Below are 72,089 nucleotides of genomic sequence, written 5' to 3' on the forward strand. Positions count from 1 at the left end.
TTTGCAATTTTGTAACTAATTACCCTATTTGACATGACATCATCAATGGCACTATATAGCAAATGCCTTACCCTTGCATCCTTGGCAATATATGAGATGTCGTTAGCTGTGTACTCACCTTTCTCCTATGGTATGGTCTTTGCTGGTTGATCAGCAACTACAACAGAGAGCTTGGTAGGCTTATGTTGTCCTTCATTAATTCTATCAAGGTATTCTGGATCTGTAGCTTCCAGAAATATAGCCCTCTTCACTTTCCATATGGGATACTCAGAACGTCTCAGTATGGGAACCCTAATAGTCTCATATCGACTGTGGGTTTTAGTCTTTTGAGTTTCTTCAGTTTTGGTGGGCTTGGTTGGAGTTTGTACTTCTTCAGACATGATTGTTTGAATCTTTACTGTATGCGTGTTAACAGATAAGCTCTGATACCAATTGTTAGGTCACACAACACTGTAGAAGGGGGTTGAATACAGTGTTTATACAATCAAATCAATTTAACACAAGTATGTAACAAAGATCAAGTATATTGAATAAACTTTGTTACAATAAGAACTGTTATTCTCTATTAGTGATGAACAAATATCATTAAGAGCTGTTAGGTTACAATGTATAATCTTCTCGATAATGATAACACATATAGTGTGAATCCTATGTCTGTGTTTATATAGTACACAGTGATAGGGATAAATAAATTATGATTGTATAATACTGCATTAATTGTACAAGCTGTGGGCTGCTAGGCCCAATAAAAAGATATATGAAACTCAGACCAGAAAGGTTAAGCCTGATGGACCAGATCAGGCCTGACGGAATAAAAAAGGCCCAAAAGCCCTAATTATTAATTAATTTTGTAATTAATTAATAAGGGAAAAATCAGCTATTGAGAAGAGTCCCGATAAGGATATAAATCCTTATAGATTAGCCTCAAGGGGACCTAAAAGGATAAGGAATCAGCTTCCTACTTCCTAGGACTCCTAAGTCTATCCTAATTCAGAGGCTTGTCCACCAAGTCTCCTATACCAAGTCCAATTCAAGGACTCCCACATCTATATAAGGGGCCTCACCCCACAAATCAGAACTACATTTTTTTGGCTTGATTCTCTAATTCACAGAGATACGTAGGCATCTCGTAAAGGCAGATTGAGTCACGAAACACGAGAGCAGCCATTAAAGGCCTTGAGCTCCCGAATCTTAATATTAAATACAGCAAGTGATAACCTTGATTTCTTATCCATAACATTTGGCGCCGTCTGTGGGAAAGCAATAACAACCATGGCGAGAACACGGAGAACAATTGGAGCTCTAGAGAAAGGAACACCATCAGAGACAACCCAGGTGATTTCATCAACCGTGGAGGTTCCTCCCCATTCAACTTATGCATCTACTCAGGGGGAAGCCCAGACAGGGGCAACTCAACCTCAGCCACAAGGGACAACTCCCCCGACTATTCAAGGTACGAATCCTCAAGTTCAGCAAGTACATATACCTGTGAATTCTCGACCCGTCGGGTATGAATATTCAACTGTTGTTATTACTAACCCCCCTTATGGGATGCCCCTTCACCCTGAGGTTGGAGGAAGCGGATATGCTGGGCGAAGCGAAGCACGAGGGCGGTCGCCCCCCTATATACGAGGTTTGGATCCTATCCCTGAGGATCGGGAATTTTCTGGTCCATACACTGAGAGAGACTCCGAATCTTCGGATGATGAAGTGGCCCCGAGAAGGAGGCGCCCTGGAAAAGAGCCAATAGCCGATGGAAGGCAACGCCCCCAAAGCACCCCAGGGGCGAATCCCCAAGAAGTGCAGGAAAAGATCAGGGCTCATGAGGCTGAAATCCAAAGGCTGAGGCGTGATTTGGAGGCTCACCAAGCCACCAGACCCCACATACCTCCTAGGGGGAGAAATCCTCCCCCTATCATAGACCTGGATGGTCCGGTAAGAAGAAGGGCTGCTGTCCCAAGAACTGATCCGAGCAATCTCCTTCCCCTTGGAGATCCTGATGATCCAACTCCACCCTTCACAGAAGAGATAATGAATGCCCATGTCTCAAGGAAATTCAAGATGCCCACTATCAAAGCCTATGATGGCACGGGAGACCCCGCTAATCATGTTAGGACATTCTCTAATGCACTGCTGCTGCAACCCGTGAATGATGCTATAAAATGTCGGGCCTTCCCTCAAACCCTGTCGGGTATGGCTCAAAGATGGTACAGTCGCCTACCCCCAAATTCTATTGGATCATTCAGAGAACTAAGTCAGGCTTTTATTAAGCAATTCATCAGTGGAAGAGTCCATGAGAAAAGTTCAGCATCTCTTATGAGTCTTGTGCAAGGAGCTAAGGAATCCTTAAGAGATTACCAGAATCGTTTTACAAAGGAGGCTTTAAAAGTCCCAGATCTTGATGATAAGGTAGCCATGATAGCATTGCAACAAGGAACTAGGGATGAGTTTTTTAAGATGTCTTTGGCCAAACGACCCCCTGAGAGCATGTTGCAGCTCCAAGAGAGGGCAGGGAAGTATATCAAGGTTGAAGAAAGTATGAGGAAGACCGTAGTAAGTAATGAGCCCACTGGAGGCAAGAAACGAAAAACTGATTTGGAGTATATCGCTAAGGACAAATATCCTAGAACCGAACAAAACCCTGATTCAACCCCCAAGAAGGGAGGACCTGGGCAAAAGTTCACTGAATACGCTAAGCTGAATGCTCCCAGAAGTCAGATTTTGATGGAGATTGAGAAAGACAGAGATATTCGCTGGCCTAAGCCCTTGAAGGCTAATCCCGCCAAGCTAGATAGGGGCAAGTATTTCAGGTTTCACAAAGATGTTGGCCATGACACCGATGAGTGTAGGCAATTGAAAGATGAAATTGAGTTTTTGATTCGAAAAGGAAGATTGAATAAGTATACTGGAGATGGAGGGGACAGAAATAATATTGAAGATATGAACTTTGAAGATCGTAGGAGGGACCAAGATGATCAGGGGCGGAATCCCCAACCTAGAGGACCAGTTATAAACACCATTTATGGAGGCCGAGACCTCAAGGGCCTGTGATAAACACGATCTTTGGAGGTCCAACTGCTGCTGGATTGTCCAAAAATTCCAGAAAGGCATATACTAGAGAGGTTATGCATATTGTTGGAGAAGCCCCGAAGAGGGCCAGGACAGAAGTAACATTGGCTTTTGATGATTCCGACCTAGAGGGTGTGAAGTTTCCCCATGACGACCCGCTAGTCATAACACCAATAATAGGAAATAGCCCGGTTAAGAGGGTCCTTGTGGATAATGGTGCTTCTGTGGATATCTTGCTCCACGACACCTTTCTAAGGATGGGGTATAACGACTCCCAGTTAACACCAACCGACATGCCGATATATGGATTTGCTGGAGTAGAATGTCCTGTGGAAGGGATAATCAAGTTGCCAACCACCATAGGTACGGAGCCAAGGCAAGCAACGCAGATGCTGGATTTCGTAGTGGTAAAGGCTAGTTCAACTTATAATGCTATCATGGGGAGAACAGGGATACATGCCTTCAAGGCAGTCCCCTCTTCCTACCATTCAGTCATGAAGTTTCCCACCCGAAACGGGATTGGAGAAGAGAGAGGAGATCAAAAAATGGCTAGAAGCTGTTATGTGGCCTCTTTGAGGGCAGATGGAGTCGGGGGGCAGGTTCTTCCTATTGAAGATATGGATGTTCGAGAAAATGATGAGAATAGAGGAAGGCCAGCAGAAGAATTGGTTTCGGTTCCTTTAGATCCCAAGAATCCTGAGAGGATGACTTTCATTGGAGCCACATTAGAGGAGCCCCTTAGAGGGAAGTTAGTGAAATTTTTGCAAGAAAATAGTGATGTGTTTGCATGGTCAGCAGCTGATATGCCAGGCATAGACCCGGAGTTAATTACTCACAAGCTAAACGTGGATCCAAGTCGGAAGACAGTGAAACAAAAGAAAAGAAATTTTTCCCCGGAAAGACAAGAGGCTATAAAGCAGGAAGTGGAAAAGCTCTTAGAGGCTGGTTTCATTGAGGAGATTCAATTTCCGGAGTGGTTAGAAAACCCTGTAATGGTGAAGAAGGCTAATGGAAAGTGGAGGATGTGTATAGACTTCACCGATCTGAATGATGCATGCCCCAAAGACTGTTTTCCGCTGCCTAGAATTGATACTTTGATTGATGCCACCGCTGGACATGAGATGCTGAGTTTCATGGATGGGTTTAGCGGATACAACCAGATCAAAATGCATAAGGATGACATTCCAAAGGTATCATTTATCACTGACTTTGGTGTTTATTGTTATCTTGTTATGGCGTTTGGTCTCAAGAATGCAGGAGCCACCTATCAAAGGTTGGTGAATAAAATTTTTAAGGATCTTATTGGGAAGACTATGGAAGTCTATGTTGATGACATGCTAGTCAAGAGTCTAGTAAAGACTGATCATATAACCCATTTGAGGGAAGCTTTTGAGGTCCTGAGGTACCACAAGATGATGTTGAATCCCACGAAGTGTGCTTTCGGAGTAGGATCTGGAAAATTCTTGGGATTGATGGTCTCAAAGAGGGGAATTGAGGCTAACCCCGATAAAATAAAGGCAATCCTGGACATGGAACCCCCAAAAACTGTCAAGGATGTTCAGAAACTCACAAGAAGGGTTGCTGCGCTAGGACGATTCATCTCCAAGTCAGGAGACAAGTGCTTGTCATTCTTCAAGTCATTAAAGAACATTAAAGACTTTGTATGGAGTGAGGAAAATCAGAAGGCATTTGAAGAGTTAAAGAAGTATATGGGCCAGGCCCCGTTGTTGGCCAAGCCAGTTCTGAGTGAAGTTTTATTCTTGTACTTGGCTGTTTCAGAAAGCGCCTTGAGCGCGGTGTTGGTTAAGGAGGAACTGAAAGTCCAGAAACCCGTATACTATGTCAGCAAAATTTTGCATGGTGCTGAGTTGAATTATTCAGCCATTGAGAAATTCGCTTTAGCCTTGGTAATGGCTTCAAGAAAGCTGCGTCCTTATTTTCAAGCTCACCAAATTGAAGTGCTAACAAATCAGCCACTGAGAAATATCATTCACAGTCCCAAGGCAAGTGGGAAACTGATTAAGTGGGCAATAGAGTTGGGAGAGTTCGATCTCAAGTATAAGCCACGTACGGCCATAAAAGCCCAGGCACTAGCTGACTTCGTGGTGGAATGTACCATACCCAACCAAGAAGTTGGGGGGCAGGATGATACCATACCTCAAGACAAGGGAGTCGACAATGGGGACAAGGAGAAAGAATATTGGGTTCTCTATTTTGATGGAGCATCAAAAACAAATTCCAGTGGAGCAGGGTTGGTTTTGCAAAGCCCTGATGGATTCTTAATTGAGTATGCCATGAAGCTAGACTTCCCAACCACAAACAATGAGGCAGAGTATGAAGCCCTGATTGCTGGCCTTGGTCTAGCTAGGACACTTAGAGTCAAAAACTTAAAGGTCCGTGGAGACTCGAAGCTGATCATATCCCAGGTAAAGGGAGAATTTGAGGCGAGAGATGATACGATGGCTAAGTATGTTCGCCTAGTAAGGGCTGTGATGACCCAATTTAATGAATGCCATGTTGAACACATTCCAAGGGAAGAAAATGCTAAAGCAGATGCGCTATCAAAGTTTGCTTCATCTGAGATTGAAGAAAGTTCAGGGAGTGTGTACTTCCGTGTTTTGAAGACACGAAGCATAGATGTTAAGCTTGTGGCTCCCGTAGGCTTGGGGACGTCATGGATTGATCCCATCAAGGCTCACATTCAGACCGGTTGGTTGCCAAATGATGCAACTGAAGCACGGAAGTTAACTGTTCGGGCACTAAGGTACTCTTTGATAGATGGGATTCTTTACAAAAGATCTTTCGTGGTTCCCTACTTGAGGTGTCTCAGGCCCGATGAGGCACGCTTGGCTCTTGAAGAAGTGCATGAAGGTATTTGTGGACAACACTTGGGGGGCAGGGCCTTGGCTCATAAGATAACCCGTTTAGGCTTCTATTGGCCAGAAATGATGGCTGATGCCAAAGAATATGTAAAGTGTGATCGCTGTCAGAAACATGCACCAGTGGCCAGACAAACCCCCGAGATGCTGACCTCTATCAACTCACCTATTCCCTTTGCTATGTGGGGGATGGATATTCTAGGGCCTTTTCCTATGGCCACAGCACAAAGGAAGTTTCTGATTGTAGCCATTGATTATTTCACTAAGTGGATTGAAGCCAAGCCCTTGGCCAAAATCACAACTAAACAGGTTGCACAATTCCTGTGGGAAAACTTTATGTGCCGATATGGAATTCCCCGTATCCTCATCACTGACAATGGAACACAATTCAACAACGAGGAATTCAAGAAGTATTGCGAAGAAAATGAAATTGAGTTACGGTTCACCTCTGTGGCTCACCCGCAAGCCAATGGGCAAGCGGAGGTAGCAAATCGGATAATCCTGGATGGACTAAAGAAGAGAATCGAAAAGTCAAGAAATAATTGGGTGGATGAGATACTTCCCATATTATGGGCCTATAGGACTACCTGTAGAGTCACGACAAATGCAACTCCTTTCATGTTGGCATATGGGGCAGAAGCAGTAGTTCCCGTGGAGATATCACATTCCTCTCCAAGGATTCGGGCTTTTGATGAAAAAGAAAATGAGGAAGGGCAGAAGTTAGCCCTGGATTTAATCGATGAAGTGCGAGATAAAGCACACGCAAAGATAGTAGAATATCAGAAAAAGGCTTCATTCTACTACAACCTAAGGGTTAAAGAGAGGTTTTTCAAACAAGGTGACCTAGTCTTGAGAAAAATAGAGGCTTCTGGTATCGGACAGAAAGGAAAGCTTGCCCCAAATTGGGAAGGGCCGTATAGAGTCAAGAGCGTTCAGGGTAGAGGAACCTACAAGCTGGAGACTATGGATGGTTTTGAAGTCCCGAGAACCTGGCACGCACAAAACCTGAAGGTTTACTACGTGTAAGATGGTCGAAGTACGATTCTCACTTGTCATTATGACAAGTAGGTTTAAAAGCACCTTGAAGCTTTGTTTGCATAGTATTTTTCTTTTTTAGCTATTATAGATCAGGGTCGAACCCATATTATGTAAGGTTTTGGAAAACCAGACTTGAAATTGAAGAGTTCGAAATTATTTCAACCTATGGATGTTTGAGTTGTGATAATACTTGTGTGGCCCATTAAGCCAAGTTTGAATATTAAAGTATCGGAAAAATGAAGGAGAGAATGCAAATAAGGAAAGTAGCATAGCCCCGCAGGGTAATAAGTTTTAATACAAACAAAAGTCCAGACATAAATTAAGGATAAAATTACAAAATAGAAAAACTACTCCTCCATGCGGGAGCCTTCATTCTCTTTCTCCTTATCAGCGCCTTCAGCGTCCTTCGCAGGAGAAGCGGGAGGAGAAGCAGTGTTAGGATCCAAGATGCGATCATCTGGCTGAGGAGAGTCGAAGAGGGCGTCTATGCTGTCCTCTGACTCAGCCTGCTCAGGACTTATAAAGTCCTTAGGGTCGACTAAGCCCGGGTACTTCTCAGAAATAGCCTTCACGGCCGCATCCCATCCCTGAGTGAACTGTAGGGAGTAAAGACCCTCATCATGAATCTCCATGAGATTCTTAAACTTGTCAGAATCCATGTAGTCATCAATGAGCTTATCCTTATCGCTCCTAAGTTTCACCAGCTCGGAATGAGCCTTAGCCAGCTCCTCTTTCTTCGTGTCTAGCTTCTTCTCTAGGACCTTGGCTCTCTCCTCCCACTTCTTCATCTCCTTTTCAAAAACATCAGAGTTACCCTTCCAAGATCTAGCCTGATGTAGGGCCGCCTGGAAATAGGTATTACTCTGCAAAGAAATATGTATGAGTTGGCGCAAATTTATTGGGATACAAGAAAAGTTGAAATTCACAAAAGGAAGAGAAGAAAAAAGAAAATTACCGCAGCTTGGGCTTGAGAGCCCAGAAGCTCAATAGTCTCGACATCACTCCCCGTAACAATGTCAGTGAAATCATGGGGAGTGATGGAATGGTACGACCAATCCTTGGCATGTTTGGTGGATCCAACCACCGTATCGCTCCTCCTGAAGCCCCAGTTAGGCCTGAAGGAATGTGCCTTAAGTGGAGGATCCACATCGTCCCCCAGCTCGACCACCGGGACGTGGGGCTTAAGGAAAGTAGGACCTCAGGTTTGCTCCTGGGATCCCTGTTTAACTTGGCCCTCTTCTGGCGGCCAGATTCCCCCTCCTTGGGCCTATTGACGTTATTAATAGCCTCACAAGCTGAAAGGAAAAGCGGAAGGAATATTAAAATCCAGAAAAAAGAAAAAGTACGGTTAAAGAGAAGGAAAAATAATTTCGCAGGTATAAGTTTACCCTTATCACTGGCCTGGGAGAGACCAACTTTCTTCAAGGAAAACTCCTCTAAAAGGGTCCAGGTGTCTGTTTTCCCATCGTCTGAAATTAAGGCTTGGTAGGCCACCTCCTCCTCATCAGTTAATCTGATGCTACCAGGACTACCATCTGATACTTTGCAAAATGGCCTACGGAAGAGTGTGGCCCAATCACCCTCAGCCCAGGTCAGCCTAACAAACTCATCCCTCCATTTAGGGTTGTTCTCGACTATAGAGTTACTATCAAAGATATGGGGAATTTTGGGCCGTTGGCGAATTAAAACCCAGCCCGGCTGACTCATGGAACTATTATAGAATTGGAAAACTTTCCTAAAGACTGCTACGGAAAGAGGAAAGCTATTCCTGAGACAAAGGACCATAAAACAGATAATGTTCCTCCAGGCGTTAGGAGGGAGTTGACAAGGGTTGATTCGTACATCGGCTAGTAAACGAGGAATAAATTCGTGAAATGGGAACCTAAGACCTGCGGTCAGGGCTCCTCGATAAATGAACAGGGTATCCCCCTCCCAATTACAAGTCCTATCCCCAGGGGCGGCTGGAGTGATCCTAAGGTGGGGTGGAAGTCTGTACAGGGTATTCATAGACTCTATCCTACCATCTAACTCATGAAAAGTGTTACCATGATTATACGAATCTAACTCAGACAGAGAAGGATATTCATCACCTCTCGAGTTAATCATATCAATGAGGGAAGTATATGGAGATTGAATTTGGATGTTTGTACCTCTCTTAGAGACATTCATCTTCTGCAAACGAGCTAGGTCACGGTCCGCCATTAATATGCTTCGGTTGAAGGCTTGAAACCCAGAAATACTTGAGAATGGAGGAGCTGCGGTGGCTTTGGTCGCCGGAAATCGCCTTCAAAAGGGAGAACTTTAGAGAAAAATGTGAGATGAAATGAGAAGTGGGAAGTGAAGTGAGGATTCTCACTCCACACTACACTTATATAGGCGAAAAACTCGGAATACGAGGCGTTTTTAGGCCCATTTAGCCAGGCCCAACCTAAAGGCCCATCTATAAGAAGTATCAGGAACAATCTAGAAGCTCCTGTGGAATTTAAAAAGTCAAAAATCGACCAGAACCTTAATATGGTTCGATCAGAGTCCTGATCGATGCAAAAGAGAGTCCTGATCGATATCTTATTCGAACAGGAGGGAAGAAATCCCCTAAGATCGATCAGAGTCCTGATCGACAGAGAAGAGAGTCCTGATCGATATCTTATTCGAACAGGAGGGAAGAAATCTCCTAAGATCGATCAGAGTCCTGATCGACAGAGAAGAGAGTCCTGATTGATATGCTATTCGAACAGGAGGGAAGAAATCCCCTAAGATCGATCAGAGTCCTGATCGACACAGAAGAGAGTCTTGATCGATATCTTATTCGAACAGGAGGGAAGAAATCCCCTAAGATCGATCAGAGTCCTGATCGACGGAGAACAGAGTCCTGATCGATATTCCATTCGATCAGAATGGTCGAGAGCCATTTAATTCGTTCAGAGTCCTGATCGAAATCGATCAGGAATCCTGGTCGATTAAGCCCGTGTAGCAATCGACTAGGGTGTCACTTTGAAGGCCAATTCGGTCAGAATCCTGATCGAAATCGATCAGGAATCCTGTCGACCAGAGTGTAAGATCCTGAGCTAATTCGATCAGGATCCTGATCGATTTTGGCTGCATCATGATCGATTTTGTCTGCATCCTGATCGATTTCGAATGCATTCTGATCGATTTTAAGCCAGAAAATTAAGGATAAGTCCCGGGAAATTAGGGAAAAATCCAGAAAATTAAGGATAAGTCCCGGGAAATTAGGGAAAAATCCAGAAAATTAAGGATAAGTCCCGGGAAATTAGGGAAAAATCCAGAAAATTAAGGATAAGTCCCGGGAAATTAGGGAAAAATCCAGAAAATTAAGGATAAGTCCCGGGAAATTAGGGAAAAATCCAGAAAATTAAGGATAAGTCCCGGGAAATTAGGGAAAAATCCAGAAAATTAAGGATAAGACCCGGGAAATAAGGGAAAAATCCCAGAAAATTAGGGAAAAATCCAGAAAATAAGGAAAAAATCCCGGAAATAAGGGAAAAATTCCTGGAAATTAAGATAATTCCTGAATAAAAGGAAAAATTCATTGTAAATGTGTAGGTCGCTCCACACTTTACGGAAAAACGAAACCCTGTAAGGGAACAAATAGACTTAACTTCTGCGAAACCTAATCAATGTTTCCCAAAAGTTGGGGGGCAAATGATAGGGATAAATAAATTATGATTGTATAATACTGCATTAATTGTACAAGCTGTGGGCTGCTAGGCCCAATAAAAAGATATATGAAACTCAGACCAGAAAGGTTAAGCCTGATGGACCAGATCAGGCCTGATGGAATAAAAAAGGCCCAAAAGCCCTAATATTAATTAATTTCGTAATTAATTAATAAGGGAAAAATCAGCTATTGAGAAGAGTCCCGATAAGGATATAAATCCTTATAGATTAGCCTCAAGGGGACCTAAAAGGATAAGGAATCAGCTTCCTACTTCCTAGGACTCCTAAGTCTATCCTAATTCAGAGGCTTGTCCACCAAGTCTCCTATACCAAGTCCAATTCAAGGACTCCCACATCTATATAAGGGGCCTCACCCCACAAATCAGAACTACGTTTTTTGGCTTGATTCTCTAATTCACAGAGATACGTAGGCATCTCGTAAAGGCAGATTGAGTCACGAAACACGAGAGCAGCCATTAAAGGCCTTGAGCTCCCGAATCTTAGTATTAAATACAGCAAGTGATAACCTTGATTTCTTATCCATAACACACAGTTACAAGATATATTCTAATTGATATGGAAAATAATTATGTCTCCTAAAATATATCAATCAGATATCTTCTACAAGTCTTCCAGTCTTCTAACTCTTTCCATGCATATCTTCTTTTATTTTAGTCTCGATCTTCTACTGTAAATCAGCTTCCTTCCTTATATGAAAGTCTTCCCGCACTTAAGTTCTGATATGACCTTAAGTTCTGACTTCCAATAAGTCCTGATTTCAGTAAGTCCTGATATGTCTTTTTTATTAAGATCTGAAAACTAAACATGAATCATATTAGACATGACATCTCAAATATATCTAACAATACGAACCCCAGAACGGTTACATATCATTGCATACGTTATAGAAACAATTGTAGAAGCATATGGAACTTTATTCATACAACCCTTATCATCTAATGATTTAGGGCAGTTTTCCTTTGAGATCACTATCCCACGAGACATTGAAATATATCCTTTATTTGCCTCTTACATCCCAAAATGATGCAATACTTTATCAATATATGTACTCTGACTTAGGCCGATTAATCTTCTTAATCTATCCATATAGATCTTGATCCCTAGTATATAGGTAGCATCGCCTAAGTCCTTCATAGAGAAACTTTTTCCCAACCAAGTCTTAACAACCTGTAGAGAAGGTATGTCATTCCCTATTAGTAATATATCATCCACGTATAATACTAGGAACGTCACATGGCTCCCACTAACCTTATTGTAAACACAAGGCTCATCTTCATTTTGAATAAAGCCAAACTCTTTGACTGTTTTATCAAAATAGTTATTCCACCTGCTTGAGGCTTGCTTCAATCCGTATATAGATTGTCGTAACTTACAAACCATTTTAGGAAATCTCGGATTGACAATCTTGTTGAGTCATAAACACATCCTCTTCCAGGCTTCCGTTCAAGAAAGCGGTTTTCACATCCATCTTCCAGATTTCATAGTCATAGTAAGCAGCTATTACAAGCAGAATCCTGATAAATTTGACCATAGCAACTAGTGAGAAAGTTTTATCATAGTCAATACCATAAATTTTCTTGAAACCTTTTGCAACTACTCGCACCTTATAGGTCTGAACATTTCCATCCATGTTAGTTTTCTTCTTATAAACCCATTTACACCCTATAGGTTTAACTCCTTCAGGTAAATCAACCAAAGTCCATACTTGGTTTTTATACATGGAATCCATCTCATATTTCATGGCCTCCAGCCACCTCCTGGAATCTGGAGTATTCATAGCATCTTTGTAGGTAAGCGGCTTATCATTATCCATAATCATCACATCACCAGCTTGAGTCAAGAGAAAACCGTAATATATCCCGGGCTCATGGCGAACCCTACTAGATCTACGAACAACTTGTGTTTCCGTAATATGATTACTCTCAATATTTTTATGTACATCTTGTTCACCTTCCAACTTTGGTTCAATGTTATTTGTACATCTCCATATTCATCAAGATCTGTAGTCCTCCCACTATTTTTCTTAGAAAGTATCTCCCTCTCAAGAAATATTGTGGTTTGAGCAACAAACACTTTGTATTCAATAGTATTATAGAAATGATACCATTTAGTTTCATCAGGATATTCCATAAAATAACATATATCTAATATCGGTCCTAGCTTGTCAGAGACCAGGCATTTCATAAATGCTTTACATCCCCATATTTTCATAAAAGACAAGCTTTGACGTTTTTCAGTCCATAACTCATATGGAGTCTTTTGAACTGATTTAGTCGGAACTCGGTTTAGTGTATATGATGCCGTCTCTAGAGCATAGCCCCAAAAACTTATTGGAAGATCCTCTAGACTCATCATCGATCACAACATGTCCAAGAAGGTACAATTTCTCCTCTCAGAAACTCCGTTCCATTAAGTTGTTCCAGGAGGAGTAAGTTGTGATACAATACCCACTCCTTCAAGAAACTATTAAATTCGTGGCTTTAGTATTCACTTCCACGATCAGACCATAGAATCTTAATGCTTCCACTTAATTGTTTTTCTACTTCAGCCTTGTATTCTTTGAACTTTTTAAAGGAATCAGCTTTATTCTTCAAAAGATACACATATCTATATCTACTAAAATCTTAAGTATATGTAATGAAGTAGTAAAAAACACCCCTTGCCATTATAAGCATCGGACCACATACATCAATATATATAAGTTCCAATCATTCGGTGACCCTTTCACCTTGTCCGGTATAAAGAGCTTTAGTCATTTTGCCAACGAGACAGGGTTTGCATTCTTTGTATGATTCAAAATCAAACTTATCCAAAATTCTATCTTGATGTAACTTGGAAATGCGCTTCTCATTTATATGGCCTAATCGACAATGCCAGAGGTATGTCTGATTTGAGTCTTTCATCTTAATACGTTTATTATCATTATTTATGTTATAGACAGGAGTATCAAAATCAAGAACATATAAACCATTAAACAAAAGTGCAACCCTATAGGTAACATTATTCAATTAAAATGAAGAACTATTATTCTGTATCAAAAACGAAAAACCTTTCTTGTCCAAAAATGTAGCCGAAATAATGTTTCTGCAAATTGTAGGCACGTAAAAACAGTTCTCTAGTTCTAAAATAAGCCCAGTGGGCAACGATAAATGATAAATTCCTATGGCTAAGGCACCAACTTTTGCTCCATTACCAACTCGTACGTTGACTTCTCCCTTTGCCAATGTCCTACTTGAAAGGAATATGTCCTAAGTCCAATCAGGTATTAGGATTTAGGAATAACTCTTTATGTAATCTGTTTTGATTTCATTGATATTAATAAAAGACTTGTTTTGTTTTTTATTACGGGCTCTATCTATTTAAGTGTTTAAATAAGATATACCATAGTTTAGAGTAAAGCTTTTTATGGATTATGATGAGATCATAATAGTGAGACCTAAAAAGATGATAACTCTAAACTTAAATAGTTCCTGGTCGTAGGATTACTAACTGGTAATTAATAATCCGCAAAGATCGGTACATACTATGCTTGCTTCATTATGAAGGATGTCTGTTCTCATAGACATTTGTGTGGTGACACTATAGCTAGTATGTAGGTGCTTATTATAGAATAAGTTCACTGAACATGACTCGTCCAGCTGAACAACTGATGGAGTTCACTCACGTGTCAGCAGTTGTTCGCTTAGTGATAGTTGTACAAGTATCCTTAGACTTGAGGTCATCATAGTCATCTTGTGTACACTGAACTATGCTTTGGTTTAGTTCTTAGTCTCCAGGGACAATAATTAGGGCTCTTCTGGGTATAGGAATTTGTACACGAAGATAGTGTATGATCAATAAAGGATCTACCCCTTCCAGTGAAGGAAGCGAATGTTCAAGGCTGATCCACTTATGCTAGTTCAGGAATCTCTGGCCAGAGTGAATGAAATTAGAAAGGAGTTTCTAATTTGCATAGAACTACGCATAGTAAATGGTAAGCAAGTGATTGAATTAGATAGGCTTGACACGAGATCCATGCCTTGTATTTAATCAGGACATTGTTGGGTAGAAGGATTTTATTGTACGGTAACTATTTACTGACAGGTTCTTGGTATTCTAAGCAGTGAATTCATATTATCCGGATAGTCGCGATATGTTGAGAAGCATCACTCACAATGTAGAATAAATGTGATTAATTAATTAATCATATTTAATAAATTAGAGAATTTATATAAATAATGATAAAATAGTTTTATTATTATTTATTTCTACTACCGGCTTAATATTGAACCTACAGGGTCATACCATAAAAAGAGAATGATTTAATGGTGGAGGAATTAATTAATAATGGCTAATAATTATTTATTTATGAAATAAATAATTAATTGGCAAATTTAATAATTGATTAAATGAGATTTAATTGATTATAAATTAATTAAGAAAAGTTCTTAATATTATTAATTAAGGATTTAATTTTTGGAAATTAAATCAAGAGAGAGAATTATTTCTAAAGTGTTTAGAAAAAGGATTAATAATTAAAAGGTGTTTTAATTATTAATGAGAATAATAAATGGGATAATAATAATATTATTTATGGGAAAATTTCAGCTGAAAATTTTGCCTATAAATACACTATTATAGACCCTATTTTATTCCAACACACATCAAACCCGAAAACCCAAAAAGTTTGAAAAACCCAATTCTCTCCACCTCCTTCCTCCTCCTTAACATCGTTTTCTTGGTGGATACCGGTGGAGTGCTTCACACTTGAGGAGCAACTGCTAAGGATCTCTGATCGTTGTCTCCGAATTATTTTAAAAGGTTAGATTCGATCCCTCGAATTTTTATTCATGATCTATATGCTTTTATTTGGATTTTGTATGTGTAAAAGTGTTTGGCCATGCCCCCGCTGCGTTAAAAATCCAACATTGGTATCAGAGCATAGGTTGTATGCATATAGATCTGTGATAAAAATTTCAGAATTTTATGTGCTTGTATGAATTAATTATGATTTTTACAAGTTATATCATGGATTATTTTTGTCTGATGAGAAATCGTTTCTCAAAATAATTTTGAATGTTGATCTGGGTTCTACAAGTGTTGTAGATCGTCTGGGTATTTTTTTCATAATTTTAGGATGTATAGATTTTTTATTATGAATTTTTGAAGTTCTTACAATTAAATTCGTAATTAAATAATCATATATATATATATTGCATATATGTATTTCTGTGTTGTCTGTTTATGCTGTCTGAGGCACGGAAGCAAAGCAGAGGAGACAGCACGGCTGACAGGTACAGGCACGCTGATCGAGAAAGGAAGGCGGCGGCGTTTCGCAGAAAATTAAAAAAAAAATATAGGGGTGTAACGCATTCCGGGAATGCGTTACACACCTGTGGCGCATTCACGGAATGCGTTACACCCTTTAATGGCTTAAAAGGGGTGTAACGCATCACCGGAATGCGTTACAGGGCTTGTAACGCGTTCCTATAATGCGTTACAGCCCTTTGTTGATTTTAAAATTGATTTTCTGGGAGTTTCGTAACTCCGTTTTGGGCGTGCAATATACCGTTGGATTCGTTTTTCCGAGACGGATCTAATGTAGTGATCAATTTTAGTTTATATAAAATTTTTGAACTGTTTATATTTCCATGAAGTGTTTTAAAGCTGTTTTTGATTGTTTTAATTGATTTTAAATGCTTCATGTGATACATAGAGATGTATAATGCTTAGACTAATGTGCTAGATGATGTAACATGCCTACCTTGATGTTTATTCATGTTGATATATGTGATATATGCTTAGTTTATCATGCGATGATAGATTTAGGTGAACTTAAATAAACATAAGGCGTTTGTTAGACAACCTAGTATAGTGAAATTTTTTCATAACCTTAATAACAATATTATGAATACAATCATGAGATTCTTGTGTTTGTGAAACACGTAATTGAATATGAATTTTCGATATGAGAGAAGGGATGATTCTGTCAACAACAGATTTCTATCTGTAAGAAAGGGTTATTAAGTGACGCATCTTGACAATGCTCCACCTGATCTGGGAATCATCTGATTATTGATTATTGATTTGAAATATTTAATTTAAAAGGAAGAATCTCTTTATAATATGATTATGATTGTAACGTAATATAATCCCTCTAAAATTAAATAATATCAAGTAGTAATTGGCCAATGACACAACGGGCTTGTGTCGGTCATAGCCTTCCAACATGGTAGAAAGTAGTTCTTATTTTTGAATCATTGTTGATTCGTGCCACAGCCGAGGGCTTTGATTTCGAAATAAGAAATACTTGTCTATTACATAGAGATGTGTACATTGAATAAGAATCTAAAGGTCGTTACGTGCCACAGCCGTGGGCCTTTGGGGACTGATTCAATTGTACGGAATGTTGGGTTAGACTTGACTTAGAATATTGAGTTTGTCATGCCACAGCCGTGACTCAATTATTCAAGAGGCTAAAGTTTGATTAGGGAATAACATTAGATGTAATTGACAAGAGTTGTCTGCCTATTGAACATTACATGGCGTTTCGTGCCACAGCCGGGGTTGTGTAATGGAATATAGGATCCCTATTCCCACTAGCATTATGAATGCTTAATTTTTCATGTAGGGGGTTGAATAAATTAGGAAAACTAGTGGGAACCACTTATGAATAAAGACCCGATTCATATAGTGTTTTGAAATGAAATCGAATATTTGCTAAGTGTTGTTATGTGTTTATCATTTACAGATTTACTTTGTACGTTATGTCTTCTGCACTATCACTTAGGAGCATACTGGATGCTCACAAATTGACTGGTCCTAATTATGCTGACTGGCTTCAAAACTTGAGAATTGTTCTCAGGATTGAGAAGCTGGAATACGTGATTGACTCACCTAAGCCTACTGAACCTGCTAGTGATGCACATAATGATGAACATGTTGTGTATCGTAAGGTGGATAGATGATGCAAATGTTGCTCAATGCATCATGCTAGCTTCCATGAACATTGAGCTACAGAAGCAACATGAGCATATGGATGCTTACACTATCCTCATGCATCTACAAGAGTTGTATGATGTAGCGGGGAGGACAGCTCGATATGAGATATCGAAGGAGCTATTCGGTTGTAGGATGTCTGAGGGATCATCTGTGAATGACCATGTACTTAAGATGATCAATTTGATTGAACGTCTTGGACAACTTGGTTTTGCCATGGATGGGGAGCTGAGCCAAGACTTGGTCTTGCAATCGCTTCCAAGTTTGTTCTCGCAGTTTGTTGTGAACTTTCACATGAATAAGTTGGATGTCAGCCTGCCTGAACTCCACAACATGTTGAAGACTGCGGAATCGAATTTTCCCCCTAAGAAGAGTTCTGTTCTTCTAATTGGTGAAGGTTCCAATCCTAAGAAAAGGAAGAGGAACTCTTCCAAGAAGAAGAAAGTAGGTGAGAAAATGTCGGTTCCACTAAAAGCTGAAGACCCCAAGAGCAAAGTTGTTTGCTTTCACTGTAACAAGGTGGGGCACTGGAAGAGGAACTGCAAGGTTTACCTTGCAGAATTGAAGAAGAAGAAGGGTAGTGAGACTACTGTTAGTGTAGGTGCCCTAGAGGCAATACATTATTCTTTTATCTTTATGTCAGTTGATCATTCAATAAATGTATTTATTATGACCTTAATTACTGCGATATTTTGTTAGCATAATAAATGTCCTTAGAATCATGATACAAATTGTATAGTTTAAGTACATGACTTGAACTTGAGATTATATAATATATCATATTCTTAAAGGTCCCTAGTCGAGTATTATTATATAGGACAATAATAATACATAGATAGACTAGTATGTTGTTTGACAAGATAACCACATCTCATTGGTTATAAGTATGGGGATACTGAAGTCAATACATAGGTACATGTGAGAGTACATGGTACTGGACAGACCCACAGTGAGATTCTTCATGTTTAATAAAGTCATAAGAAAGACTCACAGTGATAATGGTGTAACGATCCTTTGACTTGAAATCATTATATTTCTATACGAGGATTAATATACTTTGACTACATTAAAAGTTACTTTTGATCGGGTGATGATAAAAGTGGACATCGGGTATATCATGAGTCGTATGAGAAATATGAATGATAGATAAAGGATTTAACCCTCCTATAATTAGGAGAGATATTATTGGCCTCTTGATTGAGTGAGATTATAAAAGCATGGCCATGCTCAAATAATGATTTGTTTCAATAATCTACTCATGCATCAAGTAAACCCAGATTAAATGTTGAAGAGGATGACTAAATACATGCCTCGAGTTTAATCTATAATATGTATGGTTAAAGGGATTATATTACACGGAAAAACATTAATCACGAAAGGTTTTATCTGATCACGATTTAATTATTGTTTAATTGGGTAACAATGATGTATTACTAGATACCGCTCATTGTTTATAATTTTATTAGAGAATAAAATTATTGCCAATTAAATAATAGCCTATAGGGTTGCACAAATAGAGCACTTAATGGAATAGTTAATTTAAATTATGGATTTAAATTAATTGATGATTATTTGAATTTTATTATAATTAAGTAAGACTTAATTGAGATAATATAAATTCGAATTAAAAGGAATGTTTTTGCCCATAATAATTAAGTATGACTTAGTTATTAATTAAATAATAGAAATTCGTTTTTATTATTTAATCCAATACCTATTAGGGTTGGGCTTTGCTATTATGGGCCTTTTTAATCAGTCATTATAAATAGATAATGAGAGGTTAAAGAGGCTTGAACGTTTTTTAAGAAAACCCTAGCAGCAAAGAGAGGCAGAGGCAATTCAGATCGTCAAGAAGGAGGCTAGTACATCCATTCCGTAGTCAAGTTCGTGAGACGTTCTTGAAGGTGCTCGTGTGGATACCATAGAGGTGTTTCTCCGAGAGGTAGACACAAAGCGTGATAGCTAGGATCTCCGTTGAGTTCGTAAAAGTTAATCTCTTGAAAGGTATGATTCGTTATCTCCATAATCTGCCCATAATTATACATGGATCCTGTTTTTGGGTTTCGAATTTTGTTTTATTTACGTTTATCCGCTGCGTTTTATGCCTTCGGAACCCAACAATGGCATCAGAGCTACGTGTATAAGGGGCTGATTTGGTTACGTGTTTACTGTATTTTTACAAGTATGCATGTGTGATGAGTCTGCCATGATAACAGTTATGTTATATGAGTCTGCCATGATAACAGTTATGTTATATGAATGATATGATGAATCTGTTAATGATCTATATGATGATACTAGTATGTTTAAGATCTGCCATAACTCATATGTATGCGATCTCTTAAAATATGTATACTGATACACGTTTTTGGTAACTGGGATATGGATCGTGTGTATACTGATACATGCTTCTGGAATAGTATTCTGATACATGTTTTTCTAGTATTCTGATACTTGATTTTGCAAAAATTTCCGCCATCGGGGGGCTCGCTGCCCCCCCGAACCCCCCCAGCGAACCGCGTGGTTAGGGTTTCGTTTTTAATTTGTGCTTATGACATATGCTTTACTTATTTATTATTCTTGATTGGATCATGATAAGTGATAAATAGTATGTCATCTTTATATGATCTATCATGTTCTTTAATGGTTACTGAGCATGGTGCATAGTTATGGCCTTAAGACCTTAGTTGTAATGGTTTATTCTTTTGGTTTGTAATAAATACGACTTGCATGTCGTTTTCTATTTGTAGTTGTTTTATCTCGAATGTAACTCGAGTTCTTTTGTAAGTTCATTAGTATAATTCTTAATGTAACATCCTAGAAGGACAAGGGAAAGAGGAGGCATCCTATGGAGGCCAAGGAGACAATGGAAGCAATAGAGAAGACATATGTAATAGTTATTTTTACACCATAGATTGACCTTGATCTTTTCATTAGCCTGAAAAGATCACATAGGATTGGGCCATAACTATTGCACGTTTACTTTACGTACTTTTCATATGATGTATAAATAGTATGTGTAGAGTAGAAAAATGCATGTTTTAATTAGATTAATGATGTATGTATGTATTAGATACATCACCCATGCCATGCCTTTAAACAAGATAAAATCTGTAACGACTCAAGATTTAAAATTAACAAACGATCATGAGATTCTCGTGTTTATGAAACACGGAATAAAATACGAATTTTCTTTATTTCTGACATGGGGCGATTTTGTCAACAACGGGTTCATAGAACTTGTAAGGCTGTGGGTTTTAAGCGAGACCGATGTGACTCCTCCACTACCTGGAAATCAAACCATTGACGAGTATTGATTTGAAGTATTTTATTCAAGGAAAAATTGGGAATCTCTTTATGATGGGATCATGATCGTTCTAAATTAAAATCCCTAAGTAAAAATATTAAGTTTTAATCAGATGCTTTCCAATGAATGAACACTCATTAAATCCTAGATCGATAAGGGGAAGGGCTGTCAGTGGCAGGGGACTCCTATCTATCATGGTGAAATGCGACGAATATAAACGGTTATATTCGGACGTTGTATCATTGGGTCTAACTTAACTGAGTCATCATAATAAGGTGAATATAAACGGTTATATTCAACTATTATGAACTTAGAAGCATAGAGTTTGGTTAAAAATCTATTAGATAGATAAGATCAATTGTTGTTCACCAAATTATCCAAGAATTATATATGATATAATTGACAACTGTTGTCTACCTAAATAATCATGTTTTAAGGATACCAGTGGTTGACTTAGAACATGACGAAATATGGATCTTGGCTCACTAGAAAGATTTATGGGATATACTTTCCGAATTAATAGTTAGGGCTATTAATTTGATAAAAAAAAAAAATAGTGGGAGATATATTACGAATATATCATAATCATATGAACATAAAATTTTAACTCAGACAATCTAATGTTTATTTTGCGCTTTTATTATTGTAGATACTGAGTAATGGCAAACAACACAAACACACTATCCGTACGTTCAGTCCTTGAGAAGGACAAGCTGACAGGAGGAAACAACTTCCTAGACTGGCAGAGGAATTTGAGGATTGTCCTCAGGCAGGAGCGCAAGCTTCATGTCATTGATATTCCTCCTCCAGGCCCCCTTCCTGAGGGTGCTACTGCTGATGAACGAGAAGCACGCACAAAGGATGAGAATGATGCAAATGATGTTGCATGTCTTATGTTGGCAACTATGAGTGCTGAGCTTCAAAGACAACATGTGCATATGGATGCATATACTATCAATGAGCACTTGCAAAGCATGTTTGCAAGCCAAACTCGTCAAGAAAGGTTCAACACGAGTAAGTCACTTTTTAATTGCAAACAAGGGGCGAGTGAACCAGTTGGCCCACATGTTCTGAAGATGATTGGTTACATTGAGTACCTTGAAACTTTGGGTTTCCCGATTGGTCCGGAAACTGGTATTGACCTAATCATGAATTCTTTGAACAACAAATTCACTCAGTTTGTTGTGAACTACAATATGAATGAATTTGACAAAACACCTACTGAATTGTTGCATATGTTGAGAACATATGAGACCAACATGAAGACAGCTGAACCTGCTCCCATACTGATGGTGGGAAATAAAGGTAAGGCCAAAGGGAAGGGAAAATGGAAGGGTAAGAAGAAGATTGGATCTGATTCTACAACCAAGCCAAAGTCAGGTCCCAAACAGGCTTTAAAGCCTAAAGGTGGTGTGGCCAAGGGTGAATGTCACTACTGTAAGAAAGATGGTCACTGGAAGAGAAACTGTCCAATTTACTTGGAGGATCTGAAGAAAAAGAAAGCAGTTCAGATTTCTGGATCAGGTATTTATGTTATAGAAGTCAATTTGTCTATTTCTACATCCTGGGTATTTGATACTGGATGTGCTTCTCACATTTGTATAAATGTGCAGGGCCTGCAGAGAAGTAGAACTCTGGCTAAGGGAGAAGTGGACCTAAGAGTAGGCAATGGAGCAAAAGTTGCTGCTTTAGCTGTAGGGACTTATTATTTATCTATGCCCTCTGGGCTTGTTTTAGAACTAGAAGACTGTTTTTACGTGCCTGCGATTCGCAGAAACATTATTTCTGTTTCTTGTTTGGACAAGAAAGGTTTTTCGTTTACAATAAAGAACAACAGTTGCTCTTTTGCTTTGAATGATTTAACCTATGGTGTTGCGCGTTTATTTAATGGTTTATATGTTCTTGATTTAGATAACCCTGTCTGTAATATAGAAAACAAACGACTTAAAATAAATGACTCAAATCAAACATACCTCTGGCATTGTCGTCTAGGCCACATAAATGAGAAACGCATATCCAAATTACATAAGGATGGATACTTGGATAAGTTTGATTTTGAATCATACCAAGAATGCGAATCTTGTTTGCTTGGTAAGATGACTAAAGCCCCTTTCACTGGTAAGGGTCAAAGGGCCACTAAACGTCTGGAGCTAATACATAGTGATGTATGTGGCCCAATGCGTGTAATGGCTAGAGGAGGCTACTACTACTTCATAACATTTACTGATGATTTCAGTAGATATGGATATGTATATCTTATGAAGAACAAATCCGATTCTTTTGAAAAATTTAAAGAATACAAGGTTGAAGTAGAGAAGCAAATTGGCGGAGATGCAAGTATTAAGATCTTACGATCCGATCGTGGGGGTGAATACTTAAGCACCGAATTTAGAGAGTATTTGAAAGAGTGTGGTATTGTATCGCAACTCACTCCGCCAGGAACACCTCAATGGAATGGAGTTTCAGAGAGGAGAAATCGCACCTTATTGGACATGGTGCGATCGATGATGAGTCATGCAGATCTTCCAATTAGTTTCTGGGGTTACGCTCTAGAAACAGCGGCTTTCACACTTAACCGTGTTCCTACTAAGAAGGTTCAAAAGACTCCATATGAGATATGGAAAGAGAAACGGTCAGGCATGAACTTTATGAAAGTTTGGGGATGTAAGGCATTTGTGAAACGTCAAGAATCTGACAAGCTTGGACCTAAATCCGAAGAGTGCATTTTTGTAGGATACCCTAATGAAACAAAGGCGTATTATTTTTATAGTCCTTCTGAGCAGAAAGTGTTTATTGCTCGAGATGCTGTCTTCATGGAAAGAGATTTTGTTTCCAAAAGAAACAGTGGGAGAACTATAGATCTCGATGAAGATCGAGAACCGCAAAATAGCATTGAACCTGAAGTGGAACAAGAGCAGAATAATGATAATGCTCAACAAACACAGGTTGTTCGTAGATCTGGTAGATTTCGCCATGAGCCAGAGAGATATGGATTTCTCATGACTCAGTGTGGTGATTTGATGCTCATAGATGAAGATGAGCCTCTCACATACCAAGATGCTATGAACAGTCCAGACTCTAAGAGATGGCTTGAAGCCATGAAATCCGAGATAGATTCCATGTACGAAAACCAAGTATGGACTTTGGTTGATCCACCTGAAGGGGTAAAACCCATAGGGTGCAAATGGGTTTTTAAAAAGAAAAAGGGCATGGATGGAAATGTTCAGACCTATAAAGCTAGGCTGGTTGCAAAAGGTTTCAAACAAATTCATGGTATTGACTATGATGAAACTTTCTCACCAGTGGCTATGGTCAAGTCTATAAGGATTTTACTTGCCATTGCAGCATTCCATGATTATGAAATCTGGCAAATGGATGTCAAAACAGCCTTCCTTAATGGAAGCCTTGAAGAGGATGTGTACATGACACAACCTGAGGGTTTTGTCGATCCAAGGAATGCTGGCAAGGTATGTAAATTGCGTCGATCCATTTATGGATTGAAGCAATCCTCTAGGAGATGGAATATCCGTTTTGATGAAATAGTCATAGAGTATGGCTTTGTTCAAAACGAAGATGAACCGTGTGTTTACAAGAAGGTTAATGGGAGCTATGTGGCATTCATAGTACTATATGTTGATGATATACTACTAATGGGGAATGACATACCTTCTCTAAAGGCTGTTAAAACGTGGTTAGGGAGCAATTTCTCCATTAAAGACTTAGGAGAGGCATCCTACATTCTAGGAATGAGGATCTATAGAGAAAGATCTAGAAGGATGATCGGTCTAAGTCAGAGCACATACATTGATAAGGTTTTGCATCGTTTTGGAATGCAAAATGCAAAAAGGGGATATGTCCCTGTGTCTCAAGGGATAACGATCTCTAAGGACCAATGTCCAAAATCATTGGATGAGAAGGACCACATGAATAAAGTTCCATATGCTTCAGCAATTGGATCTATCATGTATGCAATGGTATGTACTCGCCCAGATGTCTCGTATGCTTTGAGCATGACGAGCAGATACCAGTCTAATCCGGGTGAAGGTCACTGGACGGCAGTTAAGAATATTCTTAAGTACCTGAAAAGAACTAAAGATTCATTCTTGGTGTATGGAGGAGAAGAGAAACTCGTTGTAAAAGGTTACACCGATGCAAGTTTCCAAACAGACAGAGATGATACTGTATCACAGTCTGGTTTTGTGTTTTGTCTAAACGGAGGTGCTGTAAGCTGGAAGAGTTCAAAGCAAGAAACAGTAGCTGATTCTACAATGGAGGCTGAGTACATTGCAGCTTGTGAAGCAGCTAAGGAGGCCGTTTGGATTCGAAAGTTCATTTCTGTTTTGGGAGTGGTTCCATCGATCGCAGATCCCATTGATCTATACTGCGATAATAATGGAGCCATTGCACAGGCTAAAGAACCTAGATCACACTCCCGGGCTAAACATATACTCAGGAGATTTCACCTTATTCGAGAGATTAATGAAAGGGGTGATATACACATATGTAAAGTGCACACAAATGATAACATTGCAGACCCACTGACCAAAGGCTTGTCGCAGCAGAAGCACGATGGTCACACTAGTTCCATGGGTATTAGATATATGGGTGATTGGCTCTAGTGCAAGTGGGAGATTGTTAGTGTAGGTGCCCTAGAGGCAATACATTATTCTTTTATCTTTATGTCAGTTGATCATTCAATAAATGTATTTATTATGACCTTAATTACTGCGATATTTTGTTAGCATAATAAATGTCCTTAGAATCATGATACAAATTGTATAGTTTAAGTACATGACTTGAACTTGAGATTATATAATATATCATATTCTTAAAGGTCCCTAGTCGAGTATTATTATATAGGACAATAATAATACATAGATAGACTAGTATGTTGTTTGACAAGATAACCACATCTCATTGGTTATAAGTATGGGGATACTGAAGTCAATACATAGGTACATGTGAGAGTACATGGTACTGGACAGACCCACAGTGAGATTCTTCATGTTTAATAAAGTCATAAGAAAGACTCACAGTGATAATGGTGTAACGATCCTTTGACTTGAAATCATTATATTTCTATACGAGGATTAATATACTTTGACTACATTAAAAGTTACTTTTGATCGGGTGATGATAAAAGTGGACATCGGGTATATCATGAGTCGTATGAGAAATATGAATGATAGATAAAGGATTTAACCCTCCTATAATTAGGAGAGATATTATTGGCCTCTTGATTGAGTGAGATTATAAAAGCATGGCCATGCTCAAATAATGATTTGTTTCAATAATCTACTCATGCATCAAGTAAACCCAGATTAAATGTTGAAGAGGATGACTAAATACATGCCTCGAGTTTAATCTATAATATGTATGGTTAAAGGGATTATATTACACGGAAAAACATTAATCACGAAAGGTTTTATCTGATCACGATTTAATTATTGTTTAATTGGGTAACAATGATGTATTACTAGATACCGCTCATTGTTTATAATTTTATTAGAGAATAAAATTATTGCCAATTAAATAATAGCCTATAGGGTTGCACAAATAGAGCACTTAATGGAATAGTTAATTTAAATTATGGATTTAAATTAATTGATGATTATTTGAATTTTATTATAATTAAGTAAGACTTAATTGAGATAATATAAATTCGAATTAAAAGGAATGTTTTTGCCCATAATAATTAAGTATGACTTAGTTATTAATTAAATAATAGAAATTCGTTTTTATTATTTAATCCAATACCTATTAGGGTTGGGCTTTGCTATTATGGGCCTTTTTAATCAGTCATTATAAATAGATAATGAGAGGTTAAAGAGGCTTGAACGTTTTTTAAGAAAACCCTAGCAGCAAAGAGAGGCAGAGGCAATTCAGATCGTCAAGAAGGAGGCTAGTACATCCATTCCGTAGTCAAGTTCGTGAGACGTTCTTGAAGGTGCTCGTGTGGATACCATAGAGGTGTTTCTCCGAGAGGTAGACACAAAGCGTGATAGCTAGGATCTCCGTTGAGTTCGTAAAAGTTAATCTCTTGAAAGGTATGATTCGTTATCTCCATAATCTGCCCATAATTATACATGGATCCTGTTTTTGGGTTTCGAATTTTGTTTTATTTACGTTTATCCGCTGCGTTTTATGCCTTCGGAACCCAACAACTACCGCTTCTGATTCAGGTATGTTCATGATAGAAGTGAATATGTCATTTCTACTTGGGTATTAGATACCGCCTGTGGTTCTCATATCTGCAATTTGTTGTAGGGACCAAGGAGAAGTAGGACTCTTGAGGAAGAGGAGGTGATTCTAGTGATAGGAAATGGAGCAAGAGTTGCTACTGAAGATGTAGAATCATTTCATTTACATAGGCCTACGAGCAAGACTATTGTTTGAAATAATTGTTATTTTGTTCCCTCGATTGTGAGGAATATTATTCCCATGTTAGACTTGGATGGATTTTCATTTATTATTGAGAATAATGAATGTTCTATTCTTAGAGATAATATACTTTAAGGACGTGGTACTTTAAATAATGGTCTGTATATATGTGACATAATTTAATTTAGATTGAACAAACTAATAAAAGAAAAGGGATGATGAAAATCTCACTTTATAGTGGCATTGCAGTCTCCATTTAGTAGACATGGAGAGAGGGCTGCATATTTGCTAGGAATGGTACACACAGATGTATGTGGACCAATGTCTAAGCAAGCCATGGGTGGATTTTCATACTTCATTACTTTCATAGATGATAGATCTGGATTCAAATATGTGTTTGATGAAACACAAGTCTGAGGCCTTTGAAAAGTTCAAAGAGTATAAGTATGAAGTGGAGAAACAACCAAACATAGTATTATAACTCTTCGATCAGATCGAGGTGGTGAATACTTTAATGGAGTGTTTCTAGATTATCTCAATGTAAATGGTATAGTCTCCCAGTGGACTCCTCCAGATTGGTATCTGAAAGGAAAAATCGAACTTTGTTAGACATAGTTCGGTCCATGATGAGCAATGCAAATCTTCCAGTATTCCTATGGGGTGATGCATTGGAAACCTCAGCATATTTACTGAATAAGGTGCCTTCCAAATCTGTTCCTCAAACTCCGTATGAGATATGGAAAGAAAGGAAACCGAGTCTTAAACACGTTAAGATTTGGGGATGTCCAGCTTATGTCAAGAAAGTTGACCCAGATAAGCTGGAATATCGATCCGTAAAATGTAGTTTTGTGGGATATCCTAAAAAGACTTTAGGGTATTACTTTTACACCGATCATCGGGTGTTTGTATCCAGACATGCTACCTTCTTGGAAAAGGAGTTTATCCTTGAAGGAAACAGTGGGAGCAAAATTGAACTTGATGAAGTTCAAGAAGCACAAACTACTACGGATCAAGTGGAAACACCTGTTCTGACTAAACAACCTTTTGTGGAACAACCCATTCATAGATCAGGGAGAGTGTCTCGCCAACCTGAGAGTTATTATGGTCTTATCATTGAGAATGACAATGAGTTGTTGATCATTGATGATGACGACCCTGTGACCTATAATGAGGCTATGAGTAGTGTTGACTCAGAGAAATGGCATAGTGCCATGAAATCCAGAATGGAATCTGTGTATACAGTATACATTAGATAGATTATAGCAGATGGCCAGGTGGAGACCTATAAGGCCAGGCTTGTGGCAAAAGGATTCAAACAAAGGCAATGGATTGACTTTGATGAAACCTTTTACCTGTAGCCCTGTTAAAATCAGTTCGGATTTTGCTTGCGAATGCTGCTTACTACGACTATGAGATCTGGCATATAGCCAGATGGTTTTCTTTCCAAGGGAAATGAAAACCTAGTGTGTAAGCTACTGCGAACCATATGTGGTTTAAAGCAAGCTTCTCGAAAGATGGAACATTCGTTTTGATGAGACAATCAAAGAGTTTGATTTTATCAAAAACGTAGATGAACCATGCGTCTACAAAAGGGTTAGTGGGAGCGCGATAACATTTCTTGTATTGTATTGAATTAGAGTTGACACACATAACAACATAGCAGACCCACTCACAAAGCTACTTTATGAAAGTCACTTTGATCGTCATAATGACAGGATGGGTATTAGATACCAGAGTGATTGGCTTTAGTACAAGTGGGAGATTGAATGGAATATGTCCTAAGTCCAATCAGGTATTAGGATTTAGGAATAACTCTTTATGTAATCTGTTTTGATTTCATTGATATTAATAAAAGACTTGTTTTGTTTTTTATTACGGGCTCTATCTATTTAAGTGTTTAAATAAGATATACCATAGTTTAAAATAAAGCTTTTTATGGATTATGATGAGATCATAATAGTGAGACCTAAAAAGATGATAACTCTAAACTTAAATAGTTCCTGGTCGTAGGATTACTAACTGGTAATTAATAATCCGCAAAGATCGGTACATACTATGCTTGCTTCATTATGAAGGATGTCTGTTCTCATAGACATTTGTGTGGTGACACTATAGCTAGTATGTAGGTGCTTATTATAGAATAAGTTCACTGAACATGACTCGCCCAGCTGAACAACTGATGGAGTTCACTCACGTGTCAGCAGTTGTTCGCTTAGTGATAGTTGTACAAGTATCCTTAGACTTGAGGTCATCATAGTCATCTTGTGTACACTGAACTATGCTTTGGTTTAGTTCTTAGTCTCCAGGGACAATAATTAGGGCTCTTCCGGGTATAGGAATTTGTACACGAAGATAGTGTATGATCAATAAAGGATCTACCCCTTCCAGTGAAGGAAGCGAATGTTCAAGGCTGATCCACTTATGCTAGTTCAGGAATCTCTGGCCCGAGTGAATGAAATTAGAAAGGAGTTTCTAATTTGCATAGAACTACGCATAGTAAATGGTAAGCAAGTGATTGAATTAGATAGGCTTGACACGAGATCCATGCCTTGTATTTAATCAGGACATTGTTGGGTAGAAGGAGTTTATTGTACGGTAACTATTCACTGACAGGTTCTTGGTATTCTAAGCAGTGAATTCATATTATCCGGATAGTCGCGATATGTTGAGAAGCATCACTCACGATGTAGAATAAATGTGATTAATTAATTAATTATATTTAATAAATTAGAGAATTTATATAAATAATGATAAAATAGTTTTATTATTATTTATTTCTACTACCTGCTTAATATTGAACCTACAGGGTCACACCATAAAAAGAGAATGATTTAATGGTGGAGGAATTAATTAATAATGGCTAATAATTATTTATTTATGAAATAAATAATTAATTGGCAAATTTAATAATTGATTAAATGAGATTTAATTGATTATAAATTAATTAAGAAAAGTTCTTAATATTATTAATTGTTAGATATATTTGATAATGTCATGGCTAATATGTTTTATGTTTAGATTTCAGATCTTATTTGAACAGAACAAATCATTACTTAACTGATCAGTACTTATAATGGAAGTCAGAACTTAAGGGATATCAGTACTTATGTTATCAGGAGATAAGCATCAGGAGATAGATATCGGAACTTAAGTGCTGAAGGACGATCAGATAAGGACAGTAGCTGATTAAAGTTAAGAAGATCAAGATAAACATAAGAAGAGATATGCATGAAGAAGGAATTCCGTGAAGAATGGAATACTTGGAATAGAAGATATCTGATTGATATATTTTAGGAAGCAGAATTATATTCCATATCAATTAGCGATTATCTTGTAACTGTGTAGTATATAAACACAGACATAGGGTTTACACTATAAGTGTTATCATTATCGAGAATATTATTTACTATAACCCTAGCAGCTCTCGTGATATTTTGTTCATCACTGAGAGATAACAGTTCCAGATTGTAACAGAGTTTATTGTTTCAATAAAGTTTGTTTTCTGTTACATAAGTTCTTGAAGTTTGATTTGATTGTAATAAATACTGTATTCACCCCCTCTACAGTGAAAGTGTGACCTAACAAGTGGTATCAGAGCCTTCTGTTAACACACATACAGTTAAAGATCCAAACACAATCATGTCTGACACAGAAACTCCAACTAAGCCTACCAAAACTGAGGAATCATCAAAGACATCAACTCAGAGTCGATATGAGACTATCAGAGTTCCCATATTGAGACCATCTGAATATCCCATATGGAAGGTAAGGATGACCATGTTTCTGGAAGCAACAGATCCAGAATACCTTGATAGAATCAAGGAAGGGCCTCACAAACCTACCAAGCTCGCTGTTGTAGTTGCAGGTGAAGCAGCAATGACCGTACCAAAGGAAAAGAGTGATTACACTGCTGAAGATATAGCATCTATTGCTAAGGATGGCAAGGTACGACACTTATTGCATAGTGCCATTGATAATGTAATGTCAAACAGGGTAATCAACTGCAAGACTGCTAAGGAGATATGGGATGCACTGGAGACAAGGTGTCAAGGAACTGAAACAGTTAAGAAGAATAGGAAGACAATACTCACTCAAGAGTATGAACACTTTGACTCTAGGACTAATGAGTCATTGACTGATGTATATGATAGATTTGTCAAACTCTTGAATGACTTGTCATTAGTAAATAAGGAGTATGATCTTGAAGATACAAACCTTAAATTCCTGTTAGCTCTTCCTGAATGTTGGGATTTGAAGGCAACAACAATAAGAGACAACTACAATCTTGATGAAACAACTCTTGATGAAATCTATGGAATGCTCAAGACTCATGAACTTGAGATGGAACAAAGAAGCAAGAGGAAAGGAGGAAAGTCAAGGACAGTTGCTCTCAAGGCTGAAGAGGAATCCCCCAAATCACCATCCTCAAAGAAAGACAAGGGTAAAGCTCTTATCATAAAGTCTGATACTGAGTCATCAAGTTCTGAGAGTGATGATGACTCAGATTCTGAAAGCTTGCCTGAAACTGATGCTGATGAGGAGATGATGAAGCTGTGTGCTCTTATGGTGAAAGGAATCACAAAGATTGCATACAGGAAGTTCAGGAAGGGAAAGAAGTTTTCCAGAAAAGGCATAAGTTCTGATAAGAAGAATTTCAGAAGATCTGAAGAAAGAGGAGGAAAGTCTGACAGAGGAGATTACGCTAATGTTAAATGTTATAATTGTGGTGAGAAAGGCCACATATCTCCTGATTGCAAGAAGACCAAGAGTGACAAAGGCAAAGCTCTTGTCACAAAGCAGAAAAGCTGGACAGACACCTCAGACTCTGAAAGTGAGGAGAACTATGCATTGATGGCAAATGCTGATAAATCAAGTTCTGAGAGCAGTTCTGAAGCTGCTGAAACAAAGGTACCTCAGACTACTTATGCTTTTCATACTGATGATATTAATGAGTTGAGAAGATATCTTAAAACCATGTTTGTTAGTTATAGAGATCAAACTTTAACATGTGAAAGATTAACTTCTGAAAATCTTGCTTTTAGGAAAAGAAATGATTTCTTAGAAAAAGAGTTAGTCATGTTCCATCAAACTCAGCAGGATAGAGATGATGCTTTTTATGTTAGGGATGAAGTGCTAAAAATGAATGAATCTCTAAAAACTGAGTTAGAAAAGGAGAGAGAGATTATCAGAACTTGGACTAACTCTGGCAAAACAACTCAAAATTTGCTAAGCAGTGGAAACTGGAAAGAGGGCTTAGGTTATGGAGAAAATAAAAATGAAAAGGAACTGTAGAAATTAAGCCTGTTGATAAGCAAAAGCCGAAGTTAAAACCTGTTAAGTTTGTAACTGAAAAATCTGAAAATGAGAAATCAGAAGTTAAAAAGGAATTAGCTTCTGACAAACTAAAACAGGAAAAGTCAGCTGAAGTCAACATAGGCTTAATGACAAAGAAGCAGCTTAAGCATAAGCTGAAAGATGTTAAGAATGCAAACAAGGTAAAATCACCTAGGAAAAACAGGAATGGAAAGGAAGGTGTGAATAAAAGCAATAACTATAAATCTGTTCCTAATGCTCCTAGGAAAGCGTGTCATAACTGTGGAAGTTCTAACCATCTGGCTTCTTTTTGCAGGAAAAATAAGAATATTAACTCCTTATCTTCAAAATCAGGAGTTAAGAGTCAGTCTGTTAGATACAAACCATAAAATCCTTGTTTTCATTGTGGTAGTTTATGGCATTCCATTTACACTTGTAAGGAATATCATAGTTTGTACTATGATTATTATCAAATAAAACCTTCTTTAAAGAAAGTTTCTGTTGTTCCTTCTAATGTAAGTTCTGATTCAAAGTCTGGTAGTATAAGTTCTGATAAAAAAACTGTTAACATAAAATCTGATGCTAAATCCGCTGCAAATGTTAACAAACCTAAAAAGGCCAAAGGATTCAAGCAAGTCTGGATCCTTAAAACTAATAATTAGTGGTCTTTTTGATTGCAGGGCAACAGGAAAAATATTTTAGTTCTGGACAGTGGATGTTCAGGACATATGACTGGAAATAAGGCCCTGCTATCAGACTTTGTGGAGAAAGCTGGCCCAAGTGTTTCTTATGGAGATGGAAACATTGGAAAAACTTTGGGATATGGCAATATCAATCTTGGGAATGTCATCATTAAAGATGTAGCTCTGGTCTCAGGACTTAAACACAACTTACTGAGTATAAGTCAAATCTGTGACAAAGGTTATCATGTTGATTTCTTTGCAGAACATTGTGAAATAGTTAGTAAATCTAAAGAAAAAATTGTTCTGAAGGGATTCAGGCGTGGTAACATTTATGAAGCTAAGCTTTCAACAAGTTCTGATGGTTCTGCAATCTGTTTAGTGAGTAGAGCCTCAACTGAAGAAAGCTGGAATTGGCACAAGAAACTCTCTCATTTAAACTTCAACAAGATAAATGAACTGATCAAGAAAGATCTTGTGAGAGGACTGCCAAAATCAGTGTTTGTTCCTGATGGTCTTTGTGACTCATATCAGAAGGCTAAACAAAGAAAATCTTCGTTCAAGAGCAAGACTGAATCATCAATTCTTGAGCCTTATTATCTACTTCATGTTGATCTATTTGGTCCAGTGAATGTCATGTCTATTGCAAAGAAGAAATATGCGTTGGTCATAGTAGATGAGTTCACCAGATACACATGGGTGTATTTCTTGCACACAAAAAGTGAAACTGCATCTATCCTGATTGATCATGTCAAACATCTGGATAAATTGATCAAAGATTCTGTGAAAATTTTGAGGAGTGATAATGGCACTGAATTCAAGAATCTGATAATGGAAGAGTTCTGCAAAAATCATGGAATAAAGCAGGAATTTTCTGCTCCTGGAACTCCACAGCAAAATGGAGTTGTTGAAAGGAAGAATAGAACTCTCATTGAAGCTGCACGAACAATGCTTGAAGAAGCAAAGCTTCCAACCTATTTCTGGGCTGAAGCTGTGCAAACTGCTTGTTTTACTCAAAATGCAACACTCATTAACAAGCATGGAAAAACACCATATGAGATGGTGAAGAACAAGAAGCCAAATCTCAAATACTTTCATGTATTTGGATGTAAGTGTTTTGTTCTCAAGACTCATCCTGAACAGCTATCCAAGTTTGATCTAAAAGCTGATGAGGGAATCTTTGTTGGATATCCACTTTCTACAAAAGCCTTCAGAGTCTATAATTTGAGAACAAAAGTGGTCATGGAATCTATCAATGTCTCTTTTGATGACAAGAAGATCACTGGACTTGAAGATTGCATTGATCATGATCAGCTGAGATTTGAAAATGAAGATTCATATTCTGATACCTCAAGTCCTGACAGTTTAAGTCCTGATACTATAAATTCTGATGGATTAAACTCTGATGTTATTGAAACTGTGGTGACTACGTCAAAGGAAGATGCACCAATGCAGGGGGAGCATACTCAAGATATTATCACATCTCAAGAAGCATCAGAACATACATCTGGCTCTTCAAATTCTGATTCGTCAAGTTCTGATAAGCCAAGTACTGACAGTACTGAAAATCTAAATACTGAAGGATCCAACTCAGAGAGCATAGTTTCAGGGGAAGCATCAGAAAATGAAACTGAAGACAGCATGAATCATGGGGGAGCATCCAGTTCTAGAGAAAATCTTCCATCTGCAAGGAAGTGGACAAAATCACATACACCTGATTTGATAATTGGAAATCCTGAGGCAGGTGTCAGAACTAGAACAGGTACTTCGAATGAATGTCTTTACAATTCTTTTCTCTCTCAGTCTGAGCCAAAGAAAGTGGAAGAAGCTCTTCAAGATGCTGATTGGGTGCAAGCAATGCAGGAAGAGTTGAATGAATTTGAAAGAAACAAAGTCTGGACCTTAGTGCCAAGACCTAAGAATAGATCGGTTGTTGGTACAAAGTGGGTATTCAGAAACAAAACTGACAGTGATGGCATAATTGTAAGGAACAAGGCAAGGCTGGTTGCAAAAGGATATTCTCAACAGGAGGGAATTGACTATGATGAAACATTTGCTCCAGTTGCTAGGTTAGAAGCCATAAGGATATTCATGGCTTATGCTGCTCACAAAAAGTTTACTGTCTTTCAAATGGATGTGAAAAGTGCTTTTCTCAATGGAGAATTGGAAGAGGAAGTATATGTTGAACAAATTCTGAGGATCATTTTTGCACAAATTCTGAGGACAAGTTCTAGTTACACGTTCTGATGATTAAGTTCTGACGTTCATAACTAAGAACTTGTATGAGTATTTACTAAGATAGATATTCCTTGTTCGAGTTAAGACATTATGTTCTGATGACTGTTAAGTTCTGGTATAGGTCTAAGTTCTGATTTTTCAGTCTAACCCTTTACTTGACTTATCTGTGAGTAAAATTTGGTAACAGTCTCAGATTAATTTCGAAATGTTGAAGTGGAAGATTAATAGTCTATGGTTAAAACATAATGGCACTCGTCCTTGAACAGTTCACTCTTGTTACATGTGCACATTCCTTTTCCAATGACTGTTATTCTTTTTCAAAGTCTAGGGAGACGAGGTAGAATTAATTCTACCTGTCAGCATTAAATATCTTCGCGTCTCCAGGCATTCTTTTGCCTATATACACAGCCACTTCACATTAGTCTTCTCATCACACTTGTATCACAAATTCAGTCTTGTTTTTCATTTACTATCACAAATGGCTGAATTTGGCTGGTTCTATAATTACGGTGATGAGACTGTGCATGTCTTTTTGAATGGAATTCCAACTCCCTACCCTATCACCAACATCCCTCACAATCTCTGGATTCAATTTCCAGAGGTTATCAAACGTGATCTGGTGGCCATTCGAAGAGACCTTCACCTTCGTCGTATCCGTCAGCAAGAGCGAATCATTCGACTCGCTATCTTGTTTGTCGAAGATAGGAAGAGGAAGATGACTTAATCTCGTCTTCTTCCTGTTCTTCTTCATCCTCAGCTTTGTCAGGCTTCTTAGCTAGGACTAAAGCTGTTAACGTTAGGATTAGAAGCTTAGGAAAAATCTTGTATTGATGTAATTTCTATTTCATATATGTATTGACTTGATATATTAATGAAAACTGTTTTTACTTCAAGATTTTATCTCTGAGTTATTTTATCTTGTGTTGTTAAATCCTGCTTGATATTCTGATGACCATTTAAATTTTGTCTTTATTTAAGTTCTGATTCTTTGTCAGCACTTATTCATCGAAATTATCTCGGTCATTTTTAACATGATTCATTTTCAGAATATTAATGTTGCAGTGAAAAATAATTCAATCAGTGCTAACGGTTTAAATTTTGAATTAAAACTGTGTCTCTTGATAACTGAAATAGTTTTTCCTTGAAACAAGGCAACTGGGTAAGTAATCATTCCTGTTTTCTCGAGCCCAGTAACTATCCGTTATTACTGCATGTCTGACAGGTGTCCAACGGTAACATTTTTTTTCCAGAGTATAAGAACAACAGAGAGAAGATTTCTTTAATCTTTTCTTTTCTTTATACTTTATCTCTCTTCTTACTTTTACTCTCTTTCTCATTCTTTCTCACGTTGGTTTTTAATACAGACATTATCTCAAACACCTAACAGGCATACTTCAATTTCAATATTTTTTTCACATGGCACCAAAGGATTTAATCATTGATGGAGCAAAGTTTGTTCCAAACAACTATGCTGCAATTCTTGATCATTCTGAAGCTCCATCTGAATTGCATTTTGTGCAAGATCTTCTTGCACATAGTGAGGTTGGGTACGCCTTAACTCAGCCTGAATTCTTTTCAAGTCAACAAGTTCTGCGGTTCTGGAGGACTGGAGTTTTTGATGATGGTGGTAAACGAGGAACTCCCAGTATTATCTTCCAAGTGGGTGATTCATCCTATGTAGTCACTCCTGGTACAGTACGAAGAGCATTACATCTTCCAGAAGATTGTACCTTCTCTATACCAGAGGAATCAGAACTTCGGGGGTTAATGACTGATTTGGGATATGAAAAGAGTCTGACGAAACTTGGACAGTTGAAACGGGCTAATATCAGAAGAGAATGGAGTTTCTTCTTCGATTGCATCACCAAGGCTTTTGGCAACAAGTGTTCAAATTTTGATGCCATCCCAATTCTGAGTCAGCACATCGAGTATGCTATTATCCATCAAACTCATTTTGATTTTACAACTGGAATAATTGGTTTTATTGGGGATAGGATGACAGAGGATCGAGATGTTGTTTATTTTGCTAGATTCTGTCAACTTATTTATACGTATTGTACTGCTGAACCCCGGTTAGTCAGCACTCAAACCCCACCTTTTAAGGTTGCAAAAAGGTACTTTAACGACCTGATAAATGCTGACACAAAGAAATCAATGGTGAGACCATTACAGATTCCTCAGTCTGTGAAACAGATTCTGGTAAATGCTGATCCTGCTACTTACAAATCTGTTTACTCAAATGTTCAACCAACTCACCATAACCAAAATCCATCAACCTCAGTACCTACCTCTCATTCTACTCAACCTACCCTCAGAACTTATCTCAAATCCTATCTCTCCACTTCACAGACTGCTCAACCTTCTTCTTCAGCACCTACTGTGAAGCCTACATCCTCTAAACCAAAGAGAACAAAGACTGTTCCTCAAACATCTCAGAAGAGGAGGAGGATCACCTTGAGAGATGACTCAGATTCTGAGGAACCGATTCCTTCTTCAGAACCTGTGGTAAATGAAGCTGAGAAGGCAACTTCTCAGAAGGATTCTGCAATTGGGGGTTCTAGGCTTCTCAAGAGGCTTAGACGTATGACGGTTCCTGAAACTCCCAAGGAATCCAAATCAACAAGGAAGTACAAGAAACAGAGGGCACAGAGGCCAGTTTCAGATGATGAGGAGGAAGCAGCTAAGGAAGGGGATCAGGAATCTCTGATCTCACAAGACAAGGAATTTGCTCCAGTCACTTCTTCTCCATCAACTCCATCTCAGGAACCTGTATCTGACAAGGCTAATTCACCTTCTATGTCTCTTGTTGATCCAGGCACAAGTGCTGAAATTGATATTCAGAACCTGGTTGTGCCTGAAATACTTTTCTTAGAAGCTCCAACAGCAAATAATCCTTCCACAACACCTGTTACTGATGCTGTTCAAACTCCTGAGTTATCACTAACACCTTCTCTGCATCAAGATGCTGATGATCAGATTTTAGGTGAGCATCAGGATATGGCTGTTGATCAGAACTTAGTATCAGATCAGCAATTAGAGGATGTTGAAGCCTCCATTGCTACTCACACAGTTGTCTTATCAGAAGATACTGATTCTCTAAGTTCTGATGCTGCAAATGTTGGAGATACTGGTGAGGCTGCTACAACTGTAAATGCTGATGAAGCAGGTCCTTCAGGACATACTCCTCCACTGACTCTTCCTAAGTCTGAACTGGTAAAGGAGTTTGTTATCAGGGATGCACCAGTACCTTGGAGTGAAACTCCTGCAGGTCAGGAGTGGACTAAGGAATGGAACTCAGTTTCATGTGTTCTAAATGCTTTACATCTTGCTGAGCACTTGACTAAAGCTGATGACATGTTACATTCTGATGATTTTAAAACACAGCTTAGAGTCACTGCATTGAGTACTAAACATCTACAAGGTCTTCATTCCAACACTCATGCAGAGCTACACAAGATTCAGGAGAACTTTATCAAACAGGAACAAGTTTGGAAAATTGATAAGAAAAAGTTCTTCCAACCTACCATTGACAGGGTTGCTTATATTGAGAAAACTCAAGAGAAGCAACAAGCTCAGATTGATCAAATTCTGACAAATCAAGCTTCTCAGCAATCACAACTTACTGAAATCCAGCCCTCAGTGGAACTACTTATCTCTCTTTTATTACCTGCTGATGCCAAAAAGGGGGAGAAGGTAATTAAGTCCAAATGCAAAACCAACAAGTCACTGCAAGGAAAGGATGATGGAAAAGATGACCAAGGAAACTCTGGAATGGGTAGTGGTCATAGTCAAGGTAGAAGATTTACATCAAGACAAGCTAGTCACAGAACAAGTTCTGATACTGGGAAAAGAATAAGTTCTGCTGCTGGTAAAAGGATAAGTTCTGATGAACTTCTAGATCTTGATGAGGAAATGTCAAGACAGTTATTTCTTCAAGAAAATCCAGGGATGGACTTGGAAAGTTTAAAGGAAGAAGAAGCCAGACTTAAATCAGAGAAAGTCACATCTAAATCTGAAGCTTCTGGTAAAAAGTTACTTCCAAAACCTAAAGGCATTGTGATCAAAGAAAGGATACATACTGAAGAAACTTTGGCTAGATCACAACCACAGATAGATCCAAGATCCAAGGGTAAAGAAAAGGTTGGTGAACCTATCAAGCCTTATGTACCTCCTGAGGAAGAAGAAATTACTGATGGAAAAGATGATCTTGCTCTGACTTCAAGAAAAGTTCTTAAAACAACCTCTCACATGGCTCAAGTTGTTCAGAGTCAAGAAATTGTAAGTTCTGATATTCAGAAGAAGCAAGTAACCTCTGACAGTGCTCAAGTTAACTTGATATCAGAAAATAAATCTAAAACACTCTTACCAGGATTCACTAAAACAAAACAGACTCAATCTTTGAAGACTACTCCAAGTGGTTTTGAAGCAAGAGTAGTTACTGGAAAGGAAGCTAGAGATAAAACTGGATTGGGAAGTGCTGATGAAAGAAGAGTACACAACACTACCGATGATCCAACTTCCTTGAGTGAACCAGGTATTGGAGCAACTCCTGAGAGATTGAATCAACTAGAATCTGTACAGATGGTTTACCATACCTACTTGAAAGAATACATCATGTTGTATTTCATGACAGATGGTAGGGTTTATCATATAAGACAAAATGCCATTCCTTTGAAGTATTTTGAAGAATTGGAGCATGTACTTTTCTTACTTCAAGTGGATGACAGAATAACAGAGACTGCTGCAAACTACTTAAAGGAACAGATTAAGAGACAGAAAAGACTTTATTCTGTTAAGTCTGACAGCAGATATGTTCCAAAGTACAGAAATCACAATGGTGATATTGTTGATATGAAGCCTAATACTGCACAGATCAGAACATATCTTGGTATTAAGGGGCTTGAATTCAATCTAGAGTCTAACAAAGCTTATATCATAAGACTAGATCGGGAGTTGAGAAAAGCAAAGATTAATGATCTCAGAGCTGCAATATTTCAAACTGGTGAAGATACTGCAGAGCTTAAAGATGTCAAACGGAGAATGATTGATGAACTCAGATATGCTGAGAAATGTTTGTTGAAGAATTATCTCAGAACAACTCCTGACATCAGAGAGATCAGAAAATGATGAAGCCAAGTCAAAGATCTACAACTACTTAAATTCTGATGTGTATACAGACCAAAGTTGTTATCAGAAGTTGAATTGGTAAAAGCTTTAAGGACTGTAAGTTGTAGTTATCTTGTCTATTTCTCATGCATTTGTACTTAATGTTTTTGACATCATCAAATATCTGTTGAACTTGTATATTTTGCTAATTTACAAGTTGGGGGAGATTGTTAGATATATTTGATAATGTCATGGCTAATATGTTTTATGTTTAGATTTCAGATCTTATTTGAACAGAACAAATCAGTACTTAACTGATCAGTACTTATACTGGAAGTCAGAACTTAAGGGATATCAGTACTTATGTTATCAGGAGATAAGCATCAGGAGATAGATATCGGAACTTAAGTGCTGAAGGACGATCAGATAAGGACAGTAGCTGATTAAAGTTAAGAAGATCAAGATAAACATAAGAAGAGATATGCATGAAGAAGGCATTCCGTGAAGAATGGAATACTTGGAATAGAAGATATCTGATTGATATATTTTAGGAAGCAGAATTATATTCCATATCAATTAGCGATTATCTTGTAACTGTGTAGTATATAAACACAGACATAGGGTTTACACTATAAGTGTTATCATTATCGAGAATATTATTTACTATAACCCTAGCAGCTCTCGTGATATTTTGTTCATCACTGAGAGATAACAGTTCCAGATTGTAACAGAGTTTATTGTTTCAATAAAGTTTGTTTTCTGTTACATAAGTTCTTGAAGTTTGATTTGATTGTAATAAACACTGTATTCACCCCCTCTACAGTGAAAGTGTGACCTAACATTAATTAAGGATTTAATTTTTGGAAATTAAATCAAGAGAGAGAATTATTTCTAAAGTGTTTAGAAAAAGGATTAATAATTAAAAGGTGTTTTAATTATTAATGAGAATAATAAATGGGATAATAATAATATTATTTATGGGAAAATTTCAGCTGAAAATTTTGCCTATAAATACACTATTATAGACCCTATTTTATTCTAACACACATCAAACCCGAAAACCCAAAAAGGTTGGAAAACTCAATTCTCTCCACCTCCTTCCTCCTCCTTAACATCGTTTTCTTGCTGGATACCGGTGGAGTGCTTCACACTTGAGGAGCAACTGCTAAGGATCTCTGATCGTTGTCTCCGAATTATTTTAAAAGGTTAGATTCGATCCCTCAAATTTTTATTCATGATCTGTATGCTTTTATTTGGATTTTGTATGTGTAAAAGTGTTTTGTCATGCCCTCGCTGCGTTAAAAATCCAACACTACTTCCCCGTAATTCCTGCACATTTATACAAATATGATAACCACACCCAGTATCTAATACCCAAGATGTAGAAGTAGATAAATTGACTTCTATAACATAAATATATGAATCAGAAGTGGCAACAACAGCCTTCTTCTTCTTCTTCTTCAGATCCTCCAAATAAGCATGATAATTCCTCCTCGAATGACCTGGTTTATTGCAATAGTTACAATCACCAACCTTTTGAACACCACCTTTAGGCTTCAAAGCCTTGGCCGGTTCAGGTTTTGGATTGGAAGTAGATTTAGATCTCATCTTCCTTTTGCCTTTCTATTTACCCTTTCCTTTGGCCTTCCCCTTATTCACCATCAACATGGGAGCAGGGGACGCATTTTGAATGTTGGTCTCAGCAGTTTTCAACATTGTCAACAATTCGGTGGGGTTTTTATCTATCTTATTCATATTGTAATTCATCACAAATTAAGGATAGATGCTATTTAAAGATTGCAAAATTAGATCAATATGGTGCTTTATAGCAATCGAGGTACCCAATTTGGCAAGGTACTCAATATACCCTATCATCCTTAGAACATGTGGTCCAACCGGATCACGTTCTCCCTGTTTACATGCGTTCAATGATTTGAAAGTATCAGACCTCTCCTAACGAGCCTGTCCTTCAAACATACGTTTAAGGTGCTCGATCATATCATAATAATCCATATTCTTATGTTGTTTCTTAAGTTCAGCACTCATGGTCTCTAACATGAGACATTGAACATTGATATGTTTCTGATAAACAGTATGTTGAGCACAGGATGATCCCTCAAGGAGAGGTGTAGGGTGAAGAACATCTATCATATAGAGATTGCGCTCTTGTTTGAGGACAACCCTCAGGTTCGTCTGCCAGCCAAGGAAGTTTGTTCCTGTCATCTTGTCCTTCTCAAGGACTGATCGCACAAAAAAGTTGTTTGAATTGTTTACCATTTGATATCTACAATCTTTAAAATGCATAAGATAAATTAGTCTACAGATGATTAATAAATTATGTTCAAGTGATTGTTCATATATATTAAAAATATATATCTCTCACTATTTTTAATCAAATTAATAGCCCTAACTATTAATTCGGCAAGAATATCTTCTATATACTTTCTAGTGAGCCAAAATCCATATTTCATTATATCTTAGGTCAGCTTTGCCTTTTCTCCCAAAATAAGATTATTTAGATAGACAACATTTGTCAATTATATCAATTATATAAATCTCGGATAGTTTAGTAAAACAATATTTGTTCGTATTTATCCAATAAATCTCGCCAAACTCTATGCCTCTATGTTCACAATCCTATAGTGGTAACTTAGTTAAGTCAAACCCAATATTTAAAAAGTATCAATATACTGCACTTTGGCGAACCCACTCCTTATCGATCTAGGGGTTAACGCATGGGACTCATTAGAAGGCATCTGATCAACTTAATATTAACTTTGGGGTTTTGTAAATTTTAAAACGATCATGATCACATCATAAAGAGATTCCCAATTTTTCCTTGAATAAAATACTTCAAATTAATACTTGTCAATGGTTTGATTTCCAGGTAGTGCAGGAGTCACAATGGTCTCGCTTAAAACCCACAACCTTACAAGTTCAATGAACCCGTTTTTGACAAAATCTCCCCATATCGGGAATAAAGAAGATTAATATTTTATTTTATGTTTCATAAACAAAAAATCTCGTAATCGTTTGTAAATTATAAAATATTGAGTCATTACAGATTTTATCTTATTTAGCAGGCATGGCATGAGTGACATGTCTAATACATACATCCATGCATGATTAATCTAATTAAAGCATACATCATTAACTATTCTACACATACATTCATATATCAATATGTAAAGTGTGGTATGTAAACGTGCTTGGTTATGGCCTTTATCCTATATGGTCCTTTCAAGCTAATAAAAAGATCAAGATTAATCTATGGTGAAAAATATAAATACAATTACATGTCTTCATTCTTGTCTCCATGGTTGCTCCTCCTCTTGGATCACCCCTTCTAGAAGTATATTACATTGAAAAAACCTATACTAATGTACTTACTGTTGGGAACCACGGACTTAGGGTGTTACTACGTTTTACGATAAAGATTACGAAAAGAGGATTACCTTGTTAATGGTTGATTCCACGCTCTTCTATTGTATTCCCAAATTCCCTTGAGCGAAGTGTGGCCTCCGTCTTCTCAAGTTATCCTCTCTTCTTGCTCCTTGGTGGCTACAATATGTTTTCACACAATTGTCAAGCAAGAAGAGAATAAGAATATATATAGTCTATAATAGGGACCATGGATAATTAGGTTGGGCCTTCTAATTACATCTTGAGCCTAGCCCAATGTAATTAAATATTAATTCAATCCACTAAAGAATTAATATTTGCACTACCTTTCCTAATACCGTAATTTAATTAATTCGGTTCCAATATTATTTGCTTATTAAATTCCCCATGTTTAAAATATCATATGTCCATTAATTAAATAAATTAATGATAATTTATTTAATTAATATCTTTTATCCTTGATCATCCACTCAACCTTTATTTAATTATGCCAGAATAAATTCCACCTGCAGGGTTTCACATAATTAAATCTTTTTGAGCTTTCAAGGGGACATCATTAACCCGAATATTATTAGGACATGGATTCCTTCAATAAATAATATCCACCATGTATATAATTCCATCACCCAAAATATAATGATATAATTCAAAAGAATTATTTCATATATAAATCAAAGCATGTAAATAATATACACGTGTCAATTACTATTTCCGGATTAAGAACCTAAGCATTAATAATAACATAGAATCTTAGTTCTCCTTCTTAATCAGTATTAAGGGAACAATTCTAAATTTGATCATGTTCAATATACACAAAGTATACTAGTATTATTTATTAGTCAATATAAACTAATCTAAATAATACTACAGCCATACCAGTGGATTGTCCAACACCACCTGTGCTGTGAACCTTATTATATTATATAACCGTATTTAACAATCTAATATTCTGTATCCCATTTGATACTAGATTGTTCACAATATATAATATTAGACAACATGTAAACATTCAAATGATTCTCAAATAAACTGGCCAGAAATAAATGTACATACTTCAAATAAATATTTTCAGTATACACTAACAATCTCCCACTTATACTCAAAATATTCTATGTGTACATCAGTGTTTATTTAATCCACTATTACATAAAAATCTATGTGTCCATCCATCTGACTCCTATCGCTTCCACATGCTTGTCAAAAACCTTGGTTGGCAAGCTCTTTGTGAAAGGATCTGCTCGGTTGTCTTCTGATGATATGTGAGCCACAACTATATCCCCTCGCTTTACGATTCCTCGTATGAGATGATACTTACGTTCAATATGTTTAGCTGCTTTGTGGTCTCACGATTCCTTTAAATTTGCCACAGCACCAGTGTTATCACAATACACCGTCAAGCTCCTAGGCAAATTAGGTACCACATCTAAGTCCAAAAGGAAGTTCCTGAACCATACAGCCTCCTTGGAAGCCTCAGAGGCCGCCACGTACTCGGCCTCCATGGTGGAGTCTGCAATGCATTTTTGCTTTACACTCCTCCATATAACGGCTCCACCTCCCAAAGTAAAAACATATCCCGAGGTTGATTTCCTCTTATCCCTATCTGATTGGAAATCTGAATCAGTATATCCCAAAGGAAATAGATCTGAGGCTTGTAAATTAACATATACTCCTTAGTCCTTCTCAGGTACTTGAGTATAGTTTTTACTGCACTCCAATGTTCCTGACCTGGGTTCGACTGATATCTACTAACCATGCCTACAGTAAAGCAGATGTCAGGCCTCGTACATAACATAGCATACATTAAGCTTCCATATGCTGAAGCATAAGGAACTGCTTTCATGCTCTCTATATCCTTAGGTGTCGAAGGACACTGCTTCTTAGATAGAGCAACTCCATGCCTAAAAGGTAAAAAACCTTTCTTAGAGTTCTGCATGTTAAAATGAGCTAATACTTCATCAATGTGGGGCTCTTGAGATAAAGCCAACATCCTTTTCTTGCGATCCCTTATAACTTTGATCCCAAGGATGTATGCCGCTTCACCTAAGTCCTTCATGTCAAATTGTTTGAACAACCATGCCTTTACTGATGACAACATCTCAACATTGTTTCCAATGAGTAAAATATCATCTACATATAGTACTAGAAAAACCACTGCATTACCTTCACTTCTTTTATACACGCACGATTCGCTTGGACTTTGATCAAATCCATATGATTGGACTGCCTGATCAAAACGAATATTCCAGTCTCTAGAAGCTTGTTTAAGTCCATAAATAGACCTCTTAAGCTTACATATCAGATGCTCTTGGCCTTCCTTAATGAATCCTTTTGGTTGCTGCATATAGATGGTTTCTTCAAGACTTCCATTAAGAAAAGCTGTCTTGACATCCATTTGCCAAATCTCATAATTGAGATGAGCTGCTATAGATAAAAGAATACGGATTGACTTAAGCATGACTACCGGTGAAAAGGTTTCCTCATGGTTTCTTCATGCTATAGATAAAAGAATATAGATGGTTTCTTCAGCACATGTGCTGGACAACCCCATATTCGAATATGTCTTAGACTCGATTTATCCCCGGTCCACAATTCTAAGGGGGTTTTAGGAACCGACTTAGAAGGTACTAAGTTCAGAAGATAAGCTGCTGTCTCTAAGGCATGTCCCCAAAACGACTTGGGTAAATCCGAATAACTCATCATCGATCTAACACTCTCTAAAAGAGTCTGGTTCCTTCTCTCTGCTACACCGTTCTGCTGGGGTGTGCTTGGTGCAGTTAACTGGGATTCTATCCCATTTTCTGATAAATATTCCCTAAATTCTCCAAGCAAGTATTCGCCACCACGATCTGATCGTAGTGACTTGATACTTTTATTAAGTCGCTTCTCCGTTTTAGCTTTGTACTCTTTGAACTTATCAAAGCACTCAGACTTACGGTGCAACAAATAAATGTACCCATATCTAGAATAATCATCAATGAAAGTGATGAAATATTCATAACCACCTCTTGCTTGGATATTCATGGGTCCACATAAATCAGAGTGAACCAATTCTAACAGTTGTTTGGCTCTATTCCCTTTTGCTTTGAAAGGCCTATTAGTCATTTTACCTTCCAAGCAGGATTCACAAACTGGAAATGGCTCCACTGCCAATGAGCTTAAAGGCCCGTCTACTACCAGTCTTTGAATCCTCCTCAAGTTAATATGACCTAATCTCAAGTGCCAAAGATATGTTTGGTTCAAACTAGAAGGTTCCTTTCTTTTAGTAGAGTTAGAAGATGTGTTGTTCAATTCCCTAAATTGTAGTTGCAGTGCAGGTTGACTAGGATTAATTATATACAAATTGTCTTGCAATGTACCAGAACATATAATTCGTTTATTCATCATAATAGAAACATTACGATCCAAACAAACATTATAACCATCCAAAGCAAGTTTAGAAACCGAAATTAAATTCCTTCTAAAAGAAGGTACATAAAGACAATTGTTCAAAACCAAAATCCTATCAGAACCAAAAGATAAATGAATAACTCCTACTGCAACTACTGCTACTTTCGCAGCATCTCCCATGAACACGTATATCTCACCATCTCTAAGCATTCTGCATAGTTGGAACCCCTGCATAGAATTACAAACATGATCAGTGGCTCCTGTATCTACACACCAAGTGCTCGTAGATATAGCCGCTATAAATGTTTCTGTAACTAGAGAAAGAGACATACCAGTATTGTTTGTCTTCTTAGGAAGAGGACAATCCTATTTCCAGTGACCTGACTATTTGCATCTGAAGCACTTTCCCTTAGGCTTTTTCACACCACCCTGAACTCCCACTGCCTTCACAGCTTTCTGTGTCTGAGCCTTTTTCTTCTTCTTAATACCTTTCGGCTTAGAGGAAGAACCTTTCTCAGCCACATTCACTTGAACATTCTGCCAAAATAATCCTTCAGCGGCCTGAAGTTCTGTCAGCAGTTCCGCGAGACTATACTACCTCTTGTTCATGTTGTAATTCAAGCGGAACTGCTTAAAACTCTTGGACAAGCTCATAAGGATAATGTCAATCTGGGTTTCCCCATCAAGTTCAGCACCAAGGATCTCTATCTCATTCAGATGAGACATCATCTTGAGAACATGATCCCTTACAGGTGTGCCTTCAGCCATCTGAGTGTTCATTAAAGCCTTCATGGCTACTTGCCTAGCAGCCCTATTCTGATCTCCAAAAAGTTCCTTGAGATTAAAGAGCATATCCGAAGCAGTGGCCATAGACTGATGCTGATGTGGCAAAACACCCGACATTGCTGCCAGAATGTAACATCGCGACATTTCATCAGCCTTAATCCACTGTTTATAATACTCTTTCTCATCTTCAGGAGCATCAACAGCAGGCTGTTCAGGCTTGGGTTCATAAGTGCAAAACTTGTACTCCTCAGCAGTCAACACAATGTCCAAATTTCGTTTCCATTCAATATAGTTAGGTCCGATAAGTTTGTTATCCTTAAGTATGGTGAATAGTGGATTAAAACCCATTTTATCCTGAGAATCATGCATAAAAACATCACATAAATAAGGGTGCATTAATTATTAAGATCTATTGATTCCTCTAACAATTATTAAAATTTAATGCACTAACATATAAACATCATAAGCTTCTGGTACGCCACGATGTGTGACATGTATACCACCTAATTTTGTGTAAATGTTACTTCGGTCCTATTACTAAACAATATGCCACGTTGGGGTGGACTATATTATTTTTCATAGCTAAGTGTATACCATCATCAAATCTTAAATTATTTGAAATCTATGGAACTTGGTACGCCACGATGGGTGGCGTGTATACCTTCCAATTATTCGTAATTTTGCCTTGAATAGAATACTTCAATTCAATATTCATCAATGGTTTGATTTCCAGGTAGTGGAGGAGTCACATCGGTCTCGCTTAAAACCCACAGCCTTACAAGTTCGATGAACCCGTTTTTGACAAAATCGCTCAAAATCAGAAATAAAGAAAATCCGTATATATTCCTTTCAAAATTTATTAATTTAAGAAGTTTGTTCTAGTAATTTCTATAACATTCTAGACACCATAAATTACATGCCACGATGGGTGACGTATATATAATTTATATTCGTCTTTATGTTAAATTACCTACAACCAATAATGGAGACCATGGGATTTAATTTCATATTAATTCCCTCTCCCACTTAGAATTTTTTTTATTAAAATTGAGGAATTTTAAAATTAAATGGGGCCCTATGTTGTTATAATTATGTCTAATCATGCATTCAAAATACACACATAATTTTAGCAACATATAACATTTAATTAAAGCAATAAATAAAATTTATGTCCATGTCGTCCTAATTAAGTTAAACATGCAATTTTAAAAGAATTACACACATAATTAACGACACACATAATCAATAAATTAAAGCAATAATTAAAATTTAATGGAAAAAATCAAAATAAATTTTCCACTATTATGGCCCTTGAAAAAAAAAATCCAGCTCTCAAAAAAAAATCTGCCCCAAGCGCGCCCCGACGCCCCCAGCAGCCCCAGCAGTCCCAGCTGCCGCAGCAGCCCCAGCAGCCCCAGCAGTCCCAGCTGCCGCAACGGCCCCAGCAGCCCCAGCTGCCGCAGCGGCCGCAGCGCGCGAGCGCCTGTTGCTTTTCGGTGAGTTTTGTTTTGATTTTGTTTGATCCAAACATCAACAACATCCCCTTGTAATCGCACAGCGGAATAAAAAACTACCGGAATTGATTTCCGATCGCACATAACTATTACAAAATACCCGGAACAATTACAAAAAAAATAGATCTAATATAAAACTAATTTTGTAAAATCTATTCTAACACGATCAACCCTCGTGTAAATTACAACCACGATTAAACCACGTGGAAACCAAAACAAAAATTAACCACGATTAAACCACGTGGGATCCAAACATATAATTAAAATATACATGGCCATAATAGTGGATTAAAAACCTGCATCAAAACCAATACAAGCAAAACACTATATACACGCATATATAATTACGACATAGACATTATATCATAAAACGTAGAACCCATTACCAGGCTCTGATACCAATTGTTGGGAACCACGGACTTAGGGTGTTACTACGTTTTATGATAAAGATTACGAAAAGAGGATTATCTTGTTAATAGTTGATTCCACGCTCTTCTATTGTATTCCAAAATTCCCTTGAGCGAAGTGTGGCCTCCGTATTCTCAAGTTATCCTCTCTTCTTGCTCCTTCCTCTCTTCTTGCTCCTTGGTGGCTACAATATGTTTTCACACAATTGCCAAGCAAGAAGAGAATAAGAATATATATAGGCTACAATAGGGACCATGGATAATTAGGTTGGGCCTTCTAATTACATCTTGAGCCTAGCCCAATGTAATTAAATATTAATTCAATCCACTAAAGAATTAATATTTGCACTACCTTTCCTAATACCGTAATTTAATTAATTCGGTTCCAATATTATTTGCTTATTAAATTCCCCATGTTTAAAATATCATATGTCCATTAATTAAATAAATTAATGATAATTTATTTAATTAATATCTTTTATCCTTGATCATCCACTCAACCTTTATTTAATTATGCCAGAATAAATTCCACCTGCAGGGTTTCACATAATTAAATCTTTTTGAGCTTTCAAGGGGACATCATTAACCCGAATATTATCAGGACATGGATTCCTTCAATAAATAATATCCACCATGTATATAATTCCATCACCCAAAATATAATGATATAATTCAAAAGAATTATTTCATATATAAATCAAAGCATGTAAATAATATACACGTGTCAATTACTATTTCCGGATTAAGAACCTAAGCATTAATAATAACATAGAATCTTAGTTCTCCTTCTTAATCAGTATTAAGGGAACAATTCTAAATTTGATCATGTTCAATATACACAAAGTATACTAGTATTATTTATTAGTCAATATAAACTAATCTAAATAATACTACAGCCATACCAGTGGATTGTCCAACACCACCTGTGCTGTGAACCTTATTATATTATATAACCGTATTTAACAATCTAATATTCTATATCCCATTTGATACTAGATTGTTCACAATATATAATATTAGACAACATGTAAACATTCAAATGATTCTCAAATAAACTGGCCAGAAATAAATGTACATACTTCAAATAAATATTTTCAGTATACACTAACACTTACATAAGAAAATTTGAGTTACAATCGATGTTAAACAGTTAAAAGAATAATGAAAATGACGTGCAAGTCGTATTTATAAAACCAAAACCATAAACTTTAATCTAAGGGTCTTAAGGCCATAACTAGCACCATGCTCAAGTAAACAAAATAAGAGATTGAAAAATATAGCGGGGGTCCGGGGAGGCAACCCCAGGCTGGGGTCGAGCATGAGATTGCTCGTGTTATATCTACGGTTTGTGGAAATACTGATCCGAAATCAAGTGGTGGTGGTGGTGGTGATAATACAAATTATACACAAAAGCCCTATAAGGAACCATTACTCATAGATCAGAATCATCAAGTCATGGTGACAACAACTCAGGGAGAGTAGGAAGAGGTCTACAGTTCACACTCAACATAATGCTGAACAAGGGGAAATATCAAGATCTTATCTGCCTAGACAATTGTTAGGGATTTGAACATAAAATGCAACGGAAAAAGCTACAAAAACAAAAAAATCGAACCCCTGCTGCAGGATCTATGTATAATTAGTGAATGATTATCGTGAACATAATATGTACCTTAAAAAAGCTTTACAAGTGACTATAATGGAGGTCTTGGATGAATGAATCACATCAGCCCTTTCACACAAAGAATTGCACTCCAAAGATGTCCACACGAACGCCTGTTCGTCCAACGATCACTGGAGCCGGTACTAGCAGAAATATTTGCCTCTCTCTATCTCTCTTTTCTAGCCTCTCCTTGTGTATAGCAGCTAGGGTTTTCTGAAAATGATTTTCAATCTCTTAACCCTAAAATTATACATCATCATGTATATATAAGGGAGCGATATATAGGCTTGACCCTAATCCGTTTTGGGCTTTATATAATACCAAAACTGACTGGGTTATTAGATTAAAATTCAAATTATGATTTAATTAATTAGGTTCAACTCAATTAATTAAATAACCAATACTGAATTTATAATCATATAATTTAAATTAAAACTCATTTTAAATGTTCTTAGTGTGTGACCCTTTAGGTTATTATTATATTGGAAATAATTTTAATATTCAATAATAAAATCATAAACAATGAGCGGCATCTAGTAATGCATCATTGTTACCCAAGTAATAATAATAATTGGTGATCCAATTAAACCTTTTGTGAATAATTTAAAATATAATATAATCCCTTTAATATTATATTATAAATCAAACTCGAGGCATGCATTATGTCATCCTCTATAATGTTTAATCCGGGTTTCCTTGATTAATGAGTGAACTATTAAACTAATTAGTATTTGAGCACAGCATTTTATAGTCTCAATCAATCAAGAGGCCAAAAATATCACTCATTATATAGGAGGGAAAAATCCCATCTAGATCATTCATATTTCTCATACGATTCATAATATATCCAATGTCTACTTTTATTATTACCCAGTCAAGGATAACTTTTAATAGAATCAAAGTGTATTAATTCTCATATAGAAATATAATGACTTCAGGTCTAAGGACTAATACATCATTATCACTGTGAGATTAAATTATGATACTTTAAACATGTAGTATCTCACAACGGGTCAATTTAGCACCATGTATCTAATACATGTGCCTGTGTTTTGACTTTAGTATCAATATACCTATGATCAATGAGATGTGATCATCAGTCAACAAACACACTAGTCTCAATGTATTATTTACGTCCTTTAACAATATTACTTGACTAGCGACCTTTAGGAATATCAATACTATTGTCATAATCTCATTTCTAAGTCACGTACTTAAATATATAAATTTATATATCATATTCCAATGACACTTATTAATCTAACATTTTATCACAAAATATAAAGATATAATACATTTATAAAGAATAATCCGTAGAATCATTATTAAAAATCCAAATGTCTCATAACATAAACAGAAAGTGTTGTCTCCAGGGCTTACACACTAACAACAAAAAGTATGGAACAGAGACCATCCCTTTGAGCTAATCATCGGTGATCTTGAAACATGAGTGAGAACTAGACGTGCCACACAAAATGAATGTCATTTTTCATGGTTTCTGTGGCGCCCACCAAACCCGGGTCAGAAATTTAGGGTCCACAACACATACACAGTATATAAACCTGTACATACAATATTATTTCCAATGAACTTGCTTTACATAACCATGGATCGCAACGGGTTAAAGTATGAAAACAAGCCACAACCTTAATTTTTATTACAACGTACCAAATCCCAACTAATTTAACTTATAACTGATAATAAAATTATTCTTACAATCTTACTATCTCACTACCGTAGTAAGCTCCTGCTAGCTCGATCCAACTCAAACTGGAATCCTAGCTCGCACTTTGGACTGAGGAACTTCACTTGTTAGGTCACACACACTGTAGAAGGGGGTTGAATACAGTGTATAGCACAATCAAATCGAATTCAAATAACACAAGTAACAGAAAACAGACTTTATTCAATACAATAAACTCTGTTATAATATGGAACTGTCCTCTCTCAGTGATAAACAAATATCACGAGAGCTACTAGGGTTACAATGAATAATATTCTCGATAATGATAACACTTATAGTGTAAACCCTATGTCTGTGTTTATATATCACACAGTTACAAGATAATCGCTAATTGATATGGAATATAATTCTGCTTCCTAATATATATCAATCAGTTATCTTTTCTTCCAAGTATTCCATTCTTCATAGAATTCCTTCTTCATGCATATTTCTTTTTACGTTTATCTTGATCTTCTTTCCTTTCAATCAGCCGCCTTTCTGATCTGAAAGTTTCCTTTAAGTCCTGATATTATCTCCTGATAAATATCTCCTGAACCTTAAGTACTGATGACTTAAGTTCTGACTTCAGTATAAGTGCTGATTTCAATTAAGTACTGATTTGTCCTGTTCAAGTAAGATCTGAAAACTAAACATAAATTATATTAGACATGACACTATCAAATATATCTAACAATCTCCCCCAACTTGTAAATTAGCATAATATACAAGTTTAACAGATATTTGATGATGTCAAAAACATTAAGTACAAATGCATGAGAAATTGACTAGATAACTACAACTTACAGTCCTTAAAGCTTTACCAACTTTAATTTCTGATAACAACTTTAATCTGTATATATATCAGAATTTGAGCAGTTGTAGATCTTGACTTGGCTTCACTTTCTGATCTCTTTGATGTCAGGAGTTGTTGTGAGATAGTTCTTTAACAAACATCTCTCAGCATATCTGAGTTCATCAATCATCCTCCTTTTAACATCTTTGAGTTCTGCAGTATCTTCACCAGTTTGAAAGATAGCAGCCCTGAGATCATTAATTCTGGCTTTCCTTATGTCCTGATCCAATCCGATCAAATGTGCCTTGTCAGACTCAAGATTGAATTCTACAGCCTTATAACCCAGAAAGATAGTTATAATCTTAGCAGAGTTAGGCTTCATCTTAACTATATCACCCTTGTGATCTCTGTACTTTGGATAGTATGTGCTGTCAGACTTTACAGAATAAAGCCTTTTCTGTCTCTGAATTTGAGTCTTCAAATAGTTTGCAGCACTTTCTGTTATTCTGTCATTCACTTGAAGTAAGAATAAAACATGTTCTAGTTCTTCAAAATACTTCAGTGGTATAGCATTTTCCCTTATATGATAAACCCTACCATCTGTCATGAAATATAACAAGATGTGTTCTTTCAAGTAGGTATGGTAGACCATCTGTACAGATTCTAGTTGATTCAATCTTTCAGGAGTTGCTCCAACACCTGGTTCACTTAAGGAAGTTGGATCATTGGTTGTGTTCTGCACTCTTCTTTCATCAGTACTACCCAATCCAGATTTATCTCTTGCTTCCTTTCCAGTAACCACTCTTGCTTCAAAACCACTTGCTACAGTCTTCAAAGGTTGAGTCTGTTTGGCTTTAGTGAATCCTGGTAGGAGTAACTTTGAGGATTTAACATGAGCAATGTCAGAGGTTTCCTTTGACTTATCTTCTGATATCAAGTCAACTTGAGCTATGTCAGAGGTTGCTCGCTTCATTGTTATATCAGAACTAACTATATCTTGACTCTGAACAACTTGAGCCGTGTCAGAGGTTGTCTTAGAAATCTTCCTTGAAGTCAGAGTAAGATCAGCATCTTCAACAGAAATTTCTTCATCCATAGGAGGCACATAAACCTTTACAGGTTCACCAACTTTTTCTTTGTCCTTGGACCATGGATCTATCTGCAATTGTGATCTGGCCTTGATTGCCACATGATTTTTCCTTTCTTTTATCGCAATGCCTTTAGCCGTAGGAAGTTTCTTTTTACCAACAGAAGCTTCAGATTTAGAGTTGACTTTTTCTGACTTAAGTATAGCTTCTTCTTCCATTAGACTCTCAAAGTCCATTCCTGGATTTTCTTTCAGAAATAACTGTCTTGAAATTTCTTCATCAAGATCCAAAAGTTCATCAGAACTTATCTTTTTACCAGTATCAGAAGTTATTCTTCTCCCAGTATCAGAACTTGTTCTATGACTTGTAGTTCTAGCTCTTCTTGATGAGAAACCTCTACCTTGACCATGACCTCCACCCATTCCAGAGTTTCTGTAATAACCCCAATTTTTGGAATTTTTGAAACCCTTATGAATAGTGCTTTTGCTGATTATGCTGAATAAGAAAACTTTTCATACCACACTATGTAGGGGTTCTTTTATTGATCTTCTGAGATATTATTAGTACTCTATGTGGTATATAAGTGTATGTAAAGATCGTCAGAATCCAAATCCGAACACTTTGATTTTTCCCGAAAATCCACCAGATACCGAAAGAATTGAGTATAAGGTAACATGATTAAAAGGATTTAAATTCAAGGATTATAAGAGAGGATCATAAAAGGAATATAATGTATTTAGAAAGGTTAAGGGAACCCAAGTAATAAGATCTCGGATATGATCCCTCGAACGATCACCGAGAACGAGAGTGAAGCGAACCGTAAAACAAATAAGCGACCAAGGATCAAGCATATATAAGTAACCAAAGGATTAACTAAATAATTAAGCACTAATCAAAGAGATTAGAGGAGGATGACATCATCAAACCATAAGGGAAGGACATGTGGCAAAGGAATGATGCAAGCAATGACATGTGTGAGTGATGTCATCACTTTATCAAGATATTTGTTCAAAAATCTCCTCCACCAAACATTTCTTTCTCATTTCCCAAGGAAAAACAAGCAAGCAAAAGCTCTCCCCCATTTCTTTCTTCTTCCATTCGGCCTTTTCAAGAAATGAAGAAATAGATTTTTAAAACTCAAGTTCTAGGCCATGGAAAATTACAAGGTTTGTTTCCTTGGATCCTATATTTCATAACTTAGTTATACCATGAGTTTAAGATCAAGATTCCATGGTTTGCTTAGCTAATCCACTCATCAAAGATGATGATGAATAGTAGTGAATAGTAACTTACTTTGATTTTCATGATTTTCATGAAAGCTTAAGGTTGATTAAGCATAGATCAAGGTTCCTAGAGGCTTGTTAGTGACTACCCACTCTCCAAGGAAGGTATAAATTCTTGAACCCTTAGTTTTAAGTTTGGTTTGTTTGGATGATAATGGTGCTTAGATGAATGGGTTTAGTTTGATGTTGATGGATGTTGGATTTTTGTTGAATTGGTGATGATTTGGTATAGTTTAAACTTTGGAAATCGTTAGGTTATAGCCGTCGTAATGCCTGATTTTCTATAAACTGTTTTGTGATTAACTGTTGGACCCGAACACCCACTTCTATAAACTAACCACTTCCATGCTTAGATAGGTTATATTTCAAGCTTCGTTTTGATATGTAGTTCGTTTGAATCCGATGTATGGTTTAGGAGAAACGACCGTTTTAAGTAACGGCGTTTCGCGACCGAACCATTACCCCTCGCCTTACTTTGAAACCTTGGTTAAGGCCCTTAAATGACTAATTGGAGTATGAAACATTTATGTAAAGTGGATTAGGCAGTTGGTAAGGTGCTCGTGAAAGAATCGCCTTAAAACTCTTAATGGTTAATTTATTAAAAATGGTGGAGCTGAGGGTACACGAGCGACTTAAGTGAATCGTTAAGCGCTAAAGCGAACGTTAGGGTTCAATTGGTTAAAGTCTAGTTTCTTAAGCGACCGGGGTTTGATTCTGACTTATGTTGTTGTTCATAGGTTATCGGACCCACTCTAAGCTTAAGTCTATCCGGGAGCACTCAGGCAAGTTTTCTACCCGTTATACTGTTGTGGTGATGTAAATATATTGTTAGATATATTTGATAATGTCATGGCTAATATAATTTATGTTTAGATTTCAGATCTTACTTAACAGGACAAATCAGTACTTAACCGTTGATCAGTACTTATACTGGAAGTCAGGACTTAAGGATATCAGTACTTATATTATCAGGAGATAATCATCAGAAGTTAGATATCAGAACTTAAGTGCTGAAGGACGATCAGATAAGGACAGTAGCTGATTAAAGGAAAGAAGATCAAGATAAACATAAGAAGAGATATGCATGAAGAAGGAGTTCCGTGAAGAATGGAATACTTGGAAGAAAAGATATCTGATTGATATATTTTAGGAAGCAGAATTATATTCCATATCAATTAGCGATTATCTTGTAACTGTGTAGTATATAAACACAGACATAGGGTTTACACTATAAGTGTTATCATATTCGAGAAGATTATTCATTGTAACCCTAGCAGCTCTCGTTATATTTGTTCATCACTGAGAGGTAACAGTTCCACACTGTAACAGAGTTTATTGTTTCAATAAAGTTTGTTTTCTGTTACTTAAGATTTTAAAGTTCGATTTGATTGTATTATACACTATATTCACCCCCTCTACAGTGTGTGTGACCTAACAAGTGTTATCAAAGCCTATCTGTTAACACACATACAGTTAAAGATCCAAACACAATCATGTCTGACACAGAAACTCCAACTAAGCCTACCAAAACTGAGGAACCACCAAAGACACAAATTCAGAGTCGGTATGAGACCATCAGAGTTCCCATACTGAGACCATCTGAATATCCCATATGGAAGGTGAGAATGACCATGTTCCTGGAAGCAACAGATCCAGAATACCTTGATAGAATCAAGGAAGGGCCTCACAAACCAACCAAGCTTGCTGTTGCAGTTGCAGTTGCAGGTGAAGCAGCAAAGACTGTACCAAAGGAAAAGAGTGATTATACTGCTGAAGATATAGCATCAATTGCTAAGGATGCTAAGGTACGACACTTACTGCATAGTGCCATTGATAATGTAATGTCAAACAGGGTAATCAACTGCAAGACTGCTAAGGAGATATGGGATGCTCTGGAAACAAGATGTCAGGGAACTGACACAATTAAGAAGAACAGGAAGACAATACTCACTCAAGAGTATGAACACTTTGACTCAAAGACTAATGAGTCATTGAATGATCTATATGATAGATTTGTCAAAGTTTTGAATGATTTTTCATTGGTTGATAAAGTGTATGATCTTGAAGATTCAAACCTTAAATTCCTGTTAGCTCTTCCTGAATGCTGGGATTTGAAGGCAACAACAATAAGAGACAACTACAATCTTGATGAAACAACTCTTGATGAAATCTATGGAATGCTCAAGACTCATGAACTTGAGATGGAACAAAGAAGCAAGAGGAAAGGAGGAAAGTCAAGGACAGTTGCTCTTAAGGCTGAAGAAGAATCCCCCAAAGCAGCTTCCTCAAGGAAAGACAAGGGTAAAGCTCTTTTTATAAAGTCTGATATTGAGTCATCAAGTTCTGAAAGTGATGATGACTCAGATTTAGAAAGCTTTCCTGAGACTGATGCTGATGAGGAGATGATGAAGCTGTGTGCTCTTATGGTGAAAGGAATCACAAAGATTGCATACAGGAAGTTCAGGAAGGGAAAGAAGTTTTCCAGGAAAGGTATAAGTTCTGATAAGAAGAATTTCAGAAGATCTGAAGGCAGAGGAGGAAAGTCTGACAGAGGAGATTATACAAATGTTAAATGCTATAACTGTGGTGAGAAAGGCCACATATCTCCTGATTGCAAGAAGGTAAAGGGTGACAAAGGCAAGGCTCTTGTCACAAAGCAGAAAAGCTGGATAGACACCTCAGACTCTGAAAGTGAGGAGAACTATGCATTGATGGCAAATGATGATAAAGAAAGTGCTGAGAGCAGTTCTGAAGCTGCTGAAATAAAGGTACCTCAGACTACTTATGCTTTTCATACTGATGATATTAATGAGTTGAGAAGATATCTTAAAACCATGTTTGTTAGTTATAGAGATCAAACTTTAACATGTGAAAGATTAACTTCTGAAAATCTTGCTTTTAAGAAAAGAAATGATTTCTTAGAAAAAGAGTGTCATGTTTCATCAAACTCAGAAGGATAGAGATGATGCTTTCTATGTTAGGGATGAAGTGCTAAAAATGAATGAATCTCTAAAAACTGAGTTAGAAAAGGAAAGAGAGATTATCAGGACTTGGACTAATTCTGGCAAAACAACTCAAAATTTGCTAAGTAGTGGAAACTGGAAAGAGGGCTTAGGTTATGGAGAGGATAAGAATGATAAAGGAACTGAAGAAATTAAGCCTGTTGTTAAGCAAAAGCCAATGTTCAAACCTGTTAAGTTTGTAACTGTAAAGTCTGAAAATGAGAAATCAGAAGTTAAAGAGGAATTAACTTCTGACAAACTAAAACAGGAAAAGACAGCTGAAGTAAACATAGGCTTAATGACAAAAAAGTAGCTTAAGCATAAGCTGAAAGATGTTAAGAATGCAAACAAGATAAAATCACCTAGGAAAAATAGGAATGGAAAGGAAGGTGTGAATAAAAGCAATGATTATAAACCTGTTCCTGATGCTCCTAGGAAAACATGTCATAACTGTGGAAGTTCTAATCATCTAGCTTCTTTTTGCAGGAAGAATAAGAATATTAACTCATTACCTTCAAAATCAGGAGTTAAGAGTCGGTCTGTTAGATACAAACCACAAAATCCTTGTTTTCATCGTGGTAGTTTATGGCATTCCATTTATACTTGTAAGGAATATCATAGTTTGTACTATGATTATTATCAAATAAAACCTTCTTTGAAGAAAGTTTCCATTGTTCCTTCTAGTGTAAATTCTGATTCAAAGTCTGATAATGTAAGTTCTGACAAGAAAAATGTTAACATAAACTCTGATGCTAAATCCGCTGCAAATGTTAACAAACTTAATAAGACCAAAGGATCCAAGCAAGTCTGGGTCCTTAAAACTAATAATTAGTGGTCTTTGTGATTGCAGGGCAACAAGAAAAATATTCTAGTTCTGGACAGTGGATGTTCAGGACATATGACTGGAAATAAGTCCCTGCTATCAGACTTTGTGGAGAAAGCTGGCCCAAGTGTTTCCTATGGAGATGGCAACATTGGAAAAACATTGGGATGTGGCAATATCAATCTTGGGAATGTCATAATTAAAGATGTAGCTCTGGTCTCAGGACTTAAACACAATCTGCTGAGTATAAGTCAAATTTGTGACAGAGGTTATCATGTTGATTTCTTTGAAGAACACTGTGAAATTGTGAGTAAATCTAAAGGCAAAGTTGTTCTGAAAGGATACAGGCGTGGTAACATTTATGAAGCTAAGCTTTCAACAAGTACTGATGGTTCTGCAATTTGTCTGATGAGTAGAGCATCAATTGAAGAAAGCCGGAATTGGCACAAGAAACTCTCTCATTTAAATTTTAACAATATAAATGAACTGGTCAAGAAAGATCTTGTGAGAGGATTGCCAAAGTCAGTATTTGCTCCTGATGGTCTTTGTGATTCATGTCAGAAGGCCAAACAAAGAAAATCTTCCTTCAAGAGCAAGACTGAATCATCAAGACTGAAAATGTCATGTCTATTGCAAAGAAAAAATATGTGTTGGTCATAGTGGATGAGTTCACCAGATACACATGGGTGTATTTCTTGCACACAAAAAGTGAAACTACATCTATCTTGATTGATCATGTCAAACATCTGGATAAATTGGTCAAAGATTCTGTGAAAATCTTAAGAAGTGATAATGGCACTGAGTTCAAGAATTTGATAATGGAAGAGTTCTGCAAAAACCATGGAATAAAGCAGGAATTTTCTGCTCCTGGAACTCCACAGCAAAATGGAGTTGTTGAAAGGAAGAATAGAACTCTCATTGAAGCTGCACGAACTATGCTTGAAGAAGCAAAGCTTCCAACTTATTTATGGGCTGAAGCTGTGCAGACTGCTTGTTTTACTCAAAATGCAACACTTATTAACAAGCATGGAAAAACACCATATGAGATGGTGAAGAAAAAGAAGCCAAATCTGAAGTACTTTCATGTATTTGGATGCAAGTGTTTTGTTCTCAAGACTCATCCTGAACAGCTATCCAAGTTTGATCTAAAAGTTGATGAAGGAATCTTTGTTGGATATCCACTTTCCACAAAAGCCTTCAGAGTCTATAATTTGAGAACCAAAGTGGTCATGGAATCTATCAATGTCTCTTTTGATGACAAGAAGATTACTGGTCTTGAAGATTTCATTGATCATGATCAGCTGAGATTTGAAAATGAAGACTCAAATTCTGATACTGAAAATCCTGACAGTCTAAGTCCTGATACTGTAAACTCTGATGGATTAAGCTCTGATGTTATTGAAACTGTGGTGACTACGTCAAAGGAAGATGCACCAATGCAGGGGGAGCATACTCAAGATCCTACCACATCTCAAGAAACATCAGAACATACATCTGGCTCTTCAAGTTCTGATTCGTCAAGTTCTGATAAGCCAAGTTCTGATAGTGCTGAAAATCTAAATTATGAAGAATCCAACTCAGAGAGCATAGTTTCAGGGGGAGCATCAGAAAATGAAAATGAAGACAGCATGGATCATGGGGGAGCATCCAGTTCTAAAGAAAACCTTCCATCTGCAAGGAAGTGGACAAAGTCACATACACCTGATTTGATAATTGGAAATCCTGATGCAGGTGTCAGAACTAGAACAGGTACTTCAAATGAATGTCTTTACAATTCTTTTCTCTCTCAGACTGAGCCAAAGAAAGTGGAAGAAGCTCTTCAAGATGCTGATTGGGTGCAAACAATGCAGGAAGAGTTAAATGAATTTGAAAGAAACAAAGTCTGGACCCTAGTGCCAAGACCAAAGAATAGATCTGTTGTTGGTACAAAGTGGGTATTCAGAAACAAAACTGACAGTGATGGCATAATTACAAGGAATAAGACAAGGCTGGTTGCAAAAGGATATTCTCAACAGGAGGGAATTGACTATGATGAAACATTTGCACCAGTTGCTAGGTTAGAAGCCATAAGGATATTTTTGGCTTATGCTGCTCACAAAAAGTTTACTGTCTTTCAAATGGATATGAAAAGTGCTTTTCTCAACGGAGAATTGGAGGAGGAAGTATATGTTGAACAACCTCCAGGCTTTGTAGATTCCAAACATCCAGATTATGTCTACAGGCTTGATAAAGCACTTTATGGACTTAAGCAAGCTCCTAGAGCATGGTATGAGACTTTAGCTCAGTTTCTTCTGGAAAGTGGATTCAACAGAGGAACAATAGACAAAACACTGTTCTACCTCAACCATGGAAAGGACTTACTTCTCGTCCAGATTTATGTTGATGATATCATTTTTGGGTCTACAAATGACAGACTTTGCAAGAAGTTTGCCAAACTGATGCAGTCAAGATATCAGATGAGTATGATGGGGGAACTTAGCTATTTTCTGGGCCTTCAAGTCAAGCAGAATGAAGAAGGCACTTTTATTTGTCAAACTAAGTACACCAGAAACTTGCTAAAGAAATTCGGAATGCAAGATTGTTCAAGTGCATCCACTCTCATGGCCACTGCAACAAAACTGGATAAGGATACTGGTAAATCAGTAGATATTACTGATTACAGAGATTTTGCAGGTTGCAAAATTGACAGGAAAAGCACAAGTGGAAGCTGCCAATTTCTTGGAGGCAGATTGGTTTCTTGGTTCAGCAAGAAACAAGTCAATTTCCACATCAACTGCAGAAGCAGAGTATATTGCTGCAGGAAGCTGTTGTGCACAGATTCTTTGGATGAAGAATCAGTTACTGGATTATGGGTTAACATATTTCAAAATCCCTATTTACTGTGATAATCAAAGTGCTATTGCTATGACAGGTAATCCAGTTCAACACTCTATGACAAAGCACATCAGCATCAGGTACCACTTCATAAGGGAACATGTGGATGAAGGTACAGTGGAATTGCACTTTGTTCCAACAGATCAACAACTAGCAGATATCTTCACAAAACCACTGTGTGAAGCCACTTTTACAAGATTGGTAAATGAACTTGGAATGGTTTCAGGTTCTTTTTCTAAATCTGTCTAGTTTTGTTCTGTTTCATTAGACTTTATGATCAGTATTTACAGAATGTAATATCTTTGTGTATTCTGTGATTAATTGAAATATGCGTTCAAGTACTGATTATTGTCTGATATATGTTTCTAAACTCTGATAAGTGATATGTCTGTTTAAGTAACTTTTTAATCCTATGAGGATAACTGTGCTAGATACTGACCTAGTAGTCTTCAATAAACAAATGATCCCATGTAAGAAGTAATTATTTCTGGGGAAATCTTATGACACAAGCAAATTCTGATAATTGAGCTTAGTTGAGTTTACTTTGTTTATCTTATTACTAAATAACAATTTAAAATAATGCTACTCATCTGTTAAGTTCTGATACTAGTAAATCTGCTGAATGTACTAAGTGCTGATAAACCTCAATTATCAAAAGAAAAAACAAAAAGATCAAAGAATAAAATCAGGTACTCCTTTGAGATCTAGAGTAAACATGTGGAAGGGACGACCCAAGCGCATTGCTGGTATTAAGTAAATATGCATTAGAAAAGCAAAATATTTTCTTGGTGACTTTTCACACTCTATGATTACTGGAGAAATACTCTGATAATAGCATAAATTCTGATAAGCAGTCGTGACTCACTTACACTGAGAAGCCACTGTAAAATAGAATTTAACAAGATGCATAAAATTAGCACAAAACAGTTGAGGTGGACTGAAGCATGAACTCATTCATCAGTAGGTTTCAGGATAATGACAGCTCTTTAGCAAAATTTTAGTTATGCCTTATTTCTAAGATGTACTGAAGTGAATCAGACTTTACTCCTTGTCTGAAATTTAGCTTAATGCACACACTAATCACTCCATCTGAATGATGAAAATTACTGTGGTGGTCTATGTTGTTTTAGATAAACAGTCATTGTGTCATTTTGCACTAACTCTGAGGACAAGTTCTGGTTGCATATTCTGACGATTAAGTTCTGAAGAGTATAACTCAGAACTTGTATGTGGATTTACTCAGATAGGCATTCCTTTTTCGAGTTAAGAAATTATGTTCTGATGACTGTTAAGTTCTGATATAAGTTTTAGTTCTGATATTATAGTCTAATTCTTTACTTGACTTATCTGTGGATAAAATTTGATAACAGTCTCGGTTCAAACTAGAATATGTTGAAATGGAAGATTAATAGTCACTATGGTTAGGGTTAATGGTATTCGTACTTGAACAGTCCACTTTTACTTGTTTCTTGTGCGCATTCAACCATGTTTTCTCCTTCCAATGAATGTTATTCTTTTTCCAAGTCTGGGGAGACGAGGTAGAATTAATTCTACCTGTCAGCATTAAATACTTTTACGTCTCCTGGCATTCTCTTGCCTATATAAGCAGCCACTTCACATCAGCCTTCCCATCAAATTCTTTCTCACAAACTTACCTTCATACTTTTTCTTTCAAAAACACAATGGTCAGATACAACATGTTTTTGAACTAGCAAAACTTCAATATGGAGCTAAGCTATGCCGACTGGCAGCAGGAATGGCACGTCACGGCCATTCCTGAGGAGATATGGGACTCTGTCCCACAGGAGGTACTGACCCACCTTCTGTTCTTCTATATGGATTACCATCGCCATCTGGAGCGATTGGAGGAGGAAAGGCTGGAAGCTCTCCGCCAGCAAGAGCGAATTATCTGACTCGCCATTCTGTTTGTCGAGAGTAGGAAGAAGAAATGATTTAATCTTGTCTTCTTCCTATTTTTCTTCATCATCAGCCTTGCCCTGCTTCTTGAGCTAGGACTAAGGCTGTTGATGTAAGGTTTAGTGGCTTAGGGAAATCTTGTATAAGTACTGATGTAATTTCAATTTCATGAATGTATTCTCTTGATATATTAATGAAATTTGTTTTTCTTTCAAGATTTTGTCTCTAAGTTATTTTGTAATGCATTGATAAATCCTGATAATTATTCATATTCTGAAGACCATATAAATTCTGTTTTAATTTAAGTTCTGATTTTCCTTTATCAGTACTTACTCATATAATTTATCTTGGTCACTTTAACTTGATTTCTTTTCAGAATATTAATGTTGCAGTGAAAATTAATTAAATCAGTGGGAACGGTTTCAATTTTGAATTACAAATGTTTCACCTTGATTAATGGAATATCTAGGTAAGTGGAACAGTTTTTCCTTGAAAACAGGCATGTGGGCAAGTAATGATTACTGTTTTCTCGCGCCCAGTAACTATCCGTTATTACTGCATGTCTGACAGGTGTCCCAACGGTTACTTTTTGTGTATAAGTAACAGAGAGAAAAGATTGTCAAATCTTTTATTTACTTTTCTCTTTTATCTCTCTCTCTCTTTACTTTCATCCTTTCTCATCTACTGACAATTTTTCATACAGACATTTTATCAAACACAATACAGGCAACCGTATTTATCTCAATTTTTCACATGGCACCTAAGGATTTAATCATTGATGGAGCTAAGTTTGTTCCAAACAACTATGCTGTAATTCTTGATCATGCTGAAGCTCCATCTGAATTGCTTTTTGTGCAAGATCTTTTTGCACACAGTGAGATTGGGTATGCATTAACTCAGCCTTCAGTCTTTTCGAGCCAACAAGTTCTGACATTTTGGTGGACTGGGCACTTTGATGATGGTGGTAGACATGGCACTCCTAGTATTGTTTTCGAAGTGGGTGATTCTTCTTATGCAATTACTCCTGGTACAATACGCAAGGCTCTACATCTCCCAGAAGGTTGCACCTTTTCAATTCCAGAAGAATCAGCTCTTCAGGAGTTAATTGCAAATTTGGGGTATGAAAAGAGTTTGGCAAAACTTGGGCAGTTGAAACGGGCTCATATCAGACGAGAATGGAGCTTCTTCTTCGACTGCATCACTAAAGCTTTTGGGAACAAATGTTCGAATTTTGATGTTATCCCAATTCTGAGTCAGCACATTGGGTATGCTATTATACATCAAACTCATTTTGATTTTGCAACTGGTATAATTGGTTTTATTGGGGATAGGATGACAGAGGATAGGAATGTTGTCTATTTTGCTAGATTCTGTCAACTTATTTATACTTTTTGTACTAATGAACCTCAATTAGTCAGTTCCTCAACCCCACCTTTTAAAGTTGCAAAACGCTACTTTAATGACCTGGTAAATGCTGACACTAAGAAATCAGTGGTTAGACCATTACAGATTCCTCAGTCTGTAAAATAGATCCTAGTAAATGCTGATCCTGATACTTATAGATCTGTTTACTCTGATGTCCAACCAACAACAAACACTCAAAAACCATCATCCTCAGCACCTACCACTCATTCTACTCAACCTACCCTCAGGAAATATCTCAAATCCTATCTCTCCACTTCACAGACTGATCAACCCTCATCCTCAGCACCTACTGTGAAGCCTTCGTCCTCCAAGCCAAAGAGGACAAAGACTGTTCCTCAAACACCTCAAAAGAGAAGGAGGATTGCCTTGAGAGATGAATCTGATACAGAGGACCAGGTTCCTTCTTCAAAACCTGTTGTAGGTAAAGCTGAGAAAGAGACTTCTCAGAAGGATTCTGGAATTGGGGGATCTAGGCTTCTCAAAAGGCTTAGAAGAATGACAGTTCCTGAAACTCCCAAGGAATCCAAATCAACAACGAGATACAAGAAACAGAGGGCAAAAAGGCCAGTTTCAGATGATGAAGAGGAAGCAGCTAAGGAAGGGGATCAAGAATCTCTGATCTCACAAGACAAGGAATTTGCTCCAGTCACTTCTTCTCCATCAACTCCATCTAAGGAACCTGTTTCTGAAAAGGCTAACACACCTTCTGTGTCTCCTGTTCATCCAGGCACAAGTGCTGATATTGATGTTCAAAACTTGGTTGTGCCTGAAGTAATTCTCTTAGAAGCTCCAACAACAACTAATCCTTCCACAACACCTGTTACTGATGTTGTTCAAACTCCAGAGTTATCTACAACACCTTCACTGCATCAAGATGCTGATGATCAGACTTTTGGTGAGCATCAGGATATGGCTGTTGATCAGAACTTAGAACCAGATCAGCAATTAGAGGATGCTGAAGCCTCCATTGCTACTCACACTGTTATTTTATCAGAGGATACTGATCCTGTAAGTTCTGATGCTGTAAATGCTGGAGATACTGGTGATGCTGCTCCAACTGCGGATGCTGATGTAGCAGGTCCTTCAGGACATGTTCCTCAACAAACTATTCTTAAGTCTGAACTTATTAAGAAGTTTGTTACCAGAGAAGCACCAGTACCTTGGAGTGAAACTCCTGCAGGACAGGAGTGGACTAAGGAATGGAATTCAGTTTCATGTGTTCCAACTGAAAAGCATCTTGCTGAGCACTTGACTAAAGCTGATGAAATGTTAAATTCTGATGATTACAAAACCCAGCTTAGAGTCACTGCATTGAGTACTAAACATCTACAAGGTCTTCACTCAACTACTCATGCAGAGCTACACAAGATTCAGGAAGAATTTATCAAACAGGATCAAGTTTGGAAAATTGATAAGAAAAAGTTCTTCCAACCTACCTTTTACAGGATTGCTTATATTGAGAAGACTCAAGATCATCAACAAGCTCAGATTGATGATATTCTGAAAAATCAAGCTTCTCAGCAATCACAACTGACTGAAATCCAATCCTCAGTTGAATTGCTTATCTCTCTTCTACTACATGCTGATGCCAAAAAGGGGGAGAAAGTAATTAAGTCCAAATGCAAGACTGACAAGACACTGACAGGGAAGGATGATGAAAAAGATGATCAAGGAAACCCTGGAATGGGTAGAGGTCATAGTCAAGGTAGAAGATTCACATCAAGAAAAGCTGAAATCACAAGTCACAGGACAAGTTCCGATACTGGGAAAAGAATAAGTTCTGCTGCTGGTAAAAGGATAAGTTCTGATGAACTTTTAGATCTTGATGAGGAAATATCAAGACAGTTATTTCTTAAGGAAAATCCAGGAATGGACTTGGAAAGTTTAATGGAAGAAGAAGCCAGGCTTAAATCAGAGAAAGTCACATCTAAATCTGAAGCTTCTGGTAAAAAGCCACTTCCAAAACTCAAAGGCATTGTGATCAAAGAAAGGACACATACTGAAGCAACATTGGCTAGATCACAACCGCAGATAGATCCAAGATCCAAAGGTAAAGAAAAGGTTGGTGAACCTATCAAGGTTTATGTACCTCCTGAGGATGAAGAAATTACTGATGAAAAGGATGATCTTGCTCTGACTTCAAGAAAAGTTCTTAAAACAACCTTTGACATGACTCAAGCTGTTCAGAGTCAAGAAATTGTAAGTTCTGATATTCAGAAGAAGCAAGTAACCTCTGACATAGCTCAAGTTAACTTGATATCAGAAGATAAACCAAAGACACTCTTACCAGGATTCACTAAAGCAAAACAGACTCAATCTTTGAAGACTACTGCAAGTGGTTTTGAAGCAAAAGTAGTTACTGGAAAGGAAGCAAGAGATAAAACTGGATTGGGAAGTGCTGATGAAAGAAGAATACATAACACTACCAATGATCCAACTTCCTTGAGTGAACCAGGTTTTGGAGTAACTCCTGAGAGATTGAATCAACTGGAATCTGTACAGATGGTTTACCATACCTACTTGAAAGAATACATCTTTTTGTATTTCACGATAGATGGTAGGGTTTATCATATAAGACAAAATGCCATTCCATTGAAGTATTTTGAAGAATTGGAGCATGTACTATTCTTACTTCAAGTGGATGACAGAATAACAGGAACTGCTGCAAACTATTTGAAAGAACAGATTCAGAGACAGAAAAGGCTTTATTCTGTTAAGTCTGACAGCACATACGTTCCAAAGTACAGAGATCATAATGGTGATATAGTTGAAATGAAGCCCAACACTGCTAAGATTATAACTACATTTCTGGGGTACAAGGCTGTTGAATTCAATCTTGAGTCTGATAAAGCTTATTTGATCAGACTGGATCAGGATATAAGAAAAGCAAAGATCAATGATCTCAGAGCTGCAATCTTTCAAATTGGTGAAGATACTACAGAGCTTAAAGATGCCAAAAGGAGAATGATTGATGAACTCAGATATGCTGAGAGATGTCTGTTGAAGAATTATCTCAGAACAACTCCTGACATCAGAGAGATCAGATGATGAAGCCAAGTCGAAGATCTATAACTGCTTAAATTCTGATATTTGTACAGACTGAAGTTGTTATCAGAAGTTGAATATTGGTAAAGCTTTAAGGACTGTAAGTTGTAGTTATCTAGTCTAATTCTCATGCATTTGTACTTAATGTTTTTGACATCATCAAATATCTGTTAAACTTGTATATTATGCTAATTTACAAGTTGGGGGAGATTGTTAGATATATTTGATAATGTCATGGCTAATATAATTTATGTTTAGATTTCAGATCTTACTTAACAGGACAAATCAGTACTTAACCGTTGATCAGTACTTATACTGGAAGTCAGGACTTAAGGATATCAGTACTTATATTATCAGGAGATAATCATCAGAAGTTAGATATCAGAACTTAAGTGTTGAAGGACGATCAGATAAGGACAGTAGCTGATTAAAGGAAAGAAGATCAAGATAAACATAAGAAGAGATATGCATGAAGAAGGAGTTCCGTGAAGAATGGAATACTTGGAAGAAAAGATATCTGATTGATATATTTTAGGAAGCAGAATTATATTCCATATCAATTAGTGATTATCTTGTAACTGTGTAGTATATAAACACAGACATAGGGTTTACACTATAAGTGTTATCATATTCGAGAAGATTATTCATTGTAACCCTAGCAGCTCTCGTGATATTTATTCATCACTGAGAGGTAACAGTTCCATACTGTAACAGAGTTTATTGTTTCAATAAAGCTTGTTTTCTGTTACTTAAGATTTTAAAGTTCGATTTGATTGTATTATACACTGTATTCACCCCCTCTACAGTGTGTGTGACCTAACATATATGTATATGCATTATCTTGTGATAAGTGCATGATTGTTATTAGCAAATCTTGCGATATATTGGAGCATGTGATATGGTATATATGCATGTCTGTTTCGTAATCTTGATATCTAATTGTTGATTTAATTGCTTATAAGTTGCATAATACCTATGCTAGAGATAAGCAGTAGTTGCGTATACCCTTAGTATAGGGGACCCAAAGGTGAACATTTTTCTAAACCGGGAGTCGATGTTCCCGAGTATAATATATATATATATATATATATATTGATATAGTTTTCAAAACTATTAATCGACTAAGGTTTATTCGATAACTTTATTTTATTTAATGAATATTATTTTGAATATTCATTCGAGGACTTAAGACTCCGTTTATTTTAATTAATGAATATTACTTTAAATATTCATTCGAGGACTTATGACTCCGTTTATTTTATTTAATGAATATTATTTTGAATATTCATTCGAGGACTTAAGACTCCGTTTATTTTAATTAATGAATATTACTTTGAATATTCATTCGAGGACTTATGACTCGGTTTATTTTATTTAATGAATATTAATTTGAATATTCATTCGAGGACTTATGACTCGCTTTATTTTATTTAATGAATATTGTTTTGAATATTCATTTGAGGACTTATGACTCCGCTTATTTATTAAATAATATTCTTTATTTTATTAAATATTAATGTTTTGATAATCAAACTTATTTTCGATTATTCAAATAAAGATCACACTTTCGTATAAGTATATCTTTGGTTATTTAATATCCATTTCAAGTATGAGTTTTAAAACTTTTACTTCAATTATTTTTATAAGGATTATCCTTATGGGAATATTATTTAGATAATAATATTCAGATATTTTCTAATATATCGGGACTGATTTATTTCATTAAATCAGCATTACTCCAAACATTCTTAAAAATGTTTTCGAGTCTTCAAAATGATTTTAAAAGTTAGAGCGGATCCCAAAAACTCATTTTTAGATTTAAGATCTTCCTTTCGAAGGAGACTTGAATATTCGCTCAAAAAACTTAGGGATCCGGCTCTGTGGTGTATTTTATATTCGCAACAAGGTTGCTATTTTGAGAAAACAATTTGATTACTTGCCCAATGTTCGGGAAGTAAGTCCATCTAATTGAGTCGGCATAAGCGACAGGTCGGGGTACAGTCTATGAAGGTGTAAGAGGCTGGGTGACAGTCCATCCACGCGTGAGTAGCCGGGTAACGGTCTAGCGCGAGGTCCTAATGCGGCCAGGGTGATGACCGGCGAGGAATTCATCCATCTACAGTAGAAAAGGTTACTTATTGGTATCTTTGCCTGATCAGCAAGATATCAGGTTTATGCCAAGGTTTTTTCCTTTCCAAATTCATTGGATATTGCAACTCTGTTTATAATTTTTATAACAGAGGTTTTCAAGGAGTGAATGAAATGTATA

Source organism: Apium graveolens, chromosome 1 (genome assembly GCF_009905375.1).
Source record: "Apium graveolens cultivar Ventura chromosome 1, ASM990537v1, whole genome shotgun sequence".
In the NCBI taxonomy this organism is placed as follows: domain Eukaryota; kingdom Viridiplantae; phylum Streptophyta; class Magnoliopsida; order Apiales; family Apiaceae; genus Apium; species Apium graveolens.